The 72,089-nt window shown below is 34.4% G+C and overlaps 6 protein-coding genes across 9 annotated transcripts in view; 1 reads left to right on the forward strand and 5 right to left on the reverse strand.

Annotated features, from left to right (window-relative positions):
- The window catches only part of LOC147401161 (serine/threonine-protein phosphatase PP2A catalytic subunit-like), a 5,489-nt gene extending 4,064 nt beyond the window's left edge, over positions 1–1,425 (reverse strand). The window contains exon 1 of one of the 3 annotated variants that reach the window (XM_086442337.1): positions 920–1,425. In XM_086442337.1, coding sequence (XP_086298463.1) covers positions 920–1,172 — 253 coding nt within the window. In that variant the 5' untranslated portion in view covers positions 1,173–1,425. The remainder of the gene's footprint in view (positions 1–919) is intronic. The other 2 variants (XM_086442338.1, XM_086442339.1) reach the window with 2 other exon arrangements.
- A 17,676-nt stretch (positions 1,426–19,101) lies between these two features.
- Positions 19,102–21,757, forward strand: LOC147401162 (uncharacterized). Its single transcript, XM_086442343.1, has 4 exons — positions 19,102–19,303; positions 19,417–19,647; positions 20,799–20,864; positions 21,290–21,757. Exons 1-4 carry the CDS (start codon positions 19,124–19,126, stop codon positions 21,419–21,421), a joined length of 609 nt encoding a protein of 202 aa, XP_086298469.1. The 5' UTR covers positions 19,102–19,123; the 3' UTR covers positions 21,422–21,757.
- A 1,345-nt stretch (positions 21,758–23,102) lies between these two features.
- On the reverse strand, positions 23,103–27,607 carry LOC147401163 (transcription factor BHLH094-like). 2 transcript variants are annotated; one of them, XM_086442340.1, is made up of 6 exons: positions 26,582–27,587; positions 25,871–26,074; positions 25,649–25,714; positions 24,083–24,151; positions 23,889–23,960; positions 23,103–23,335 (listed from the first exon to the last, which is right to left on the reverse strand). In XM_086442340.1, the coding sequence occupies exons 1-6, from the start codon at positions 26,912–26,914 to the stop codon at positions 23,216–23,218; spliced, it is 864 nt and encodes a 287-aa protein (XP_086298466.1). In that variant the 5' UTR covers positions 26,915–27,587; the 3' UTR covers positions 23,103–23,215. The 2 variants fall into 2 exon arrangements, with proteins under 2 accessions (XP_086298466.1, XP_086298468.1); XM_086442342.1 differs by lacking the exon at positions 25,649–25,714 and having other exon boundaries at positions 26,582–27,607.
- Positions 27,608–36,981: 9,374 nt separating this feature from the next.
- LOC147401164 (uncharacterized) lies at positions 36,982–38,435 on the reverse strand. The gene is made up of 2 exons (XM_086442344.1): positions 37,664–38,435; positions 36,982–37,367 (listed from the first exon to the last, which is right to left on the reverse strand). The coding sequence occupies exons 1-2, from the start codon at positions 38,306–38,308 to the stop codon at positions 37,212–37,214; spliced, it is 801 nt and encodes a 266-aa protein (XP_086298470.1). The 5' UTR covers positions 38,309–38,435; the 3' UTR covers positions 36,982–37,211.
- Positions 38,436–40,465: 2,030 nt separating this feature from the next.
- On the reverse strand, positions 40,466–44,732 carry LOC147401165 (tRNA (Ile)-lysidine synthase). The gene is made up of 4 exons (XM_086442345.1): positions 44,146–44,732; positions 42,232–42,345; positions 41,769–42,059; positions 40,466–40,937 (listed from the first exon to the last, which is right to left on the reverse strand). The coding sequence occupies exons 1-4, from the start codon at positions 44,674–44,676 to the stop codon at positions 40,692–40,694; spliced, it is 1,182 nt and encodes a 393-aa protein (XP_086298471.1). The 5' UTR covers positions 44,677–44,732; the 3' UTR covers positions 40,466–40,691.
- A 17,304-nt stretch (positions 44,733–62,036) lies between these two features.
- The window catches only part of LOC147401166 (putative prolyl 4-hydroxylase 6), a 10,121-nt gene continuing 68 nt past the window's right edge, over positions 62,037–72,089 (reverse strand). Inside the window, exons 1-8 of the mRNA XM_086442346.1 lie at positions 71,932–72,089; positions 71,765–71,851; positions 71,619–71,676; positions 71,326–71,430; positions 63,139–63,196; positions 62,887–63,062; positions 62,744–62,804; positions 62,037–62,478 (exon numbers count right to left, since the gene is read on the reverse strand). The exon at positions 71,932–72,089 is cut by the window's right edge and continues 68 nt beyond it. Coding sequence (XP_086298472.1) covers positions 62,177–62,478; positions 62,744–62,804; positions 62,887–63,062; positions 63,139–63,196; positions 71,326–71,430; positions 71,619–71,676; positions 71,765–71,851; positions 71,932–72,041 — 957 coding nt within the window. The 5' untranslated portion in view covers positions 72,042–72,089 and the 3' untranslated portion in view covers positions 62,037–62,176. The remainder of the gene's footprint in view (positions 62,479–62,743; positions 62,805–62,886; positions 63,063–63,138; positions 63,197–71,325; positions 71,431–71,618; positions 71,677–71,764; positions 71,852–71,931) is intronic.

Genomic DNA, 72,089 nt, shown 5'->3' on the forward strand with positions numbered 1-72,089 from the left:
GTGTTTCTGCATGATTGAAGCATACAAAGGTTCCCCTAGAGGTTACTACTCAAGCCATGGTTTCAAAACTCAACTGAGACGTATCACCCTAGTTGTCTCGGTATCTGGCACGAACGAGACGGACAAACAAGTCAATGTATCGGATGAGATTTAAAAGCCCACATTCATTTTTTTCATTTTTGAACGAGACATCTCAAGCGTATCGGAAAACTCATCCGAAACGACTCGGTATCAGGATGAGACAAGACGCGAAACCGAGTTTTAAAACCATGACTCAAGCCCTTGGTTTTAAATCTCGTTTGGGACTGAGATGACTCATACGATATGTTTTGGTATCGTCCACCAACGAGACGGATAGACAAGTCAAACATATCGGACAAGATTTAAAACCACGGCTCATTTTTTCTCATTGTTGAACTAGACGATTCAAACGTATCGGAAAACTCGTCTGAGATGACTAGGTCTCGTTCATGGACGGGACGAGACGTCAAAACGAGGTTTAAAACCAAGCTCAAGTCATGGAAATACCATGAGTTAATTCTTCAAAAACTTCTCCCAACTTTGAGTACTTGGTGGGTCAGTTAGCAACCATTAAGATTGAATTCGCCCATCAAATTATAGGGAGAGAACTGATCTTATTCACTCAAATTAAAAAAAAAAACGAATTTGACTTGAAATCAAATGAATTTGAATAATAAGTTATATAAGCTCATTTAATACATATTCAAACCACACAAAGCAGATCACATTGTAATATCAAATTAATTTTATGTTCTTTCCATTGAATTCAAAATTAAAACATTTCTTCTTTCCAAATTCAGTAGAAAACATAAAATAAGAAAAACAAAATCAATCAGTCAAACGCCCCAAGGACAAAACCTAATAATCAAATAATTGAGAGATTAATCGATTAACCAACCTACGTAATCGCCCATGAAAAGATAATTGGTGTCGGGAGCATTTCCACCAATCCTAAATAGCTCGATTAGATCATGAAACTGTCCATGTATATCACCACAAACTGTAACCGGACACCTCACAGGCTGCACATTCCATTCCTCTACGAGGATCGTTCTCGCCTTCTCGCACAAGGCCTTCACCTCTGCCTCTGAGAGAGGCTTACATTCCATGAGATGCTCAATCTGACGGTCAAAATCTGTGTGGGAAGGCATCGTTTCTTCCCTCGATCTGCAACGCAAATCGATAAGAAAACGAAGATCGATTAAGAAACCGAAGGAAATCAAGTTCTACGTATCGATAAAGAGACGGATCAAGCGAATTGAAGAGTCATAGGAGGCGAAGATCTGAAAGAGATATTAGGGTTTAGGATTAGAGATTCGGAATTCGGATCGAGAAAACCAATGAGGAGGAGAGAAAACCAGGGAAGAAATGAGAGAAGAAGGGTTTGTTTGTAGAGGTTCCTCTTTCACTGCAGCAACTCATTATTTTGAGAGCTCCTATTAGCACCCCAACTTTTATTTATTACACCCCATATTTATAAAATATTTATCAACTCCACTTAAAGATTAAAACTCTTCAATCATTACTAAGGTTGGGTTCAAATCATAATCTAACATTACAAAACATTTTCAAACAATTTCAATTTCAGTAGCTGTTTAAAATTATGATTAGATTCATTTAAAATCTTAAATCCAAAAATTAGAAATTTTAAAAAAAGAAAAGAAAAAAAAGAGAAAACTTTTATTGGCACCCCAACTTTTATTTATTTTTCACAATCATTTATTTTAGAGATATTTTTCAAAATGTGCACAACTTAAGTCAAAATTCTAACTCTGTGCATTGTCCATTTTAATTCTCAAAATGTGTTTTTCTAGTAAATTTGTCACTTTTATATCAATAAATTATTGATTATAAAATAAAAGTTAGTATTACACATCAACTTTTACTAATGCCACACCAATTCTTATTATAAAGTACTAAAGAATTGCACACAATTCATGTGGCATTAGAAAAAGTTGGTGCGGTAATAGTAACTCTCTAAGTAAGAGTTGGGTGGCACCAGCAACTCTCTAAAATAAAGGTCAATCCCATTTCATGCGCATGAAGAAATTCTGATGTACTATTCATTTTTATTCCCAAAATATTTGTAAGAGAGTTACTATTGCCACATTAACTTTTACTAATGCTACACCAACTGCAATTCTTTGGTGATTTACCTAGGAATTAGTGTGGCATTAGTAAAAGTTGATGTGGCAATAGTAGCTCTTTTTATTTATTACACCCTACGTAAAGATTAAAACACACCATTCAAAGACCACAAAATCTTGGTTCAAGTCATTACCTCAAGGTTACAAAGCATTATAATAGGTTCAAACAACATCAACAGACTTCAACAGTTGTTTACCATTAGGATTAGGCAACTATAAAATCCTAAATCTAACAAATAAATATCTAAACAAAGAAAGAGTTTTTATTGGCTCAATTTTTACTTATTTTCAATAATTTATTTTAAATTAATTGGTTTGCCAAAATAAGCTCTCTTATTTTTTTTTTTAATTTATGATTTTTACTTTTTAGAGGATGCATCCTTTAATTCCAAGGTTGATGTGGAGTGCGCTCAGACTAACACATCATCGAGGAAAGATGGGTGTTTGAAGAGTCGTGTTGGAGTGACCTCAAGATTGGACCTTCACCCATCTTGACGTGAAAGTAGATTGGACCCATAGATGCTTTTTCACTCGTATCTCAAGGAAAAGCATCTATGGTTCTCAGACACTTTCACGTCAGGGTGTGTGATGCGATCAAATCCAATCTTGATGTCACTTCAGCATTATTCATGTTTGAATTTACTTTTTTTCTTAGATGTGCGGGAGTGACTTCAAAATTGTACCTCATATCACACTTTTTTGATGGGGAAGTGTGTAAAAGTCATAGATGTTTTTTCACTCATATCTCGATGAAAGGCATTTACGGTTCCTACACTACACACTTCCACGCTAGGAAAGTATGATATGAGGTAAAATCTTGAGGTCGTTTCAGCATTATTATTATTTTTTTTTTAACAAAAGATACCGTTGATGCCGGAAATGTGTTATGACACTCAATTGGGTCCACTAATTGTACATGGGATTAGGGCTGACAATTTGGTCCACTCCAAAACCGACCACTCAAAAAGAAGATTCAAAACCTTGATCTTGAGCTCATAAAGGTGGTCGAGTTCAAAAATTTCCAACTTAATAAATCCTGAGCTAGTCTAGTCCACTACTACATTATTAGTTATGTTTTTATATACTTAGATGCATGATTTTGTAACAAATAAATAATATTATAAAATAACAATCATTTTTTATCCCAACTAACAAGGAGTTTGTATCCCCATGATAGCTTAAGTCCAAGGAGTCTCCCAACCCGTTAGGCATTTACAATCACACTTAAGAGAATGCTTACATACTTTGTACAAAACTATTGGAAGTTTCTCAAGTGAAAAGATTTCAAGAGTTCTAGACAAGTATGGATATTTTCTTGAGGAGTTGTGATCTAAAACGGTGTCCCGTTCTTATAGAAATGTTAGGTGTTTGCGTGGCATATTTTTATTGGAATTCAAACACCTTGGATTGCGTGAATGATTTGATTAGGAGTTCAAGGTGTTTTAAACACCAACTAAAATGTGCCGCATAGACACCTATCGGAACACCATATTGGATCCTTAAGTCTTTTCTTGAGTGTTTGGGAAGACCTAAGTGTGTTGGGGAACTCCTATCACTCATTGGCTAAGGGGGTCTTACTAATTTGGCATAATACAAGTAGTTAGTACTAATTCTCCATTATTTCACAGTGGTGTGCTCTTTCCATTTCCAACCTAAGCTTTGATTGCATTTGTGTCTCGTCCTATTAGGTAGTTGGTAGTTGTTACTATTGCAATTCAATGCATACTCACAAAGTCTTGTGATACATAATTTTGTTTTGCAAAACTTTGTGATTATTATTATTATTATTATTTTGTTTAGCAAAATCTTGTACCATTTCTTAAGAAAATCCACACTATGAAGCCGTGAAAATCAGACTCCCCCACATGGCATATTCAAAATACTCTCCTAACATGACATGTGCTAGAATCATATATTTTATGCCTTGGGATACACATCTGCACATCCTCATAAAATCACCAAATGATGATTTTAGACGAACAATAAAACATTGGCCTGCAAGTTTCTCTTTTAGGCTGATTTACTACCACCGTGACCTTACGACAATTTGCAGAGGAGCACCCAACAACTGCAAATTTTTGTCTTACACCAATATATAATATTTTATGATAATTAAAAAATAAACATCAATGGTACCAATCAGGATTGCATCAGTTCTAGTTTTGTTAAGAGAATGGTACACCTCAGCATAATTGCCCTTGCATTATTTATGGTGTACCTATGGTGGGCTCCTGTCTCCATGCAACAAAAGTTCTAATTTTGAATCTCACCAACTTTAGACCGAGTCTTTGCTTCTCGATCCAATCAAAATCAAACCATGAAAAAAAAAAAGTTACAAAATAAAAGAAAGGGAAAGAAGAAAGAAAAGAAAGTGTGGGCAAGCCTCTTTACTTTAAATTTTTTACTTTGTTTTTTTATACTTTAGATAGTTATTATATTGTCTTTAGGATTCTTTTAAGGCCCAAGGACCAATAAGATATTGACATGTGCCAAGAGAAAGAAGACGAAGGAAAGAAGGATAACCCATCGCCTGGGTTAGATACACATGACACAAAGTTACTGATAGTTGGATGCTCTTGTGTCCAAGGAGATTGGACACTATAACTATTTTTATTTTTATTTATGATTGCTACAAGACTAGAAGAATCTCCTTGCAGTACTTGCAAGTTTGAATGAAGCAAAGACCAAACAGTGTCACACCCCACCAAAGTATCTATAAGTTTAAAAAAAATATGAGATGAAAACACCTTTAATTGGTGGCATGGCATTTGCTTTAATTTGGGAGCACAAAGCACAAAAAAAGCCAAAACCAAAGCCAAAGATTCTTGATTTGATTGATTGATTGAGAGAGATTGTTTCATGCCTTCCTCTCGTATCATTCATGCATGACTACTACTAGAACATTTCTTGGGTTCTGTTTCATCTAGTTTTCTTTTTCTTTTCTTTTAATATAGTATCTACTTGTTTGGTCTTTACAAGCAAAGATAATCTCTCTCTCATTCTCTCACTCTAAAAATAAAGGACATAAAAAACTTAAATAGAATGTCTGCAAAGGCTGTCCTCTCTTTCTCAGGATTCTTGACATGTTTGTATTATGTGTGTGAGAAGCTTGGCTTTCTTTATCCCCTCCCCCCTACTACCTCCCCCATAACAAATTTTTGTAATGTAGAATACTTTGCAAAATTGGGATACTGATAATTTCTTAAGGAGTGTTTATAGAACCCATCCAAAATTACATACAAGATGATATTCATCTTGTAAATCACTCCCTCTTCCACACAAGTAAACATTATCCACCATCTGTTTCTTAAGTCTAAGCTCGACCTGGCGGTTGTCTAGACTTCCCTGCTCTCCTGATAAAATATACCCAACAAAACAAAATGAAACATTATTAGTTATATAGAATCAAGCTCTTTTTTTTTTTTTTTTTATGTTGATGACTGATAGAACATACGATGCATTTTATTTAGGCAAATGAGATACATTGTATCGTTATGGATGTACCGTACAGAACCTATTTAGATGGTAACTATCAATTAATTAGAATTGAAAAACTTTAGTCTAGAGTGCTTACCAAGGCTTGTGGGCATGTCACGTATAGAAGGAAAACCTAACTATAGCCAGTTACCCCACAATGGATAATTGGCTATAGCCAGTTTTCCCTCCACGTGGTGCACCTAAAAGCTTTTGTAGGATTGGGAGCCTGCTTATGTTAGTCGGTGTATCCAATTTTTATTTATGATTGGTTGTTCCCTTTATCAAATGCATCTTATGCTCGAGCCTCTATTAGTGCCTTTAGGAGCTGCCACTAATACATCAAATCATATTCCCCTTTCAAATCAAAGTGGGCCCATTCTAGATGTATCATCGATGGCTCCTACTGACATCAGATTTTGATTTTCTGACGGCCAACATGTTTTATTTAGATCATACTTAGTGGTGTAATTATGGGTAGTTAGACAAAGTGAAGAGAAAAAAAAAAAAAAAAGGGTAAAAGGATTAAAGAAGAAAGGAACCATGAAAAAGAAAAAAGGCCTTATAAATGTAGAGACAACAAAATTGAGTGATTAATTAGCTTTAAGTTAGCATGATTAAGGGATGTGTGCATTATGAATAAAGAGAAGGGACACTCTTTTTCTTTTCCTTCACTGGTGATTCACTAGGGTGAAAAAATAAGTTAATAGATGCAGTAACATATGATCCTAGGACCATAATTAAGACCAAAAAAACTGATTTAACAATTATCATGAATAATATTGTATAATAGGATTTTATTCATAACAGGAGAAAAAAGAAAAAGATAATAGGTCTTGGGTACTTTGTTGTTGTGTAGATGTAAAACCATTTAATAAAATGCTTTGAATCGTTCAATTACCATCTTTGCATAATCCTAGTTCCTTAGCAAGCTTTATGAATATGGTTATTTGTCAAAGAAACAAGGGACTGTTACATCCCTAAGGACAAAACTATGAAGAGTTCAATTTTTTTCTTTGAAGAGGTTGTCAAGTGTTCTAAAAGAAGTGCAGTTAACTTAACTTCAAGGTGAAGTTATAATTTAAACAATTAGGGCTATGTTTATTGGAATTTGTTGTATTGAATGTAGCTGTTAAGTAAAAGAACTCTATAAGGAAAAAAAAGGAGCTACTTGTGCCCTTCCCCACACTAAAGTGTCACATCCCCCTAATCACTTTTAGTTTCTTCACATAAAAATAAGAGAAAGAATTGATGTTTGAAGAAGCCTTTTGTAATTTAAAGACTAAAATAGTCATAACTCATAGGCTACCACCACTCATCACAGATGAAATTTGCAATGCTTCTTTTACTTTGCTAAATAAATTTCCATAACCATAAGAACTACATACATACATCTCTATGTATGCAGATATGATCATAGAAGTAAAGCAAGTAAGTATATGTACCTGTTATGAATGGGATCAGGACCATTAGGAACTCTTCTCTTGCTCATGTAATAGAGATCTAAGTCAGGATGAACCTCAGAACTCTCTCTTCCAATCACATCCAAACTCTTCAAATTGCTTGCTGTTGGTGTTGTTATTGTTGTTGTTTTGGCTTCCCCACTTGTTACAATCTCAACAAGCAAAAACCAAATAAAACCCACAAACACAATAACTCCAAACAAAGTCTTTAATACCCCACCAACACTACCCATATTTCTTCTCCTTGGTTTCCTCTCTGTAGTAGACCACCCTCTACTTGTGAATCAAAGTTGAAGAAGAAATCAAAACAACCATATTGTTTTATGATAGAGGTGATGGAAGAAGAGAAGAAGAATGGAGAAGAGAAGAGAAGAGAAGGAGAATTGGCTAAGGCAAGTATTTTTTTTTTTTTTTTTTTTCTTTCTTTTGGTGGGTAAGGAGAGGTAGGTTTTTCTTTATAGGTGAAAGTGTTTCTGTTACACTTTGTCGGACCTTGAACTGGAGAGGAACAAGAAAGAAAGCTGAGCTGGTTTCGAACGTGATATGGAGGGAACCATCTTGCTTTATACTGATTATTGGGTCCATACGACCACTTCCTTTGCTTTGGTTTGTGTATTTTCATGCACCTATACGATAACCAAAGGGACCTCACTCTACATCTCTCTTATTACGTACCCTTACAAAATAAAATAAAATAAAACAAATAAAAAGATCTTGGGCCATGTGCCTCTTCCTACTACCCTTTTTTATAATGATAATTGAGGTAATTTATAGTGTAATATTGTCGATATCAATTTGGGTTGGTAACTGTGAAACTTATGAGCAATATAATTGGTTTGGGACCTACTTGTTGATTGTTCCCACTTAAGATATATCAATTTTTGTAATTCATATGATTGGATAATATCAACCATTTGATCTACAAAGATCTTTTTTTATTTATTTATTTAGGAAAATGCTGAAATGACAAAAATAATTTACTGTGATTCTCACAAGTCTGACATGGGATGTGCACATAACCATAGATGTGTTTCCTCATGATACGAGTAAAAATCATCTACTTTTATGTATGCACGTCCACGTCAGAATTGTGAGAATCACAGTAAATCCTGTGTCACTCTAGCACGACTCATTTATTTATGATTATCATGCCAATCTATTTGTTATAGATTCTCTAGTCGCATATGTAGTTCCAATTCCAAAGTTATTTATTGACACATCATGATCGGATCTGACTTTGAGTTAAGGGAAGATCATATGAGTTGCAATTGATGCACCTATACAACATCTCAAATGACAAGTTGTTATGTAAGTGGAGTTGATTAGATCTAGCCTCAATTGGGGTGCCTGTGTTGGGTCAAGGTGTGTCAGGTTGTTATTGTTAGTTGAGCTATATGTTGTTTCTTGTTGGGAAGGGAAAACATTTCTCGCAAGAGTCATGATAATCTAACTCCCCCACGTGGCATTCTCAAAATACTCTCCTAACACGACATGTGCTAGAACCATAGATGTTTGCCTCGAAATACTCATATGCACATCCTCATAAATATTTGCAGTTGTGTATCCTCACTACAGTATTTTTGATCTACAACAACAGTTTATAACAACGAATGACTATATCAGAGTATGGTACATTTGTTGCAGTGGATAATTTTATCCGACGCTATAGGGACCCGTGCATAAGACCTTAGTGCCTCGCACGCAAAACAAATAATTCGCGTTAAATAGTTTCCCACTGATTCACATACACATAACAGCAGAAAAATATATCCATCACTAAAAAAAATCAATTTTTTTTTATATAAAAACTCTGTTTAGTGATCTCTCTCTCTATCAATTTTTTAATGAAGACTGAATATAGTAGCAGATTACATTTTCTGCAGTTGTAGAGCACGATTCTTCCTTTCAAAACCAATTTTTCTTTCATTTTTTTTTAGGTTTGTATAAAAGTTCAATTTCTCCACTACTCTTATCTCCCACTCCTCTTCATCTCTTTCGCTCCTTTACAACTTGATTTAAGTTTGGACCTTCGATCGACAAATTCAAAACCAAGGTTCTCTCTCAAGCTACGATCGATGGAGGAAATGAACCATAGTGATCTTCAAATGTAAGAAAAATCAAATCCATGACAGAAGATTCCAAAAAATTTCTTGAGGCTGAGCCATGGAGGTGCTTCTTCAAGAATTTGGTGAATTCTGTTTGGATCTCACCATGGATGGTTGTAAGATCCTCGCTACTGCTCATAGGACTGGTCGATTGATGTTTCTCTCTAAAGAAATCAATCGATTGAGCTTGAGATCAACTTCATTAATGGAGGATTAATTTGAAGAATTCTAGCATTAGGGCTATTGCTGTGGAGATCAACGTAAGCGCTAAGGGGACTATTGGTGATGCTTTTGTGCATAAAACATGGGATGCGTTTGGTTGGATTGATGTGTTGAGGAGAGGTAATTTTGTTTTGCTTGATTTATGTGAAAATTGGACGATTTTTTACTATTTATTTAAAATTTTTACAAGATTTTAGGGATAAAACATAATTTTATGTGGAAATTGATAATTTTGGTTCCACACACCATGAATTATTAGATGTGGTGAAACTGTTTAGATTTGATACAAACAATTAATCAGGCTTGACGCAAAAAAGATCTATGGTTCTAGCACATGCCACAACAAGAGAGTATTTTGAATATGCCATGTGGGGGAGTCAAAAAATCATTACTCTTCTCGCAATCCATACACCAAAGGTGTTCTTCGTTGTCCCACGGGAGTAAGGAGGATTAAAGCACATCAGTTTGCCGACATCCCTCCCCCATATTATGACGTAAACCCTAAAAATAAATAATCTAACATGCCCACGTATTGACATTTGTGATGAGATACATTGATAATATTATAATATTTCTAATGCATTTATATACAATACAATAAAGGCTACTAATTTAACCAATAATGCAATCATGATATCGATTTCCAATCACTCAAAATTTTTTTTTTCTTATAAAATTAAAGTTATTAGCATCTTTGATCTCAAGTAATAAAAATCAAAAAGAGAAGAGAGGGTTAGTGGTAGGACCCACGAAATCACTGTTTTAACATGATAATATTTTTGTATAGGCTGACCCTTATTGATTAATACATGAAATGGGATCGAACAAGATTACATATTGCTTTAGCACTTAATTATTGTCCTTTGCTCTGGAAGCATTCCTTCCCAAATTCCCCGAATCTCTCTTAATTGAGTCAATAATCTCTCAAAGAGAAAGATATGATCTTGAGGAATATATATGACTATTGAGAATCTCACAATTTGAGACAGAGAGACTAGATCAAGGAAGAAAGCTAGTTCCTTGGGCTATAAGCAGTAGAGAATATTCCACCCACACTCCACATTTCAAAAATTCGGCTAATCTTATCCTCTCATTGAATACAATTACTCAAAATTTGAAAATGTTCTACACATGAAACGTCTGTCTTTAATTGTCGATCACGGGCAAGCCCGATGGCTATGAAACAGACTATAAAAAGATGGTTAGCTTAGACGCTTAAAAGTGCCTATTGGGGATGGAATCCATCGAAGATTTCCTAATCGAATCAATTAAGTGCCGTCGGCAAGCATCCTAAGCAAACCATTAGAACTGTTGTATTAATGGGGTCGACAGCATTAGACAGGATTGCTTTTAAACCCTAGAGAATGATTCTAGAGGGGGGGGGGGGGGGGGGATTCTTACTTTAGATGTTATGGCTCAATGATATTGTGGGATTCTTACTTTAGATGTACGTTTATTAGTGGTCCCAACCCAATAGGTAAATTTGTTGTCCCCTCCTCTCACTGACTGTAAGTATTGTCCACAAACAACATGGCCGACTAGCTGATATTTGTATTAATTGAACAAAAAGCTCATTGTGAACAAACCTACACAAAATGCAAGTTGGGATTTGAAACAAATCAAATCATTTCAAGAATATTAATAAGTTTGATTCGTCTTACGGAGGTCCGTGGTTTGAATCCAATTGCCTAAGTTGGATTCATGAAGGTTTAACTACTGAATCACTTATAAATGGTATGTTTCAAATTTGTTTAGATAATGATCCAATTCTAGGTTATATTGTAGGAAATATTCGACGCAGTTTTATATGAATATTGAATCAATCATAGTTACTCTTCGGGATAGGGTGGAATAAGGGAGGAAATTCTGGAATGAGGAAAAGATTGGAAGCTCGAAGATATTCTCTATGAAAAATGGACCACATCATGTGTATGTCGTCATGAATAGACGTATTTGTTTGCTAGGAAAATCTGTGAGAAAAAACCACGATATTCTTAGGAAATTGTTTGTGCATGTACATTACAAATTGGATTTGAGAAAAATTGATAGTAATTAGGTGTTCAATTGAATTGTGGCAACTTAAAATTTTATCGCCCTGCACAAAAATCATTTCCCTTGAAGGTGTTGTGGAGACCATTTTTGCTCTGCTCTATGACGAGGACACGTGTCCTTGAAGATTGAGTAGGAAATCAATATGTTAAAGCAATTTGTATTTTGATGATATTACATAGGGACATAATCCCAAGCTCATATTTGATCTCTAGCTCGTATTTGACCTAATCCCTAGCTCTTATTTGAGTTGGTACTTAACACATATATAATCCCTAGTAAGTATCTAAATTCAAGTATATCTTTTTTACATTAAATGAAATGCATACAAGATCTTATTAGATTGATTGTACATTACATATCAGATTGATGGGACATCATATGTCAAAATTCTTCATTTCTCTACTTTGCATTAATGATTTACAACACTTACACTCTATACTTAAGTGCTTCCTTGCAAGTGATAGATTTATCTTTTAAAGCACTCAAGTGCATTTCAATAACTCATCATACACTTGGATAAGTAATGTAATAACACCTATCTCTAATACTTGCCTATAAGTATACACTCATAAAATCAAATGGGAGTTGGTTGGTGGGTTGGATTGGCTAAGTTCCGATCTCCATAGCTGAGTACTATTCATTTTCTTCTACATTCATCTTTTTCTGTCCGAGTACTAACTTCACAATCAGAGCATCCTTGGTAAGTATCACATCGAGAACTTATCCTTATCTCCTTCTTACTTTAAATAAATTAAAAAGTGACAAAAAAACAGAGATCAACCATCGTCGACAAAGGAGGAAGACCGTAAGATCAAAGATCAAACCTAATATTATAAGAAGTTAACCAGGTTAGCACCAACAAAAAAAGAAGATCTATAGATCAATACCAAACCTGCAATCAGAAAATAATTCTCATGTTGAAGAATGAAAGCCTAAAAATGCCTCCATAGGTGTGTATAATTTCTGTGAAAAATATTTTCTGGAGAAAATTGGTTAGAGAATGTTTGTTGGTGTGATTGCACATCAAAAAATGTCAAAGGTTGCTTTTTAATTTTGGGGTTGAATGTAGTAGTGAGAAAAAAAAATTAGGAATTCTCCTTCATTATTTTTTGGGTGGGGTTGGATCCACAAATATTTCCAATATTGTCTAAAAATTATCTCTTTGAAAAATAATTTTAATCTCTGAGGGTAAGTGTATGGTTTTACCAGAAAATCAATTTCTCAATAAATTGATAAACATTTAAACAAGCAAAAATCGTATTTTCAGGAAAAGTAATCTTCCTATTAATTTTCCCAATTAACAAAGTAGTAACATGCATATGTGCATGCTATTTATGGATCGTAGTTAATGTCTATAAGAAGAGGGACCTAAGGTCCCTCCCATTTCCTATAGAATCAAAAGTTTGGGTGGTCCACCTTCCTATTCAATAAAAATCACCTCTTCTTTATGGGATTTGTACCCTTTGAACATCTCAGATTTTATTTATATATTAAGACAACAAGAAGTGCTGAAGCCAACTGTTTTATTTTTAGAAATACCCCTCCATATGTTGGTGAATATTTGAGATACCCATGTATTTCCAAACTGATAACATGCCCCTTGATCTTAATCTTCTTAGAGAAGTCAACTTAAAATGACCTAAACGCCCTCATCTTCAATCTCTAGCCAAAAACCTTCATTTTCTCTCAAAAAAATCTGTCATCTTCAACCTCTATGGAATATCTTTAACCGCTTCAACCTAAAGACTATATCCTTGATACTTCAAACATGGAAAAAGTAGAAGACGATATATTTTTGAGTGAAAGAGTCGAGGGTTTTTGACAAAGACGTGATTGAGGATGAGTTTGAAGATGATGGATCAATACGAGGATTAATATGTCTTTAAATAATTTATTGTAGGGGTTGTAGATGAGCTGTAAGATGACAAATTTTTTGAAGAAAATTCTTGGGTTGTTTTGTTATAAGTTGAAGATGAGTAGCTAGTTATTATCTATTAGTCTTGCAAAGAAGACTGAAGTAAAAAAAAAATATGCCTTCAGTTTGGGAAATCACCTTTAAATTTATATCCAATAAAGGTTTCCCCAGGCCCCAGTTTTGATTCTATGCCACAGACACCAATATATTTTAGAAGCAAAAGCATATATTTATATATAATTAGTTCTCCTCGAAATTAATAAAGAAAGCATCCAAACTGGGCCACTTTAATACCCTTTTTCTTCCCCTACAAGCCTCTTTCCATCAAATCTTGTATGTATTTGTTCCATTAGTTTATTTTTTTTTTTTAGATTAAAGATTATTCCATTATTATTATATGTATCTCTTTCATTTCTAGGAGACCGAACACCTCTTTAAAAGAATGAAGTTTATCCAAACTCCATTTTTTTTTTTTTTTAATGTATAAGGTTCTTATCAGCACGTGTGAACAGTGTAGCTACATGTGCATGTACCACGTGTAGTGATCTGATAAGTGGTCCTTATTACGTATGTAACTCATAAGGAACGATTTTCTCATTGGGTATAGTGCACCATGGAACCTGGGTCCACATAAGCTCCTTAACTGTAGTGAGACGCATGTTAAAAATATTTATTATTTAGTATGAGACTACCTTCTTTGATAATGGAATTTTTTACTGAATTACCTTTGTCTTTGTATTTATTTAAATTTATTTTTGAATCGTGATAATCTAACTACTCCACATGGCAAACTCAATCGACTACTTTGACGTGACAAGTTTGGGAATCAAAGATCTATTGTATCCCAAGGAGCACAGATCTTCGGTTTTCGAATTTGTCATTTCAGGTAGTCAATTGAGTATGCTACGTGGGATAAGTCAGATTATCACGACTCTTTATTTTGATATATGTAGCCTCAAAATTTTTAGCATTGTCATCCCACCCACGATCCTTGTTTCTAAAGCACCAATGTTGGGTGCTAATAAAAATTTCGATGCTTAAGTCAAATTTACATTTGTTTATTTCATCAAAATTATATATGAGAATATTAACAAACGCTTTGGGGAACATTCTCCTTATTAAATTTTTTAAATATTAACTTATGTGGGGAGAAAAAAAAAAAAAGAAAAAAGAAAAAAAGGTAAAACCCTTATTTCGAAATAAATGGGATCAAAATGCTCAATTATGATTTTGAGATGAGCAAATCATTAAAAGAAAATGTTAGCCTGAACCCATGGGTTGAGGCTCTTCATCAACATGATCATTGGGATGTTAGGATTTCTAACAAAATGTATCCTTTGAAAAAATGTACTAATCCCTAGAAAATTGGAACTAATCCCAAGAAAATGTGTGTTTTTTTCTCAAATCTTAATAGTTGATGGAGAGCTTCAACCCAAAGTCCATCAAAATAAATAATGAGTGTTCATTTAAGGGGGGAAGTAAAATAAGTCCAAATTGATGTATAATGTGCGTTTATAAAATGTTTAGCCTAGAGGAGACATCTCTTCTTTGGTAGGGAATTTCTACCAAATAGGGTACTGTTGTACTTGAATTTACTTTTATACCCATGAATGGTTTTTTCATCAATTTGCCACCACAATAATCCCAATACAACTAACCCATCCGCAATCCTTATCCTAGTACTTAACTGTCAATGGAATTTCTACGCCTTAATTAGATTTGTAGTTATTTATTTGATCAAAATCACAATAATAATAAAAAAAAGATCAAAAAAGGTTGGATTCGGGTTAGATATGAGTATATCCATATTCGACCTAGATGCTACTAATTAAAATCATATCCGAATCATTTTGTTTTCACTAAATCCTGTATTCAGATTCAATTTTGATCTTTTCAAGGTTATTTCAAGAAAAAATTGTTAAAAATGTGATCAATCAAAAGGTGATTTGAGTTCAAGATCTCTTCTTTTTTGGAAAGAGGTTTTGACTACTGTGCCCAATACTTTGTAATTAAAGAAAAAAATCTTAGAAAATATAAAAATATAATTTATAAAATAATATATCATTCGAACCTAGGCGGATATAGGGATGGATATGTATCCAACCCGGATCCGACTAGGATCAAGAGACATCAACCTATATCCGACCCATTTTTTAATTTAGATACAATTAAAGAAATCAAATCTGTTAAATTTGATTTCGGATCACTTGAATTTCAAATAAAATCCAACTCATTTTATGTGCTAGTATCATTTAGTCTCTTAGCCACCGGAAACAAGAAAATACCATTCCTCCTCAATGAGATTTAATGCATGATTTAAAATTGAAGAGCTCTCTCTCACATAGGATGTCCACATGCATTAGTCCTTTGACACATTGGGGCATTAGGATGTCAATGTTTTCTCCTTGAAAATGTCAGGTTTGTGGGCTCTTTTGTTGCTACATATATGTTGGTAATCCATGGTGCTTATCGGACGATGGTGATGCATTCCTAAATTTTACCCACACAGTATATTTTTTAAACTTCATATAAATGCTAATGAAAATGGTATAAATGTAAAATTAAATAAATATTAGGATAATATTTGGTAAACAAATCCATTATCATATAAGGGATATCCTTATATTCTAAATATTTAAAAAATGTCTCTGACACAATAATTTTGACTTCGTACAAGTGTAATAACAAAAATTGGCCATTTTTTTTTTAAATAACGCGTTTAAAATGCAATTTGCATCCTTGACGATTAAAACAGTAAAAAAAACGTGATTTTTTAATGTGTAACAAAAGTTGTCATTTTCTCTGACTTTTCTATTATTATTTTTTTCACATGAACAAAATTTAAAATATTTTCTCTCTTTTTTTAAATGTGGGATTTGATACGTAATAGAATTTGATAATTAATAATTGTAAAAATATGGGATTTGATAATAATAATTTAATTTTATGAATTTTCATTAGATATATATTTTTTATAATTTTTAATATATTTTTTATCTTTTAGTTTCATTATTTTTTTCGATTTTTTCTTTATCGATTTAAACCTGTATTCCGACTTTGTGATTATGCTTGCAAGCCCTATCTTTTATATTTCGCTAGTGTCCCAAGTGAGCGTTAAGAGTACATAAATTCTTTGAGAAATGCTCCTTCCCAATACTTAACTTCTTGAAATTACATCATTATTTGTTTTATCTTCAATATTATAATGTAATAAGGAAGTGCTGTAAATTCAAAATCACTTTATTTAATATGTTAAATTACAAAAGTACCATTACAATTTATTAAATTATGAATTATAATATAAAATTAAGTTATATATTTAAATTAATTATCCTAAATTTCACATACCATTTACTTCTGGCAATAATGCAATGTGCATCTCGACAAACACCCCATTTTCCTAAGGAAAATGCTTGATTGCCTGTGTTGGGCACTGAGTCAACCTCACAGTGCATAGAAAACCATTGACTTTCTAACTTGTATCTCAAGGAATTAAATCAATGGTTCTTTGTGCACTGCAAGGTCAGCTCAGTGTTGAACCTTGTGTCCAATGGAAGTAGTGTAGCACGACTCTTTTCTTAATGCAACCAAAGATTAAATCTAAGAAAATGCTGAACCGACTTCCTTCAACACTACGCTCACCATTGTTCTGACGTGGCAGTGTTCAAAGAACCATATTTTTCCTCGAGATATTTTTCTGTTGTATCTCGAGGAAAATCTAGGTTCTCTTAATGTTGTCATGTCAACATAGTGTTGAAATAGAACGACCCTAACTCTAATTCAAGTAAGAGCCATGCTAAAATAACTAAAAAGAAATAATCAAACATACAAACGTGACGTGGAATGTGCATAGAACCAAATAATTTTTCTTTGAGATAATGGTTCTAAGTGCACATTCCACCTCACTTGCGTGTATTTGAGTCAGTTTGGTATTGTTCTTCAAGTAATGATTGACATGGTTTATTTGGAGCCAAACTGATTCAATATGAGGCCTCTAATCATGATTTTTAAACTTGTTCGAGATCGAGACGTATCATCCGAGTTAACTCGGTATCGAAGCTAAACGAGACCAACTCGCAAAGTCATTTTTTGATCGAATTTTAGGACTCACGTTTATTTTTTTGAGTTGTCTCATGAGACGTCTCAAACATATCGGAAAACTCGTTTGAGACGACCCGGTATCAGGCCTGGACGAGACGAGATGCGAAACTGAGTTTAAAAATCATGCCTCTATTACAATATATTTTCTGTAAGTACACCCATATGCACGGAATAATATGTTTGAAAGAGCCACTAATTTAGAGCTTCGTTAACTCTTGTAAGTGGAGCTTGTTTTTTAATATAGAAATCTAAATTTTTTAAAAGAAACCAAGTTGATTGGTCAACTAACAAAGAATGCAACTTTTGGACTCGTAATCAAAATTACTATTATAACATGTCGTTAGAAAACTGAACAAGTGGCCCATCATAACAAATTAAATCAATTGAAATTCATTAGTCCCAAGACGCATCTTTAAAGCTGATTGTTTTCGGGCCCCATTTCAGTTTGAAATTGAAATTTAGTTATTTTAGTAAATTTTTGATCATTTTTAGATTCTTAATATCTTAGGGTTACATTCATAGTTAAGTATATTTTTATATTTTATGTTTTTAATTGCAATCGAAGAGCAAGAAATCTTTATTTAGAGAGCTACTATGTCCCCCCGCAACTTTTAATTATTCCACTCGAATTTTTAAAATTATTTTGACACCTTAATTAAAGATTAAAACACACTATTCAAAATATTATAAAAGTTTGGTAACAAATAGGAGACTTGAAAGGAAAAAAAAAAAAAAGTTTCTATTGACACCCCACCTCTTACTCTTTCTCATTCATTGATTCTTTTATTTTATTTGGGATGTAATTAGTAAAAGTTAGGCCCAATATTAATTCTTTTTCTTTATGAGTAGCAATTCAGACTGGTCCCATTCCTATTCCAAGATATAGTGTTTACTTGGCACGTTTTGATTGGAGATTATATAAAAAGAGACAAAGAGTTGTGTGCAAACGTATTTTAAACTCCAATCAAAATGTGCCACGTAAACACTGTTTCTCTTGAATAAGAACGTGATGTGCCACGTAGACACTGTTTCTATTTTAAAAACTAGTTTAGTCTAATCTTCATGTGGTGGAAGATCAAGCTAATATCAAGTCAAAAGCATATAAGTTGAAGAATGGTAAGTGACTTAAAAGAACTTTTAAACCATTGGTGATTTGAGTTTTCAAATCAAAAGTCTAATGATTTTATTTATTTGAATATTTTTAAAAAGAAAATCAATTTATATTGTACACAATTGATTAAAGGAGTCAGATCGATCAATGTTAACTTAAAAATGATTGATCGACTTGGGTTAGACAATTGATCGGATGAAACTAAAAAACAAATCGATCGACCTCCCCAATTTGATCAATCGGTCGTAATAATTTTCTTCATACGAGTTTGACAATTTTTCAACAATTTTAACTCATATAAAATCGTTTGATTTTTTTTTTTTCTTCCATAAAAGGAATCTTGCCTTAGGTTTTTAAAATACATAGAAATATTTTCATCAAAGAATGTGTGAGTTAAATGATTTAAATAATCGAAAACGAGATGAGTCAACTCAGTCTTAATGGGTGCCGAGACGATATACCGGGTTTTAAAACCATGATCGGGATTTATAGGCTTATCTTCTTTACAAAAGATGGCAATAGCTGCTGCTGCTTCTTTTTCCCCATTTCTCCTCCTTTCATCTCCAAATCTCTACTCTTCCTTCAATTATGAAAATCTCCATTTATCTTGCCCAACATTTCTTCAACTCTCTCCTCACAATTACAAAATCACACGGTTCAGAAACCCTAGAACAACTATTTGCCAAGGAAAGGTTCCTCTCTCGATCTCTCTTTCTCTATATTTGAAATTTGATATTTGAATTCGTTATAGATGTAACGAAGAAATTTGGAAAGAAAGAAACGATGAGGATTTCTGTGTTGGCAGCTTAATAGTGGACCTTCGGAAGAGGAAGAGGAAGAAGAAGAAGAAACGATAGAGGAAATTTTCTTCAATGTCGACGAAGATATTGAGGAGAACGAAAGCGATGAAGATAAGGAGACTGAAAGCAGTTTGGATTTGCTCTTTAGATTCCTTCAAAGCTTGTTTAAGAAGCTCTCAAAACGAGCAAAGAAGTCTACTCGTTCTATCTTGCCTCCCGCCATTTCTCCACAACTGGTATTACTTTAGGGTTTGAGATAGATTCAGTGATTTTTTATTTATTTATGTTTAGAATACTTTTTTTATTTTTTATTTTTAAACTCTCATGTTCACATATTTGAATTCTTAGATCTTAATAAATTGGCTGACTTAATTAGTTTAGTCAAAATTAGATGGCAAAGATGCAATTTTTAAAAGGGAGACATCTAGAACATGATTACAAGACTTGCTGATTCATAATGTGATTGATTGTAGAATCGACTGAGTTGGATTGCTTTCATTAAACCCATATCCGGATCCAATCCGACCAAAAATAATTTCAAATCATTTCAAGGAAAATTGTTGAAGTTATGGCCAAAAGATGATTTAAACTCACAAGACCTCTTTTTTTTTTGAGAGGTCTTGACCAAAACGTTCAACACTTATTGGTTGATGAAAGATAATTTGAAAAAAAAAATAAATATATAACATACAAAGTAATATATCATATTCGAATATAGAGGAATATTGGGATGGATCCGTATCCAACTTGAGTCAAAGGACATCAACCTATGTCTGACCCATATTTGAATTCAGATATACTTGAAGGAACCAAACCCATTAAAATTGAATTTCGGATAAAATCCGACCCATTTTAAGCCCTAGTTAACAGGATCAAGGTGTGAATTGCAAAGTGAGTCACTTATGTGCTAAACATTTTGTTTAGTAATTGTTAGATAGTTAATTCGGGCACGAACCTTTGATAAGGGATGAAACTAACATTGTGGACAGCTAGCAAATAAATAAATGCATGTCCTTCACCTCTTTCAAATTCTCTCCTTGCAACAATTTTCCTACCTCTTCATTTCATTCTAGAGTTTGGACCTAATTATTTACTCTGATGTACGATTCTCTTTCCTTGGTAATATTTGGAAATGCTAGAGTGCTTAATGATTATTCGGTTCTATTTTGTTGATTTTCATGAGAAAAACTTTCGAATTGGAATTGGGCGATGAACTGTGCGTTAAGCTATACTTGTAAAAAAAAAACCTACATTCATTAAGATAATGTTGAGCATTTTAATTTTGAGTACTGTTGTTATTTCACTGCTACGTTGCATCAACGATGAATCCAATCACTCTAATGTATAGAATTACTTACTAATGACATTTTCGGCATTGAAAGTTCAGGTATCTTTTGCGGTAGATGGAGTTCTTCTTCTGACATCACTTTCAATTGTTAAAGCACTACTTGAGGTACTTGTTAAGATTTTATTAACAGCAGAAATATAGAGTTCAAGTGTTAACGACTTTAAAGCACTAATTTAGGTACTTGTTAAGGACTTTTATTAATAACCATCTGATCTATTGAGTTATTTTGGGTGTTGTAGAAAAATGTGGTAAACATTATCTGGTTGAATTTTTTTGTCCTCAGTTTCCTTGATATATTTTGCTATTAATAGTCATCATCATATATAATTCTAAGACTCTAGATTCATCACATATACAATCCTGAAAAGGTTTTAGTAACTCTTAAGTCATTAGAAGTGATCAAGCCCACATAATCCTTAAACATTGTTGTAAAATGTTCCTTTAACATTCTGGATTATATAATTCCTGTAGCAAACATAAGTGAATGTGGGAGTGAAAACCAACTGACAAGGTTCCAAATTTATTGACAGGTGGTTTGCACCCTTGGAGGCACCGTGTTCATTGTAATTCTGCTGTTGCGTTTGATCTGGGCATCAGTAGCCCATTTTCAATCAAGTGGTAACAGTTTAAACCAGGGTGGAACCTCGTATGGTACAACATGACCTGTGACATGACCATCAATATTGCAGATGCGAAATGAGTTTCATCTGGTTTATCTTCTAATTCTTACTGTTGTGGTGATATATATGATTCTAAAAGGGTTACATTTGTATAAATGTTTAGGATGACCTTAATCTGTATTATAGTTGATGGTAGATGTTGTCCGTTAGCCCCAATTGACAATGTGTCGTTGTTCGTGTCAAAGCAACTTCTGGATGATTAGGGATATCTTTATCCTGGATTATCAATCCAAGAAATTGTAAAAAAAATTAAATTGATTTAGAGACTAGTCCCATCCCAAAACATCTTGATAAAAAAAATTTGATCTTTGACTATGATTGATAGCCCCATGTGTACCAGATGGCTTGCTCTAAAGATTACATGGCAACATTTTTTGTTTTTTGCTAGACAAGTAAGGGTTGGTCGTCTGCATGAAGTTAGGTTCAATGGACCCACGTTGTGGAATTAAATCTATGCCATTAATATCAAACACATTCTGCATTTACAGTTGGGCTCAACGGGTATGTATTAACCCAGTATTGCCTTTCGGAACCAACTGTAGACATTGTGCACGAGCAGTGATTCATGATGATGAATTATACTCCACTCAACATCCACAAATTCAAGTGAGGTTGCTATGACCACCTTAATTAGAGACATGTTTGTGAACATTTGAGTTTTATTATAGATCCATAACTTTGGCTTACCTATGCTTTCAGTGCAAGTCATGGTAATGGCTTGTCGATTTCCATTCCAGTTGTATTTCTAGATCAGGGAAGCTTGCAAATCATGATAATGTCCCAAGAGGAACCTATGACACCATGATTTTTTCAAAATCTATGTAAGACATGACATGAAGAACCCTGGCTGTGTCTCTGCCATGCCCAGGTAGCAGTTTGACATACAAGCCATACATTTCTATCCCGTCTTCTCGGATGCTAGGATCTCATTAAGGACAGTATTAAGTTAACTTTTGCCCAAGGGTTTGGGCATAAAAGATGATTAAAGTTCTTTTATTTCAGTGAGTTCGTCAGTGGTGCAAAAATGCTAAGGCCTTTTCTTTGAAGATTTCTGTACTTAGATGGGACTATTGTTAATATTCCCATTCAATAGTTCTTTTTCCCCCATTGTTATATAGAACCTCCTTGGGTTGCTTTGACCTTCAAGCAGAGCCCTTTTTTTTTTTTTTTTAATTAAGTAAATGAAGAATTGTATCATATGTGGTCGAGTTGACCAACAAATAGTAGTAGACAAAAATTATTTATGTATTAAAGAGCCTCACCAAAACAGTCTTCAACTACTTTATGTAACACAAGGCTACAAACTAAGACATAAAAATTCTTAAATCATACCATTCTTTTGTTAAGTCATGCAGAGTTCAAGAACAACATTCAGTCTAAGATGTTGACCCAAGTAGGGCAAGGGCGCCTAATCGTTTTTTCGAAAGACCATTAAACCTGAAATCAACTACAAAGTCAACCAGCTTTGTATGGGTTTTCTTGTTTGAAAGGCAGTGTCTAGATCGAGGAAAAGCACTTCAAGAGGTACTTTTACGAAAATTCAGGCAAGAATGCCTAATCAAATCCTTCAGAATACTAGTGCATGTTTAGGTTTACTAATACATTAAAGCCTCTTCCAATTGATATACAAAGTTAGAAAAATGGATTTTCTAACACAAAAATGGAGATTCTTAAGTATATTTATTAAGCTCAAATCATATAAACAGTAAATACAGCTCCACTTCATATGAAGAAAACAATGATGTTATAATTTCCATTTGATGAGGACATACTAAATTATGGTGCCTTTTCAAAACAGTGACCAACCTGCATGTGCAGCCACTCTGGCGGTGATCCAAGACAATATTCTCTGGTTGGTAGTGTGTCGTACGTCGTTGTACTAGCAGTATCAAATGTCTGCACAGCAAACAGAAACACCTAAGTAACTTGTTAAACAGATTTTTTTTCTTTTTAAATAAACAAATGTCTCCACTAAATCTATTATTCTCGTTTTTAAAAACCAATTTTTTAAAATTTAAATTCCATGCAAAATTGCAAATAATAGATTACTATGTTCAATTCTACCCCTGCAGTGGTTTTCTATACTACATGGCATAACCCACCATTATAAATATATAGATATAGATATGGACCTACCCATTATATGGTAATCATCATATGTTGCGAACACAAATTCATTGAGGATGGTTAAAAAAGATAAGGCTAATGGGCAAGTAAAAGTTCACCCAAAAAGCAGTTAGAAATGTCCCATCGAATCTTGGATTTCTGTCGAGGGTTGATGCCACTTGGTCACACATACAGTATGAGAAATAGGCTACATTGAATATGGAAGTCCAACATTTTACCGAAAAGAAGAATGCCATTTACATAGTGATAGATGAATAGACCAACCATTATAAGCATTTCTAAAAGAGATGCATAAAATTATCTCCAGAATACTTGGACTTACCACTTTTGAAGGAAATCCATCAATGCTAGGGTCCATTCTTGAATTAACCGCTTCAAGCTTCATTGACAAGAACTATAATATCCAGTGATTTATATCATTCAGTTTCAGGCTCAACAGTGAATTTATTTTTATTTTTGAAAAAAAAAAAAAAAGCATAATGCGGCAACATGTATTGAGGCATGAATTTTACATACCTCAACCTGATGTTGTAGTGATTGAATGTAGTTGATTATCTCATCAAGGACCAGAGCTTTACCTATGACCTGCTCCAAGGAAATTTACCCTTAAAGATATTTTTTGGTAAAGGGAAAAAATAAAATAAAAAGAAGACATTTTAAATGGAAATTGAAAATTGACCTTACACCTGCACAATTGAAGTTTCGAAATTTCATCTGGGTACCGCCAAATTAAAGATATGAAGAACTTCAAAATTCCGGCCAACTTTTCAAAATTGGTAAAAAGCTAATAATGAAGTCCTTTCTGTACAGGGACAAATGGGAGAGAAGCAGGTGTAAAAAAGGTCTTTGTCAGGCATGAGATGCCAAGTTGAGTGTAAGAGGAGCAGAATAGGTGTGACCCTAATTCATCGCCTAAACCAAGTCAATGGCCATTAAGTCCCTGTTGCAAGTGAGGAAAGAGAAGATCTGGAAAGAGGATGGGCATAACATGGAGGTAGCATGCCGCAATAGGGTTGGGAACAAAGTATCATCTTGTGTTGAGGGTTCTGAACCCAGAGTGTCGTTATAAATTGTAATATCTTGGTCGATGTTGTGGGGCAAAAGAGATTGGATTAGGGGTGGACGAAGTCCTCCAAAAAACACATTTTTTCTCTCAAAAAAAGCTTAACTTCCTTTTAATAGATGTTTTGGGACCTCTATACTTGGGAGCTGGCAGGAAGTGGAACGATCAGCCATGGCCATCAGGCCATGCCTTGGATCAGGGTATGTAGTGTCAATGCCATACTCCCGATGGGGCAATGCCATTGGACTGGGTTGATTTGGGCATGTCTTGTCCATGTGTTCAGCCAGTGAAGGCAGTTGCTATCTCTTGGTAGGAAGTTTGTTAGTGGGTGAGGTTTTTGTCTCCATTTTCCTCATAGGCTAAGGTATGCCAACAATGTTGTGGAGTTCTGACAGAGTCTTTCCTCATGGCTTCAAAACCCAAGTATGGTCAGAAACCCCATTTGTTGAAGTGTCACTGATGCATTGTTCTAGAAGCATTAAGGAAGCTAATGTTAGTGGGAGAAAATTGCATTTTGGAGTAGTGAGATGTCGTAGAAGAAAGGCAGTGTCGCAAGTATGAGTGGCTAATTTGGTGCAGGGCGGTACAGTGGTGGTCTATTTTTAATTAAAAGATTTTGTGATACGTAGATTTTATGGGTGTTTTGTAGTTTTTTCTGGCTTGTTTTGAACTGTTTTTCTTTTCTTTTCTCTCCTATGGGGGGCTATCTCAGCCTCCTCAAACCTTTATTTTACTTTTTAATAAAAATTTAACACTAATGAAAAAACTAATTAAGATATACCTAACATTTATGCCTTTTGATGAGTGAATTTTAGATTTATACTTTGGTTTCAACCTGAGCCAAAACAAGGTCATATTTAAGATTTAAAACCTCGCAACTGAGTTGGTTGGTTTGAAAACTTGAAAGAGAAAAAAGAGGTCAAAACTCAAAACTTCACTAATATTGTCTCCTATATGTAGAACTTGTATATACCGAGATAAAAATCCCAAATCAGAAGTACTAAACAACAAAATCGTACCTTATAACATCCAGGGACCAGATCTTGGAGAATCTTCATCCTCTCGCCGATCTTCTCTCTCCTAGCCTATTCAAAATCACATCCCCATAAGCCAAATGTGTGTATTGATGTGATATACTGTTTTATCATCTATATCCTACACTACTAACAATAAAAATTATGATTAAGTATTTACAAAAGAGAATAGTTGCAGAGTACAAAAAGAGGAGATATATGGATTACTCTTTCTGCTAAGCTGTGGCTATCAGTAGCTTGGCCCCTTCTTGCTCGCACATGGATGTAGTCTTGTGTAGGTGGTTTGGATGGTTGTGTGCTTGGTTTTGCTGGCTTACTACCAACACCTGAACTCGCTTCGACCTCAGATATTAAATCGTCATTTTCGTCTCTGGACCCTGAGAGTTTCGATCGTTTAGCTTCATTATCATTCTGCTTAAAGGGGAAACCAAAACGACTCCATGAGTCCCCAAAACCAACCAAAAACATATAAAGCATGAAATTCCTTCCCACCCAAGTCTATACCTAATTTCATAAATCTTATTTTCTTGCCAAAATTCCAACTTTCTCACGTAGATAATCCATCAATTTGTATATATCTCAAAAGTGGAAACTTCGTCCATAAACTTTTTACATCCAAATTCAGACAATCATACAGATTGGTAAGAAATTGTGACAAATACTGCTAAGAGTGATCACTGACATTTAGATCCCAAAATTTAACAAAAGAACAGAAAGTTCAAGAATTTATTTGTATACCAGACAAATATAAATTATGATTTCAATCTAATCTAACAACATTAAACGATTTTCAGTGATTTCATACATTACTAGAACAAAATCAAAATTAGAAAAATACAACATTGAAATTGAGAATAAAGCAAGAAAAGAAAGAAATTAAAATTTAAAAAAAAAACACACACACACACGAGAGATTACCACGTCATTGCCACTGCTACTACACAGAAGCTTCGACAATTCATCCTCTGATGCCGACGCATCTCTCCGCTTCTTCCCACCCCCGCGACGGCTTCTCCTGCTTTTTTCCGAAACCGCCGAGTCATCAACCAACACATCCAGATTAGCAGTCCTCATCTCCCCAAATCCACACAAATGCCGCCCAAATCGACCTCTCCTCGCACCCAAAACATCTCCAGATTTGCTTACAACACCACTGCTGGAGAGCGGAGACGACCAAATCTTAGCTAGACTATGAGATGACCCGATCGCAGAGCGAATAGAAGAAGCTTCGTTGATCAATGAAGGATTCATCAAGAAACACAAACAGATTTCGATTTATCATCCAAATTCAATCTCTCAACGAACTATAACCAGCTCGTAAGAATTCAAGAACATGAACCCTAGTTTGGCTCAGTAGCTCAAAATGCAAATCTGAAGTTCGATGAGTTGGTTTGGTTTAGTTTTCTGCAGAGTTCGCTTTATTTAAGATTATGAGAGAGAGTACCGTTTAAATTAAATACAAGAGAAAGCGACACAAAACGAAAACGAAAGCGAGAGAGAGAAACTAAAAGACACTTGAAGCTGAGCCAAAGAAAGAGAGCAATGTGAACTATGAAGGGAGTGGTGCGTACTGCGCTCCTTCACCACCACTAATAACTCTGAAACTCAGAGAGATGCCACTCCACGCTTTGGTAAATATTAGAGATGCCCCTGTGTTTTTGAACTGATGACTAAAACCCCCTTTGTCATCAGTCTTTCTCTAATCAACTAATAGAAAAAGTCCTAAATGACCTCTTCTTCAGCCTGTAACGAGAAATCTTTGATATTTGTATCCAAAAATCGCTAATCTTCTACCTTAAAAATCTTTCTAATCCAACCTTCAAACCTCCTAAATGACCTCTTCTTCAGCCTTTAACGATAAATCTTTGATTTTTCCTACCTAAAAATCGCTAATCTTCTACCTTAAAAATCTATCTACTTCAAAGTTCAAACGTGAAGAACAGAATAGGACTTCTGGGGAGGAGATTATTGACTTTTGGGTAGAAAGATCGAGGGTTTTCTACAAAGGATTAAGTAAGGAAAAATTGAAAAAGATGGACATTTAAGCCATTTTTTGTGAGTAGATTAGAGAAAGGCCAAAGCTCAAGGGGTGCATTTCACCCATTTAAAACACAAGGGGGCATCTCTAATAATAAATTCAAACACTCTCTATTGCCAAAGAGATTATTTTCAAACAAAAGTTGTGCCCAACCTATAAAGTAAGAACGAATTTGGTTAGGCAAATATGTAACCACTAGAAAGAGCAATGGCTCCATGCCCATGGATTAAAAGAGATTTTTTAAATAAAAAAAATCAATAAACCTTTTTTTAATGAGTTTGATAATTCAATGTTGACAAGATTTGAACCCAAATCTCTAGTATCATCACCCAAAAACTTTATCAACTAAACTAGCTAATGCCTACTAAGAGGGATAGACATATTGGTCCACTAGATTATTTTATGCCACAGAGGTAACGAGAGAGATTTAATTGTCTCCATTTGATGGTGATGTTAGGAGACAAACATATCAACAGTTGTTAATTGGGTTTTGAATTTTCGACACGTCGTGAATTTTTTAGGCAACTTGGTATTCGAATTTGGAAATAAGAAAGTGTGGATTTAAGTAAACTTGGAAACTTTGTCCAGCTTGATCTATTTGTATGTGTTCATAATTTTCCCAAAATTGAAAATAGATATATATGTTTTCACATTTCTTTTTAGATCCTATCAACCTTGAGCAATTGAGCTCAGATTTTCATATAAAGTTTTTCCTCATATCTCAACAAGGATTAGTAGGATGCTCTAAGTGACTTGCATACCTTAGCTTAAAAAAGAAAATGTATTTGACCTTCACGAAGTCCTAATATTTTATAAGTACCCTAACGGAGGGATTTTTTTTTTCTAAATAGCCTTAAGTTTTGGGTAGTCTCTTAATAATCCATTTAATAAGTGTTTGACATGGCAAAAGCACAAAATCATAGATCTTTTTCTTTGGGATACACAAGGAAGAAGATTTACGATTCTGCGTATGTGTTAGTACATTGTTTTATTATTAGTCTTTTTTTAATAGTCCTTAGACCTGATCTCACGTTTAAATGTTTTTGAAATACCTAAACTACCATTTTTCTCATCTTCTTCACAAAGTTTGATTTTTCGATGGTGATTGCAATCATTTCCAATGATTTGTTTTATGGCAAATGACGATTGGAGAATGATATACTCTTAATTTTAAACATGTAGTTGTATTTTTTTTCCGATGATTTATTAAAAAAATGAAGGATGAAATTGAGATTTTAAATTTTTTTTATGATTACATTGTAATTTTTGCTTTGCAATATGATTTATACATTTTAGATATTCAAGAGATTTACCCAATCGAAGTAAAAAAAATCAACATCACCTTTAAAATGTCGAGTTCACCATTTTTTATTGTCTAGTTCAACATTTTTATTGTCAAACTCACCACTTGGTGTAAGTTTACCACTTCAAAAATTACTTAGTTCAACCTTTTTAATTGTCAAGTTCAACTATTTTCTTTCATGAAAACATTGTTGAACCCGACAATAATTAAATATAACTTAAAAGCGTCGATATATCAATAATTATCGTCGAACTCAAAAGGGTAATTTGGATATTTCAAAATATTATAACGTGAGATGGGTTCTAGGGATCATTAACAAAGAAAAAAATTACTAAAAGGACTATATAGATATCCCTCAAAACTTAGTGACTATTTAAAAGAAACCCCTCCTCTAGGGTCCTTTAAATAATTTTCTCTATTTTATATTTATATTAAGAATAATGATTTTTTGAGACCCCCTTTGATACACCCACTGTTGTGGCATGTGCTAGAACCATAAATTTCTTTCCTCGAGATACTCAATGACACATTTATGGGGATGTACTATTATGTATCCTGAGATATATAAAAAAAAAAAAACCACGGGTTCAAACCCATGCCACGTCATGGGGCATGTGTCAAGTGGGCATCCAAAAATTAGCATTCTTATATTAATGAGTTGCTTGGTCATATTTGTAGCCTCAAGTAAAAGGTTTGGTGTAACCATCAAGTTTCTTTGTAGACCTTATTTTGCCCATGTTTCATTGAAGTTGCTTTTACTTATCCTTAGTGAAGGGTAAAATCAACTTTTCATTTTCCATCGATCTATTTGATTGCATGGAAATCCAATTTCCATAGATTTTGAAATCCATGAAAAATTGGTGGTGGAAAATAAGTAAAGTGGAAAAAAGAGTTATGAGAGTTTGATTACATGAGGAAAAAAATAATCAAAGAGAAAAATAAAAAGAGGAGAGAGAAAGAGAGAGGTATCGTCAACGACGACGCACTAGTGTTGATGTTGGTGGTGATAGTGGTGGTGGTGATGGTGATGGGAATGGAAATACGAAGAAGAAAAAGAGCTAGGGTTTTTTCTTTTAGGGTAGATTTCATATTCTCATGAGGTAAGGTGAGAAAATAAAATTCAGCAATGGGTGAACTTTTTGCTGAGGGTGAAAGTTTCCAATCAAACACATAGAAATTGTGATATTCCATCATTTTTCATGTGTAATCAAACATACCCACTGCATAGACTTTGACTTCCTAATATTTTGAGAACTTCATTTCTCAGTGGTTACTATCTTTTTCCTTCACAAATTGTTTGGAGCCTTCTGCTTGCACACCACACCATTTGTGGTATACGTTCCCACTTAAAAAGTGTCAAATATCAAATAGAACCTACCAAAAACTCTCCACACCGTGGTTTCAATTTTCAAATCTCGATTTTACGCCTAGTCTAGTCCACAGACAAGATCGAGTTGTCTTGGACGAGTCAACTTGTCTCAAATGAGATAAACCCTTTAATTTGGTTTATAGAATTATTTACTAATATATATTTATATGAATATAATTATAATTTTTTATTTTATAAAATAAGGTTAGTAGATGTTTAATCATAAAATCATATTTTATTTAGATAATATATAAATTAAGTATTTTGCTTAAAATATGCAAAATCCAAGTTAACTCGACCAAGTTTTATTGATTCAAACGAAAATTTTCAAAATCTCAACCAAGTCATCTAGCTTATCTTGTGAGATTCCGCACAGTTGAGATGCCTTATCCATCTACCTCGTTCATGGACGATACACCCAATTCAACTTGATCTTGGACAAGATTTAAAAACATACTCTCCACATCCTATTAAAAAAAGGTTAACTTTCTATTTAGTAGGAAATTATTGAAAATTTTCATTGTGACTCGATAGGATCCTATTGAATCTACCTAAAAGGATTAAGTAGAAATCTACCAATTGGGACATATTTAAGAACTTATAAAGTCCTCTCGTAGATACAATAAAATTCTATCGAACCTCTTTTTGCAATTTGGTACTGATCTACCGAATGAAGCATCATTTGATATTTTTTGTTGTTGAGATTTACCAATACCTAGACAGGAGTTGAAGTTCCCATGGTCATTTCTAACCTACTTTGCAAATTCTAAGGATATTGCTTCTTGAATTGTGAAATCCTAATTGAAACCCTTGTTGGGGTGGTGGGTGGAAAGATTACTGGAAAAAATGTGGGGGCAATGAGACGGGAGGGATGTTAGGGAGGTGCAAAGCGTAAGTGATTGTGAAGAGACTAAACAGTGAGTGCAAGTAACCTGATGCAAGTAACCTGACTCAAATTGTTTGTTGTGGATTCTTGTTCATTGTTATCGTTGGTCCGCATAAATTTGCACCAACTCATTTGGACTTATCAAATCGATCATTTCTCTTCTTCTTGGTGAGATCATACGGTTCTAAGTTCATGATGAAAAATATTTGCATACGACTCCAAGATCAAAGATCAATCATCATGTTTGTAGATACCAAAATCGCACATGTTACCCTATCATGTATTTAGGTTACACATGGGCATGCGATCTATATAGAGATGTGGTCCTTCGGTCCATGCAACCCAATCTCTGAATGGTTCTCAATGGTCTAACAATAAACCATATGCAGTAAACTACATGCAGATAATCACATTTCCAGATTATACTTCAAATGCTTATTTCTCAAGCTTCCATGAAGTCCACCACTTGACCAAGTCTGAAATCTGACGAGGAAGTTAACGAGATGAGGCAGAGATAGAAGTTACCCAATTTTAAGGCATTTCACGCCTCTGCGAAATCTTTTGGTGTGCCATGTCACCCCATGGATACAACCACCAAGTGAAGCACCACCATCCTCTTGTTTAGCAGTGATGTCAAACTAGCTTACTAGAAGATTGTTTCCACCTAATCAACAGATATTAACCAAATTGGCAGGTGATGTTGGCCACAATAAAACACTTCAAGTCAGTAAGAATACAATTCCAACTATAAGGATTCATATCGATCCTGAAAAAACCAACGGCTAAATAAGAATTAGTAGGAATTGAATTCCCTTAGCTTTGCCGTATTTTCACTACTATAAGAGTGAGGCTACATAGGACTAGAGGAGGATTCCACCCGACATTTGAATTGCTTGGATCAAAGATCCTATTCTGTTACTAATTTTTCTCCCTACTATTTCATTTTCATTGAATATACATGGGAAACATCAGCTTTCGATGTCTGTTATATCTATATCGCTATTTCAAAGTTCGCATTCCATTTTAAGGTGCCCATCTTATAAAATCTTCTCTCAAAAATGCCCATGGGAATACCCAATCTATCAAAAAATTGTTCATAAATAAACTAGAAGAATATGAATTTTCCAGCATCTCATGTCGAAATCAATAAGTTCATCCATTGTTACCGTCTATCTAGCAATTACTCCATTTTTGGGGATGCAATAGCCTTTTTTTCCAAGCTACTCAATAGTCGCAACCAGCTCATTGAGGGTTGGCCCTAAGATGGTGGTAGGCCCTAACCAAGTCTAGACCAACAGCAGGGCTTTCCTAACGTGATTAGAAAAATAATCCCCGGTGCAATCCTGTAAAAGTCCTTGTTCATTTGTCTAGTGGCTCATTATATATTACTTCGGTGGTTTATATTCCATTTAGGTTCCAAAACAAGACAAGGAAGACCCAAAAGAATGTAGATTGAGATAGTGAAAGCAGTTATGAACACATTTTTTTCATAAAGGAAGATGTTGCTCTGGCTTCTGGACAGAATGGAAGAACAAGATTCGTTTAGCTGACACCAAATCACTGGGATAAGGCTTTTCTGATGATGAGTTTATATTCCATTTCTTTCCAGTGCCCACCTTGTATAATCTTCGCTCTCATCCCTTCTGACAATTGTTTTGTTTTCTGGGATACAATGACCTTCAATATATGTATCAATCTCACTTGTTATTGTTGATAACCTACTTCTCATGACTACACTTCCCCCTTCCCCCCCTTTTCCCATCCCATAGTATTGTACAATAGATGCATCCTCTACTGACAATAAGGATTTCTTGCTAAAAAACAAACAAAACTTTTTCAGCTCATAAATGATTTCTTTCATTCTCAAGTCTCCAGTGCAAAATATCCGTGATTTTGATATCATTTAACCCAATACTTCCATCTCCATCGTTACAGCTTTATCCCAAACATTTGGAGTTGGCTGAACGAACCTTGTTCCTCCATTCAATTTGTCCAAATTCATGCCTTCCATTAATTGTAATGTGTTCATATTCGCTCTCACAACCTCAATCCACCTCCTTTTCGGTCTTCCTCTCGCTCCTTCCTTTTTCAAAATGTATGTGAGGGTCTTAGTTCATAAATTTAAGAGGTGCAGTGACAGCCAGTCACCTTGCCTCAACCCTCTCACTCGCTTTATTATTCTACGAGAAGACCAAAGCAAGATGGAGTGTGGTCAAGAGAAAATCAAAGGTAGGTGTAACACTTCAGGATCATTGAAAACTGACTTCTAGAAATGCTATAGGGTTTCCTAATCCTATTACAGTTCCAAACCAAAAAAAATCAATTTTTGTTGGAATGGGGGGTGGATAAGAGCCCACACCAGTTTATATAGAAAGAGTAATTTTTCTGGCAATGAAATTTACAAATTTTTCATACATGCCCAAGCTAATTTGTAACATTTGTTTCCTCCATGAGGTGTGGTAGCACCACTCTCCTAATAGGAGTGTGGGAGTTACATCCCCCTAAAATATGTCATGTGGTAGATGAGATAAACTAAGATAATGTGAACTAATTGAGTTAGTTTCAATTAGTTAGTTTCAATGTGAGATCTTAGTTAGTTTCAACGTGAGAAACTAATTGAGGGTACTTTTGGCATACAAAAAGTTAGACAATATTTTGGAAGACTTTGTTTCTACTTGAGTGGTACCAAATAAACTAAGATAATGTGAAAATTTTATATTATAAATATTTATTTTTTGATAAGTATATTATAAATATTTCACACCCAATCTCTTTAAAATTCTTCCCAAACCCTTTTCTATTCATCCAAAAATTATAAAACACGGTATATATTGATTGTCATTAAACTTAGTCGAGTTAACTAATTTTTATATTTTCAATAAAATAATTAATTTTTAATAATTTAAATATATATTATATTAAAAAAAATGTTTAAATTATGTTAAAATATAAATATTTTTAAATGTATCTCATCCAAGAAGAGATAACATAGGCGAGTCAACTCGACATTAGTAAGGTACAAAACAAGATGAAATGATGAGTTTTAAAAGAAAATAAATAGAAAAATTGTTTTAAAAATAGTCCGAGTTTAAGTAGAAGTTGAGGTCCTAATAGAAGCTCTCTCATTTTTATTTATTTTTTTGCTATAATTTTTAACAACTACTAAAATTGTTTGAACGAGTGTTATGATCTTTTGCAACATGCAAATTATAGTTTGAGCCAAGGTTTGCTAAGATTTGAAGAGTGTGCTTTAATCTTTAATCGGGGTGTAATAAACAATTGAAGTAATTGAGGTGTAATAAGTAAAAGTCAAGAAGCCGATGCAAGCTATCTTTTTTTTATAAGAAAATAGTTAATTAAAAATTCTTTGTTAAATGATCATATTTCTATTTAAAAGTAAATATTTAAATAATTAAAAATTATTATTTCTATCAAGAATCTCCCATCCTCTAACTCAATTGAAATAGAAACATCTGAGTCCCATTTGAGATGGGATGACTCAAATGAGTCAACTCAAAAATAGTTGGGGGGAGGGGGGGAGGATACCATGGTTTATAATTTTTGGATGAATAGAAAAGAACTTGGGAAGAATTTTAAAGAGATTTGAGAGTGAAATATTTATAATATAAAATTTTCACAATATCTTAACTTACTTGGTACAACTCAAGTAGAAACAAAATCTTCCAAAATATCTTCTAACTTTTTGTATGCCAAAAGTTTCTTACATCGAAACTAACCAAGATCCTCATTATCTCATCTGCCACGTGGTACATTTTATGGGGATGTAACTCCCACGCTCCTATTAGGAGTGTGACGGTATCAAGCCTCTTCTTTCCATTTGTTGTTAATTGATGTTTATCCCTTTTCTCTTAGAATTTCTTCAAAATACCTCCTCTCAATCACTATGGCTTCACCCTTACTACGCTCCTTTCTAGTTGCAAATTTTAATATATCAATGTTACGCTTTCCCTTTTCAGTGTACTCCAAAACTCAGTTGCCTCCATGTAAAGTAATCGCAACTCTCAAAAAAGAGGATATCCAACCTCTAACCCATTGAGAAGTACGAAATTCCACCTATAGAATGTTTCACAAAGGAATCAAAACTAGGTATTCTGCCTAGAAATAATTGCCCAAACTCATTTGGAAGTAGACTTCTCCCCTAACCCCCCCCCCCCCCAAACCAAGAACTCCACCCATCTACATCCCCCATTGTAACTAGATGCTAATGGAACAACTGAAGAATCCTCTTGCACCATGTTGTACAAGACTTTATTTTTAAGATATAATCAGAAAGCACTTCCAGCATTCAAATGAATTCCCCAATCATCATCTAACATATCCACAAGCTTTCACATCATCATCTAACATATCCACAAGCTTTCACTTCAAACCCTTCAGTGCCATGTGCAAACCATTCTCAGTTAGCAAATCCTTGACTCAAACTTGCCAGATTCTTCAAGCTTTTCTTCCCATCATTAGTTGGCATCCCAAACCTTATGATAATCCCTTAAGCTCAAATACCCAAAGCAACAGAATAATACAAAGAAACCACAAGATCAAGAGGAATAAACTAAATAAAAAAGACAATAAATGACATGAAAGACACAAAAACTTGAATGATTTACAAGTAAGGGCTCCATCCATGAGTAACAACAATTGAATTGCAAATAGGTTAAATATAATACAGAACCAATTTTGTTGTCTCTCTAAACCCCTTCAATCAACTCACAATCCTGAACTAGAATCAATTGAATCCCTAGAACCATTAAAAATCCTAGACCTCAAACCATCAATTGACTACTCCAATGGCTGGAGTACTCAAGACCAATATCCAATATCCTGGAGCATCCATGATCCCACCATCTTCCCCTTCAAGATCAACTTTGGATACGCCTTCCAACATCCAGAGTCCCCAAAATTATCTCTAGAATCGCTCATATATGTTTTCGTGAGTCCCTACCCCTTTTATATAAAAATAAACAAACACTCAAACCCAAAATTATGACCAGACACAAGTGGACATGAATTTCACTCGACTATCCAATAACTTATCAGCTATTTGACATCGATCCCTTCCAAATCCCACTTCTTTCATTGCTTAGGTCTTCAATTTGAAACAAAATCCAATACCAACAATGAGCTTCCGCCGTGCAAAGAGGTTAAGCATAACTCTTTTGGTGATTACTTGAGATATTTGGAAAGAAAGAAATGCTAGAATTGTTGAAGAAAAGAGTGAAACAACACCAGAGTTGATCATTACAATTTTGAGTCTCTTAATCCGTTGGGATAACATTTGTAATATCTTAGTTATTTAGTTTGTTGTTTTTTCTTGGGTGGGTCACCTCGACCTACCCATTCTTTGTAATCTTTTTTCCTTTATCAATGAAAAAAGAAAAAAGTAAGTGATAAAAAAATAACTAATACTTACGTTTACCTTGAATCATATGTCGGAATGGAACAATCTAGATATATATATATATGAAAAGTATAAAGTTTGTGATTATGGCACATCAACTTTGTCACCATTACCATTGTCATGGAGTATGCGACACCCCAAAAAATGGAGTCTTCATTAGGACACTAGGTTGGCAACATGATTATAATTCAATGTTTACCATGTGAACCAAGCATATTGACCTCCCAAGCTTAATGTAAGTAACCAAGCACAGCTTAACTTCATCTTAGCTTACTCTTGAAGGAAAGAAAGTGAAAACTACTCAAATTTGAAACACGTACTATAATGAATATGACCATTAATGTTGTTATCTCCAACCCAAGAAGAATCACTAAATAAATGTAACTGTTTTAAGGACCCCATGAAAGGGACCTTTCACAAGATGGGTGGAGCAATGAAAATGAAGAGATCTCTCACATACTTTATAGAGCAAAAAACCATGTACAAAGGAGATCATAGATTACCTCTTTTTCAGTTAAAAGATTTATTTCTGAATCTCAATCAGCTCTCTGTACAGTAGTCTTGAACAAGAGGATATACAACTTGTGATCCATTGAGAAGTAGAAAAAACCGGCAACTGAATGTGTCACAAAGGACCCAAAACTAGTCCCGACGATACAGTGCCACGCAGGTCCATACACTCCATCAAACTCCTGCAAAATCAAGACCAATTTACGATTCTCAATACTACCACATATTTCAACCAAAACCCATTAGATAAAACAATTCAATTATCAAGTTTGGGTAAGAAAAAATAGTTTTTTGTTTTTTGTTTTTTTTTTTTTTATGAAGAAAAAAAAAACAGTTACTCATCACTCGATCAAACTCCTGCAAAATCAAGACCAATTATAATTCTCATCACAATCACATATTTCAACTAAATCTCATTTAATAGAACAATCCAATTATATAAATTAGGTGAAAAAAAAAGTTACTGTTAGGGTGTTACCTTCTTGAGAGTGAAGGCTAGGGTTTTGGAGGAGAGTTTGTCTTGGCTATCATACGCCTTACGAGCACAACTCACTGCGTGGATCTGCATAAATGGAGGCATGTCTACGGCCACAACCCGAGCACCAACGCTAGAGAAGAAGTCACACAATTCGATCTTCGAATCACAAAAGGATCTCCTCCTGCCACCACCACCACCAGTCACAAGAGAAACAGACGATCGCTTCGGCTCTTCTCCTGATTTTCTGAGATTTGCCTTCCCTTTCTCCTTATTTGTTATCTGTTTCTCCATATCTAAGGTGGATTGCTTGATGGGTTGTTGGTGTTGGTTGTGTTTGTGGTGGGTTTTCTTAAGGAGAGATGAACCTGCATTGGCGGAGAGTGTAAGGGATTTAGCCTGCAAATGGGTGTCGATACGAGGCAGATCTGAGGTTTTTAAGGAAGATGGAGAATGGGCTTTGTTAATTGAATTTGAATTTGGGAAATTGGGTTTGGTTTTGGATTTGTTTAATTTAAAGGAGCTGATGAGATCTGTTGGTGGGGTGGTGTTGGTGTTGGTGTTAGTGGATGAAGGGTGCTTTTTGAGTGTGGGATCCATGGTTGTCTTCTTGGTTTCTGAGTTTGCTAAACTACGCCTTTGTGCCATGTGGGGTTATCATGCTTTTGAGTCTGTCTGTGTAGTGTTGTGGTCCTGTGGGAAGAGAGAGAGAGAGAGAGTGGCCTCACTGTGTTTAGCTTTCTTCTAACATTCACCAACTTGAACTATTGAAACTTGAAAGAAAGCCTCAGATTCATTTGACTTAATCTCATTAAAAGGTCCCCTGTTAATCCTAAATAATAAAACTAGTCCTTCAATTTTTTCTTACTTAAAAAAAGCCCCTAACTGAAGTGTGAGAGTCTAAATATGTCAAGAACTCCATAGTCACAAAATTATCGAATTTTTAAAATTCTCCAAAAAGGGACTAACTGAAATTACAATTGCGATTATAATGAAAAAAATTCATCAATTATATTCCATGAAACCAATATGAGTTGTACTGTGAATTGATATCAATTCGTGATTTGATCAAGCAAGGAAGGAATTTGGTAACATAGGTTTTGATTAGTATACATAGACTTATAAATAATGAGTCATGATTTTTTGACCCCCCCTCTGACCCCCACACACACACCCCCGCTATACACCACTTGATGCGGCATGAGTTAGAATCATATTTTTTTTTTTTCGGGATACACAATTGTACATCTTCATAAATATATACAATTGTGTATTCTGAGAAAAAGATTTATGGTTCTAACACATATCACATTAGTAGGTGTGTATCGAAAGGGGAGTCAGAAAATCATTATTCTTAAATAATATATCAAATTTATTTCATTAAATATATAGTCACAGACTCATTGTTTGAACTCACACTATTGAATGAATTTAAATTGTTCTTATTGGTTGTTTTGTCTGTTCCAACTTTTTTTTAATGGACGGGAACAAATTTTGATTAAAAAGAGATGAAAGAATTTAAATATTAAAAAAAAACCTCTTTTTCTCATTTTTTTAATTTTTGTAATTTTCCTTGTTTATTCATCTTTGACTTTGCAACCATTGATGGGGGGACAATAAGCCAACTTACTTTTTTCTTTTTACCAACTCTCCTATTTCTTGTATTTTATGTCTTCTTGTAGCATTCTTTCTATCCCCAATACACTTTAGCTTCTGAATTGTACTCTTTCAACAGTATCTGTAAAATTTCTAGTTCTTCCATCAAATTTAAAGCATTTGATGACTTCATCTGTGATATATAATACTATTATCTAACCTTACAACAGAGGAATTCGATAAATGAGTTTAAAAAAAGAAAAAAAAATAGATGAAACAGAATTTTTCACATTGAGAGCAACAACATTGCAAAAGCATAGTTATAAAATTTTGGGAGAATGTTAAATGAAGAATCACCTCCTAAAGTGCTCGATCCAGATTTCATAGTAAGAACTAGAGCTGTCGATGTATCGGGTTCTGATCAAATTGGTACTAAATGGATACGATCCATAACAAAGTTATTAGACCTGAACCTAATCAGATCTATCATTTTAAGTTTTGGACCCTATCCAATATAATAAAACATGTCCCAGATCCAACATGAAAAATCAATATTTTTTTATCGGTCCTAGTCCAATTTGATAAAAGTATATGTAAAATATATATACAACATATCTAAATAAAATATATAATATAAATATACATTATCTATGTATTTTCAAACAAATTATCAGATCGGGTCCCTATGGGGTTCGGGACATGGTTGATTCAAAACCGATCCAGTAGATTATCAAATTAGGACCTTATCGAAACCCAAATCATTAATCCAGACTTGGAATTATTGGATCACATCAAGCTTTGGATCTGATACGATCTATCGACAGCCCCAGTAAGAATTACACCCCAAAAGGAGGTTTGAACAACAAAGAAACCTGTGTGAATTTGCCACAGAAAATAAAAAGTTGCTTGGAATAGCCAAAATATAATCATCACAAGTTGTAGATAGATGACTGGATGGTTATAGAAATAAGCCAAAAACCATTCTTTTTGACAAATGGCCGGTGCCTAGTGTGTATATATGTACAACCACGTTTCAAACATCTCGAAATGTATTGGTGTAGCTTAAATATTTTTCATAACACGACATTTCAGACATATGTGCCTGGCATGCATATGTGTATGACCACATTTTCAAATGTCTCAAAATGTATTGGTGTAATTTTAAACCCTATTTAGATTGTTCAAGAGCAGAGTAACAAACACAAGATGTGATAAAAGCTAGGAAGATCTTTCATATCTTTGAACAAATTTACTGGTTAGATTGAGAACATATCCACAAACCTTCTACAACATTTGACTGACAACTCATGAGGTTCAAGACAATGTGGTCATTAGAAGTTTTTTCACTAAGCCCCATGTTACAATCCAATAGCTATTTACACGAGGCCAAGGTACAGCTAATATTGCTACACTGACACTAATTGACGTTTTTTTTCTAACTCCATGAAGGACTTGTCAGACGTGCATCTCTAAAGACTGAAGTGCCACCCGATGCTGCAGGGGAAGGAGAGGAGGCAGTAAAATGGGTTCCAGACACAGATACTGGAGGCAGATTTGCAGGATGCCCTTGATGTCCAGTAGGAGCAAAGCGGGATGGACTTGCTGTGACACCCACAAACATGCTAGATGTGGTCGGTGTATGCCCACCTGTTCCCATACTTGGCCGAGAAGTGTGGGGAACCTACACACACAAGAGACAAATGGAGTCAGTACATAATAAAATTACCTAAGTTAGACAAATAGAATGCATATTGATATTGGGCACTTCTTAGTAGATAGAAATATTGCCCATTCTTGACCATAGTAAATTTCCCAATTCAATAGTGGCCTTTTTCATTATAAAATCATTCTTGATCGTGGTAAATTTACCACAATTTAAACATATAGAATAGATATGCATTTGTTACGTGTGTGATGGCAGTGGCTTTATATGTTAAATATGCATATGTAAGAAAAGTCTCCCAAAGATGAATTTTTTTGAGAACATATTAAATTGTATTAAAATAAAAGAGATTACAGATTTGTATTTGTTTGTTTAACAGATGATGACAGCCTAATGCCACTTATTTCTTATATCAATTAGAGGTAAAGAAGTTAAGGCTATTAAGCTTAATACTTTCTTGGCATTTACTTTGTGTAACGACTAAAAGGTGGCATGTGCAAATGCACATGCATCAAAAGGGCTTATTTGTAATTTAAAAATTGATTGAAGGGTTTTTGAAGATTACATAGTAAAAAAAAGGATACTTTTTGTAATTTTGAAAACTAAGCAACGTGATTATACGGTCATGGATTACATTTTTTCTTGGTTTTTTACTAAAATGACTTTTGATTATATTAAATTTAAAAACAAACGTGGGGGCATTTATGGCCACTCAAATTTGGTATTGAACCACTTCTACTCCGCCTTCTCTCATTATATGGTAAAGATATAGACTAAGTTATTGTTCTTGGAATAGGAATGCATGCTTCAGATGCTATTTATTTCATAACTTAAAATAGTATCTATTACCGCGTTATATTGAAGTGAGCCGTGTACAGGCCTTCTAAGAGGAGAAGATGAAGATGGCGATGAACTCCGAAGCTGGTGGAAATTGCGGGCATGTGTATTATGATTGGAAACATCATCCGATTCTCCTTCCAAATCACCACTAAAATTAGCTTCTGAGCCCATCCTATTAACAACATGGCTAGAATTTGGCCCTAAGTCAACTGTAGCTTCCACTTGTAGAGGAACAGGAGGGCGAACAACTGATGCTTGCATACTGTTTCTTCTCTTCATTTCTTCCTCTGCATTTAGAATCTGTTGGAAAACATGGCATACACTACATAATTATCAAAGTATACAGAGAGAAACTCGTTCTTTGAAGATGTGAAAAAATAGAAACCCATTAAATTACTAAATCGAGAAAGGAGCATTTTGACTCAAAAGCATCCAACATCCAACAATCTTTGAATGTGAGACAAAAGCTAACCTGCTTCAGCATTTGTACCAGATTATGTTTCTTTTCAATTAAAACTTGCAACTTCTGCTCCAAATCCATTTTCTTCTTCTCTTTCTCACTCTGCAAATCTACATTGTTGTTTATCTGACAATTGAGAGACAATATCTATTAAAGACATCTTCAGTAAAGAAAAGAAAAAATAATAATTTAAGATCAAGGGAACCATAGTGCATGGTCAAATTGATAGAAGTTTTAAGGGACTTGCCCCCGCATTCAAGATATATGCCCTTCGAAACCATTTCAATTGGCCATGATTAATTGATCCCAAACCTCTTCTACAAAAAGGCCAAGACTTGCCAAAGAGAAATACACTTGGCAATCAAAACAGTGTCTAACCGGTTAAAAGATTAAGGAGCTGTCATACGCAGCTCTACACTCCATGATATATCATATTTGGCGCAAAAGGAACAGAGTATCTTTGATGGTAACCAGATCGCAGCTGAAAACGTAATCAGGCTAATTCAGACGGATACTCAGAGCTTGGTGGAAGGAACAGATGTTTATACAGCTACGGAAAAGGAAATCTTACAGAGATGGAGGTGTAATACAATTTTGAAACGGAAAGATCATCGAACAGTGAAATGGGAGTGCCCAGATTTCGGTGTATTGAAACCGAACATAGATGGTTCTAAGTCAAGCATAGGCTGAGAATTTGGCTTCATCGCTAGTGAACATCAAGGCAGATTTATTTTTGCAAGTTGTGGAGTTTCTTCTTACAATGATATGTCTTCAATTGAATTTCAGGCGATCCTTCAAAACTTAATCTTCGCTCATGGTAAAAAGGTTTAAATCGAGTAGAGGTGTGCTCTGATTCACAATATGCTGTAAATTGCTTGAACGGAGTAATTGAAGCATCTTGGAAGCATATTAATTTCACAAGATCAATTGTGGAGATCCGAAATAAGTTCTATATTGTTCAAATTAAATTTGCATGGAGGGAGTCAAATAGAGCAGCTGATTGGTTGGCTAGAAAAGGGGTTGGTTCTCATTCGTCTTGTACTTTCCTAAGGCTTTTAGCCTCCGATAAAAAAAAGGGTGGGGCCCTCTATAACCCCTGCTTACTGATAAAAAAAAAAACTAAAAACAGGTAGCTAAGGACCATTCAACGCATTAGCAACTACGAATAGGAATGGAATAGATAAAAACTGAGGCTACAGACTGTGAAACATCTAATTTATTGTGGCATTATCACAATTAATTTTGCTATTTATAAATATATAAAAAAAGGACGGTGAATCTATGACTCATATTATTATCCATAATAATCCCACTAGAGCTGTTTGGTCCATTTTGAGCGCCTTTCAAGTATCAATTGTGTTTTTTTCCCAAATCAATGGACTCTCTTTGTCAATGTCAGCACTCCACGGGCTGATCCAAAAAAAAAATGTCAGCACTCCAAAGTTTCCGAACCCACAACAAAATTCTATGGAATCTTGAGTTTTTGCAGGGATATATGGAGAGAGGAATAGGCGCATCTTCAACAAAAAGGAGCTCTCCAATGACAACATTGCCATTAATATTTAAGGTCACATTTTCTTTCAAATTAAGTCATCTGATAAACTAAGAGGCTTCTTCTTTGAGGATTTCCTTTTTCTCTCGAGGTGTACATCGTGATGAGGTGTGGCTGATGCTTTATAGTTTTAGTTGATTTTCACTTTGTTCTGTCTTTAATTATTTTTAGGTTTGTATTGGCTCCATTTACGTTTAATCAAAAAAATTATAATAATTTAAATTAAAAAAAAAAAAAAAAAACTACAAGGATCACCAAAACAGGGTACATTCGAATTTATTGAGATTAAAGATTAGCAATCCAAATAAAAAATTTCCAGAAATTTCAAAAAAACAAAAAGAACACATAAAACAATCCACCAAAAAAAAACGTACCTCTAAATTTGGCGGCTGAGCAGAGACCATCGCTTTCTCCTCTCTCAAATCTTGCGATGTTCCACCAACACCACCATCTTTGACACTACAACCATTATCTGGTACAGCAGATTTTGTGCCAGGAGATGAAGCAGATTCATCGATTTCCCTTTGTTGTTCCAGAACAGGATCACCATCCGATACGTTACGATCTTTGGCGTTCCCAACAATTGGATCTTGCTTTAATGGCGCTTCTTCAGATCTGTTGTTGGCAACAACGATTGGTTGTGATTTTAGCTGGGGAGTTTCAGTGATTCGATGATGGTTATGTTTGGAGCAACCATTGTCCCCAACGAATTCTTCTTGCAATTCAGAATTAGGGTTAGGGTTAGGGTTAGGGCTAGAGGTAGTGGCGATAGAGAGGGCTTTGTCTCGCTTACGGATGAGAAATCTGAAATCTTTGAGAGAAATACGAGGTGTTGGCATTAGCCATCTTCGAGGAACATCGGGGACTCTGTGAAGGTTTCCCCTGTAAAGCGAGATCGCCACCATTTTCGACCTCTCGCGAGGTTTGCTCTCACTGCTTCTTGGTTCTTTATTAATTCGGGTTTCGGATTTTGGTTTATGGTTTTATTTTTAGGAAATTCTCTGAATCTACGTGTCTTATTACGTCAAAGCTGCACTATTAGAAAATGAGATGAGGTTTTTCATAAAATTAATTAAATTAAAAATAAAAAAAAGTCGTGCTAAACTGACTCCAAAAAATTTCACTCGAACGACGTGGCAGATCCACTCAATTGCCACGTCATGACTCAAACATAAATATCAATAGTATTTTTAATGGGGGATGTTGGGGGAAGAGTTTGAGGTTCCTTCTCCCTATTATGTTCGTCGTGAAGAACTGAGAGAACCAAAATCACAAATTCTTCGAGTTTGTTCAAATCTAGAGCTTCATCTCCAAATAGAATTCTCTTCAAATCTAAATGAAACTCGAAGAATTTATAAGACTTAGGTTTAGTTCTCTTTGTTCTTAACTAATAGAATAAGAGAGAAGGAACCTCAACTTTTTCATAAATTGATATTTCTTTTTGAGTTGTGACATGGTAGCTAAGTGAATCAGAGAAAAACATCATTCCAATAAATTTTGAGTGAAAATTTTCGGAATGATAGTTTATTACAACTCTAAAAAATATTTTAATGAAAAGTTTGAATTTTCTATAAGATTGAAGTAGACAATTTTCAAGTAACCAACCCAAAATTTATCTATCACATCATAGTGTAGAGAGAACTTTTACTATCTTAAAATTAATGATAGAGATAAGGTAATAATAATGTGTATGAGATACACTATACCAATGATATGTTGTATCTCATCACATATCTTACAAATTTTAGATTTGCGTCCATTAAGATTAATTAGGGATATTATATTGGGTTGATTGATTATGTTTTCATATTCATGAATATTTTGAATTTATATAAACCCCACGGGATATGTAATCACCATCCAAGAATTATCAATGAATCAATCTTCTACATGGTATTAGAGCTCAAGTTACATTGAGCACATCAATCTTGGTGTCTCATTCTTTAGCAATAGCGTCACCGTCAAATCTAAGTCATTTTCAGTATTTAGTTTTTTTTTTTCCAATAAATATCTCACATTTCTCAATGTTTGTACAAACCTCCCTATTTCACTAGTTAATACCTCATGATCTTGATTTTCCTTGTATGTAAAATTTCTTCAATGAGAGTTCTTGTATTTAAATCACATGATCTTTGTTCATATGCTTATGGGAGAAATCATGATAGACCTGATCTGGTGGACCACTGATTTTGACATACTCAAAAATGAGCGGGATGTGATAGTGATAAACTTCACAAACATGCGGTGACCATCATTAAGCATGATCTAATGATTGCAACTATCCATCATCAAGTTCTTCATGAGATTAAGGGTTAATTTTCTACGTACTTAATTGCATAGTTTTTCTCTAAAAAATCATGCAATTGCGGGAGAGTAATAATGATAAGGTGTATACATTATAATAATGTGCATGATATACACTATATCAATACTATGGTGTCTCTCATCACACATCTTGCAAATCTTATATTTGCATCAATTAAGATTAATTATGGATATTATATTAGGTTGATTGATTATGTTTCCATATTCATGAATATTTTGAATCTATATAAATCCTATAGGATATGTAATAACCATCCAATAATTATCAATAAATTAATCTTCTGCAGTTAATACACTATGATTTATGTGAATTAAACGATAGACTAATTAGATGTGGTAAAAGATATTTTATTACTTTTATTGATGATTTTAGTAGATATTGTTATATATATATTTATTAAGAAATAAAAAATGTACTTATAATACATTTAAATTATATAAAAAATTGAGTAGAAAATCAATTAGAAAATAAAATTAAAATTTTAAAAAGTGATAGAGGAGGAAAATTTTGATAATAATTTTAATGTTTATTGTAAAAATGTTGGAATAATACATGAAACTTTTGCCCCTAGAACATCTCAACAAACGGTGTAGCGAGACATTAAAATAAAACTTTAATATAAATGATTAATTTATGCTTTTAAATTATGATTTACCTATGAATTTATAGGGTGAAACTTTGCATTTTGTAAGTCATATGTTAAATAAAGTGCATTATTATAAAGTTAACAAAATACCATATGAAGTTTATAAAAATAAGAAACTTAATTTTAAATATTTTCGAGTTTATGATTATATAGTCTATGCTAAAAAAATCAGATGACAAAATTAAAAAATTAAGCTTCAGAACATATAAGTGTACTTTCATAGGATATGTCTAAAATAGTTAAATTTATCGTTTTCTAAATTTAGATGATAAGAATCTGTAAAAACACACTTTTTTGAAAATATTCAACTTAAAGATAATGTTTCTGATTTTTAAAATGAAATTCATTCTGAACAAGTATTAGGAAAGAGATTAGACAATGAAGAATTAAAACTTAAAAAAAGTAAAAGACCAAGAAATGATCCACATTATAATTTTGGTCAAAGATTTTATGTATATATTTTAGAAACAAATCCTAAGACTTATAAAGATGCAATAACACCTTTAAATATTGTGTTTTGAAAAGAAGTTATTGATAACGAAAGTGATTCTAATAAAAATTGGGATTTGGTATATTTATCTCCAGGTTGTAAGGTTATAGGACATAAGTGGATTTTTAAAAAGAAACTAAAACTAGATGATAGCACAGGTAAATTTAAAATAAGATTTAGTGTAACTATGCAATTTTCATGTTCGAAAGATTGACACTACATGAATTGAAGTCACCACTATTCATTTTATAAAAAGGGTGTGAATAGTCACCCGGATAATAATTTGAAATTTTGATTTTAGGCAAGATAGTGACTTTCTTATGGATAGAAAATTGATCTACCTAAGATCTAGGTAGGGACTTGATTAAAGATCAAGGAAGGTACTAAGCACCCTTCTCTCTCTCCCTACAAAAAGATGGTAAACTTTTAAAAATATGATCATTTTTAAGAAATAAAAATAAAAAAATTACGATTTTGTGCCCTTAAGCATAAGGGAATTTAATGTTAACTTAGATCATGAGCATTACCTCATAAGAAGGGGACCTTAAACATATCTTGCATTAAGAGCACGAGTTTTGAAAAGTGTTGGCTTTGTGGTTATGGGCCCATTCTCGTTGAATAACGATGGCCTAATTACTTTTAGCCTCAAAATAATTTTTGTAGTAGGTGCATAAAGTGTTTAAGGGTCAAAATAATTTTTCTTTTAAAAATGACTACAATCCCTACACTTTCAATCGAACTGAAGTCCAACCTATTGAAATAGGGGAGGATGTTCATTACATCTTAGGATTTTATAGACCAAAATTAAATAAGGAAAAGAAAGAGATTGGAGAGGAGAGAGAGAGAGGAGAAATTACATATTTTTAAACCCTATTTTACACCCACCTTGAAACTTGAATTTTTATTCTTCATCGTTTTCTTCTTAGATTCTTAGTGAAATAGTTAAGCTAAATCATTTTTTAAGAGAAGAAAGTATGAAAGAGAACATGAGATTTATAAAGATTTTTATAGGTGTTGAGGGTTGTTTTTAAGATTAAAAATGTCAAAATTAGAAGGTGAGGAAAAAAGTCATAGGATTTAAGCATGGAATGTTAGAAATTTTGATGCTAGGAAAGGTAAATGTGGTAAAGGGAAAAGTGGGTTGCTTTTAACCCAAACCTATGGATAAGGTACAAATGGATTGGCTAGGCAACCCATACTTAGATTGAGTGATGGTCAAGTTATGAGATGTAAGTAGTTGGTTGAGAGAATATTTATGTAAAGAATTAGGTGAGTAGATTTTGGGATGGTATGGAGATGTGTGGGTTAGATGAGTTAATTAAGGAAATGAGGAGTGGTGTATAAAGAAGCGGCTTATGATAGGATTTTTGAGAAAATGATTAGGTTAGGTTATGACATATGGTGTGAGTGGGGAGTGATGTGTGTAGTTTTTTATGATGATGATAGGATTAGGTAGATTGAATTTGGGAGGTTAATTATAATGACGACATGTGTATTTTGTGAAATGGACTTTTTGTTGTGTGGCGGTTTGGACTTGGGTCAATATACCTTGAATTAATGAGGTTGGTTGGAATGAAGTGGGAATTGGTGTTAGAGGTAGTTTGGGCTTATAATTAGGCTTAGGACCAGTTTTGAGGATTTTGATTGGATTAGGTTAGGTTATGATCATTTTTGGAATTGGATTGGTTTAGCAATTTAGAATCAAATGCATGGATACGAATAAAGCTTCAAAAAACAAGTTATATGTGATCCCAAGGGCCAATTATAAGCCTTGGGCCATTTTATTAGAAATTTCAAACATTAGGCCCTCAAGTGTTTTGGTTGAAAAATGGTTTAAAATTCATTTTGATGGGCATTCTCGAGATGGGCTCGTGCAATTGGGGTGTCTACAATTAGTTACCAAAGGATTTAGACAAAGAGAAGGACAATATTATTTTGATACATTTTCTCTCGTTGCTCAATTGACATTTATTAGAATTCTTTTAGTATTAATATCTATTTTTAATTTGTATATACATCAAATGGATGATGTAAGCTGTTTTTTTAAATAGTGATTTAGATGAAGAAATATATCTAGAACAACTAAAAAGTTATGTAGAACTAAGTAAAAGTCATTTGGTTTGTAAATTAAATAAATCTTTATATGATCTTAAACAATCACCAAAACAGTGGCATGATATATTTAATAAGAAAATAAAAGAAATCAATTTTAGATCAAATGAGAATGATAGATTTATCTATAGTAAGTTGATAAATAAAAGTTGTATGATTGTGTTATTATATGTAGATTATATGTCAATTTTTGGTACATATATAGATATAATTATAAAAATTAAAAATTATCTTAATTCATCTTTTGACATATAAGACATGGGAGGGACATATTTTATTCTTAGAATAAAATCATAAAATAAAATAAAACTATTAATTTATCTTAAGCACATTATGTTGAAAAAATATTGAAAACATATAACATATTTGATTGTTCACCTTCTCCTACTTAGGAGTGTTAATGGGTAGCAATTTAACCAAAATCGAATTGGAACCAAAATTGAATACCCCAATTCCGGATCCCTTTTTATTGGAACCAATTAGAGCCGGGTCTAAAATGGATCCAAACCGATAGGAACCGGAACAATTAATTTCTATCCAATGGATACCTGCGGGTACCCGTAACCGATTTATTTTGTCATTTCTTTCCATATTATAGATGATTTAAGGTATTTTTTATTTCAAAAATAAATGCATGTTATATAAAATTCTTCAATTTTTCATATAAATTATTGATTGAAACTTCAAATGAATTCATTTTCTAAAAAATTATTACTTTTAACAAAGATAAATTTTTATTTTTGAAAAAAAATAATTAATTTGTATCTTAAGTATAACAAATTATAACCAAGTTAACAATTTTGTTGATAATATGTTAACTTTTTTAAAGGAATTTTTTTTATTATGATTTGAATTACTTTTTTTCTCATTCGATTCTTGAAAACCGAAACCGATGGGTACCCGTGATTTTTGACGATTTCAATTTCAGTTCCAATTCCAATTATTTTGAAACAGAATATGGAACTAACATGAACTAGAACCGAACTAATATAATGGTTTTAGTTCTAAATTTCTTAGGAACCGACCCATTGACACCCCTACTCCTACTCTTTGTGATCCTAGTAAGAAATTAATTAAGAATTATAGTAGAGTAAAATCTCAAGTAGAATATTCTAAAGTAATTGGTAGCCTTATGTATTTAATGTAATATATAAGACTCGATATATCTTTTACAGTGGATGCAATGAAAATATTTACAAGTAATCTAAAATCTAAACATTGAGAAGCCATTAAAAGAGTTTTAAAATATTTAAAAATAAGTATAAATTATTGTTTACAATATAGTGAAAAACTTGAACTTGTAGAAAGGTTCTCAGATGCTATATTAAACTTTAATTTTCATGATTTAAAGTTTACAAGTAATTGGATTTATACTTTAGCAAGATGAATGGCTTATTGGGGGTTAAAGAAGCTTGCACTTTTCAATATCAAGTATAGAGTTGTAGACACCCTAATTTGAATGGGCCCTTACTCGAAAGGACCCAAAAAGATCGATTTTTCTAGCAAAATTCATCAACGGGCCTAAAAGGCCCAAATTTTCGAAATTCGACTTTTTGATCAAATCAAGGTTCTCAAAGACCACCAAAGGTTTCATTGACCCACAATAAGGCTTCACAAGCCCTCACCTCCTCCATCCCTCACTACTCCAATTCCAAATTCGAAAACGTTTTAAGGCATATCAATCTTCAAAAATCATTTTAGCCCACCACTAACCAATGCCTTAACCTAACCTAACATTAATCCTATGCAACCCAACTCCAACCTAAACCCTAGACTCAAGCCAATCCTAAGATTCAAACACTCATCAAGATACAAGTCCAACCCCCTTATCCATATTCCTATCCATGATCAACACCAATCAAAATCTATGCAACTCTTAATCATCAAGGGAAATACTTGTCACCACCACCATTCACCAATCAAATTCTTCTAACCAACCTCATCATCATCCTCAAAAATTAAATCAATCCAATTCATGTCATAACCTACCCCTATCATTCCATCAAAAAGCAGCCAACCCACACTCATTCTCCTTAATCAATTCACCTAATACACATACCTTAAACTCTTAGGACACTTGCCATCACCTCATCCACTCTCCCAAAATCTAACCACCTAATCCTTTATACAACCCATTCTCTTAACTAAACACTACACCTCTTAACCCCACCTAACACTCAACCTATATGCGTTGGGGTCAAGAATGACTCATTCCCATCACCTTACACAAATACCCCTATCCAACCTCCAAATAACATCCCTCTCATACCTAAAACTCATGCCATTACCTTCTAATCCCCTCCCCCTTTTTTGACATTTCTAACCCTAAAAACAATCCAAAAATCCTATAAATACTTTTTATTGCCTCTAAAAAAGGACATGCTCTCAAGCGTTAAATGATTAAAAAATTTCTCCACTCAATTTTCATCTTCTCTCACTACCTCCTCTCCTCTAAAAAATATTCACATAATTCTATTAAGGGCCTAAGAAGAAGAAAAAGGGAAGAAGAAAAGAAAAAATCAAGACCTCAAGGTGGGTTAGAGAAAATTCACACTCCCCTTTTCATTTCCTTCTCCTATTTTCCCCTTATTCACTTTTTTTTATTTACTTTTGTTTTAAAAAGCCTCTAAGATGTAGTGTTCCCCCTTCTCTACTTCCGGTAGATAGGACTTCAATTCAGTTGAAAGTGTAAGGGTTGTAATCAGCTTCAAAAGAAAATTATTCATTTTGCATACACCTCACTCAACTTGTTTTGAGGCAATCGGTAATTAGATCTTTCTCAACCTATGAGAACAAGCTCATAGCCATTAACCAACAATTTTCAAAACTATCTTTCCAAAGCTAGATTTCTAGAAGGATCATCTTCTTCAATGAGAAGATCTCTATAATCTGAACCGATAAAAAATTCCTTCTTAAGTTACAAGTTGTCGATCATTCGACTATTTTATTTTTATTTACTTCGTTTTATCCAAAAATAACCATGCCTTTCAAGGTTACCCTCATGAAATGGAGAGGAGGGATGCCTAACACCTTCCCTTCTCTCTAATTAAACCACTTACCTAGATGTTAGACAGTCCGGTACTTTATTCTTACAAAAGTCACTACGATGCCAAAACGATATTTTTTCTAAAAATACTTTTCAGTGACTATGCACACCATTTTATAAAAAGATTGGTGACGACTCCAAATACTTGTAGAGGTGATCTTCGGATTCGAAACTCACGTATTTGCAAGAGTCATAATACATAGTGTTTTCAACTGCAATAAAAGAAGTAGAATGGTTTCAAAATTTTATAAGATTAATTCCATTGACTCATATTCATGATAATGCAATTACTATTTACTGTGATATAAAGTCATGTTGATCATTTCAGATAACAGAAAATATAAGGGTAAATCAAGACATAGAAAGAAAACCTTATGAACATCGAAAAATCAAATGAGAATCATAATTAGAAAGAAAACCAGCTACAATTCAACAATTCAACAAAATCCAGATGACATCCTTCCCTTCCACTCCACCTTAAGTATGCAACTAAATCAATCTATTTATGCGTTAACATTCTAGATGGACCACAGCCCAAAGCATAAAGATTGGAAGAAAAAATGAAGAGAAAAAAATAGTTTGATTAGTATGTGATTTGAAGGATCAGTAAGCTCATTGGTATCATATAATGATAGACAATGTGATGGTTCCAAGTGTTGTTGTATTCCGGAGAAAGAAAAAAAAAAAACATATGAGCAACTAATCATGACTGGTTACTATCAACTAACAACTATATTACTAAGAATCGTGATAATTTGACTTTGGCATGTGACATATTCAATTGACACCCTGACGTGATAGGTTCGAGGATTGTAGATCTACATTCCTTGGGATATAGACTTGTACCTTTTTATCGAAAAACACTGTTATGTATCTCGAGAAATGCAGATCTACGGTCCTTGAGCCTATCAAGTCAGGGGTGTCGATTGAGTATGCCATGTGCCTAAGTCACATTATCACAACTCTATTACTAAACGAAGATTGATCAAGTAATATACGATGATGATAAGATAGACAATGAAGTAATCTTAGATAAGTTATAAAGCACAAAAAATCATTATCATAATGACATAAACTAACCTATCAATAACCGTAATTCAATGCTAGAAAATTTAAGTGAAACAGTTGAGAAAAAGATAAGTAAAATATCTTATATTGGAGGATCAAATCTAATTGATGGAATCTTTGGACCATGGTTGATCCAAAAATGATTCCAAATATCTTGATTGGTTAGTTGTTGGGATCATGTAAAATTCAGAGTTGGGCCCACATGATAGCTCATGGGAACAAAATAAGAGGTATTTTAGAATACCTCAACCTTCACTTCATCTCTCTCTCTTCCCTCTCTCTCTTACCGGACCTTTGAACCCTTGACCTTGGGTATGCAATCAAAGCATGTCAACCACCCACGCTACAAGGGGGAACGGTACTAAATGTTTTCTTGTTTAATTATTTATCCAAATATCTACAAATAAGCTTCCTAAGATTCTAAAACCCAGTATAAGGTCCAGTTTGGTCTCAACCTCCAGTATACCGAGTTGACTCATCAGATTCATCTCGTCTTAGATTAATTAAATCATTTCAAAATTATTTATTATTAATAATAATTATAATTTTTTGTTAGAAGTTACATTAATTATTGCTAAGTCATAGTGATGGTAATCTTTATACAACCCACGAGCACAGCTAAAAAACGACACAAATTTAGGGGTATAGCTTGAGCCTAACTGTGTTTAGATCGCAATTGTGTCAACCCATCTAACCCATTTTTTTAGGTTAGGGATGTAAATCCGCTTAACCTGTTTAGTTATTGTGTCATTAACGTGTTATGTTGACCTACGTATAACCCCACTCACATAAAACTCATTTAAATTATCAAACATACGAGATATTTCAAATATTAGCAATTATTTAAGGATTTTTAAAATTAATTATTCTTTGCTAAAATTTCATAGGACATTTTTCACATATATCTTTATAATACATTTTATCTTCAGATTTTTAAAAATACAGAGAAGCTAAAAATATTAATCAAATAATTAAGGATTAAACTTTTAGTTTAAAAAACTCTTTCTAAAATATTAATACGACCGTCAAAATTCTTGAATCCTTATTTATTTTATTTTTTGTTAGCTATACAAATCTCTCTCATCTTATTCGTCTAAGCAATTTAAGAAGAAGAACACCACAGAGGCGACAGATACATCTATCTCCATTCCTATATATTTTTCTCTCCATCTTTTATAATCATTTCTCTCTTTATCAATCTTTCTCTCTATCTTTTTCACTTATAATTTTTATCATTTTTTTACTTAGTAGAACTTTTTGATGCACAAAATACAGTATATGCACATTAGGTATTTTGGGTGGCATCTTTTTGAAATACACATGTCTTCTTCTCTCCCTTGTGTTGGTTTTAGTTTTACCAATCTGAAGATTTCCAAACCATAGCACTGTAATGATTAAATATTTATCAAATAATTAAGGATTAAGTTTTTAGTTTAAAAAACTCTAATGAACATGAGTTATCTTAAAATGAATTTTAAATCACAAAACCCAAGATGGAAGATAGCAACATCTCCTCATTCCAAACCCTCAACTTCAAGAACCTAGGGATTTGCTTTTCCTGATGAAAGACACTTTTTTTCGACAAGAAAAGTGATAATTATGTGAATTCTAACGATGAGATTTTTGCACAAATCTAAGGTTGTGGACATTGCTAACATCTCCATGAAACTCTTAATTTTTTCTTTTTTACTCAAAATCACTATCCATCTTACAGATAGAAAATGAGACATTTTGAAAAATTAAACGATACAAATTTTTGTAAGAGAAAGCAGGGACACATTGATTGGTACACACGAGTGATTGTAAAAAATTGTTTAACAAAAAATTTAGAGAAATTTAGAAATATATCTAATAATCATTAGAATAATGCGGAATTGACTTAAAGATTGGACCTCATATCGCACACCCTGATGTGAAAATAAATGACTATCGACCTTCCACATAAATCCAAAATTTAAAATTCAAATTCAACAGTAAATTTCTTTAATTTTTTTTTTTTTTTCAAAATTAGAATTTTGTCCTCTGCAACCCTAAAGCATCGATTGTGTTTTTGGACCCTTAGTAAGGGTGACATCCTTACAAATTTAGTAAGGCTAGGTGGATTCGTTAGATCATATTTCAAAGCTTCATTCAACAAAATAAAAGGTATTTTATAATACCTCACATGTGTTTTCTTCTCTTCCTCTCAACTGACCCTCGAACCCTTGACCTGGGGGTTGATTACACAACTTATTAACCAACCAGGCTGCAAGGAAGATCAGTGCAAGAAACTTACATGTTTTTAAAGTAATAGAATATTACAGGTATGTTTCCATATCTTCCCTCACTCATTTTGTTTGGTGTCTTAAGCTTCTAAAGGTCCCTAACCATTGAGTTCAATTCATGTTTACATCTCATCAATTTTTTTAAATATGAATTGTTGACGAAATCGAAATATAATTTTTTTCTCTTTATCTTGTATGTGTCACCTCAATATAAACAAATATCAAACAAATGTTCAAGTTGAAGAACAAAATGTGTACAACACAATCAAACTATAGAAATATTTGTTGATTTAATATGATTTTATCCTTTTATTGCATATGTATGGTGTCCTCCTTATATAAAATTAATGCAAATAATGGAATCATTGTAACTTGATTTTATATTAGAAGTTTTGGAAAAAAAAAATGACATAATGGGATATAGTTTTATTCGAGAAATAACATATAGAATCTATAAATATTATAAGTGATTTCTTTGGTCTATCAAATGCCTCAAGATTTCTTGTACAACCAACCCATCTAAGATTCTTATTCTAAAAGAGCATTAATCAATGGTTGAGAATTATCTTCGAGATAATCATCATCAAGATATGTAATATGGGGATCGATGCACGTAAAATCCCAACACTTGGATGTTGTTCTTAATATGGAAATTTATTTTGGTGCTTCATGGTGGGCACCATTGATGATATTGTAAATTCTTTTGGCCCAATTGTTGGTCGATTAGGACCATCCATTATCATAATGAAATAACCTAACCTATCAGTAACTGAAATTCAATGCTAGAAAAGTTTAGGGAAGCAATTAAGCAAAAGAAAGTAAAATATATGTACATTGGGCCATGGCTGATCCAAAGGTGATCCACATATCGAAACAGTTTGATTTATTAGTCGTTGGGATCATATTTGACTATGTATGTATCAGATCACATAGAGTCAAATTAGAAGTGATAATTAGGCCCACAAATAGTGACAAAGTCAGGGTTTGGGAATAATTCGAAAAGAGAAAACTTTAGAAAAAATCGATAAGGTTGAGAAAACATCATATAGATTAAAAAGTAAATAATAATTATTTTAATTTTAATTTTAAGTATAAAAATGTAAAAATAAATGTATATTTTATATATTAAATAAAAAATACTAAAAACAAAAATAATCCATGCTTTTAAAAAAATCAGGATTTAATCGACAACTATCAAAATCATGATTTTCAAATTTTTGTCACTATGGGCCCACATGATGACTCACTAGTAAAATTCTCTGAAAAAAAATTAGTGGTGGGGAACAAAATTAGAGGTATTTTAAAATACCTCATATGCCTTCTTCAATCTCTTCACCTTTTACCGACCCTTGAACCCTTGACCTTAGGTATGCAAACAAAGCATTTCAACCACCCAAGCCTTAAGGAGGACCGGTACAGAATGATCTCGTGTTTGATCGTCATCTCTTCTAAAACACAGTATCACATCTCAACTTCAACAGATACTGAGTTGACTCGTCCGAGTAATATTATCTTATATTAATCAAATATTTCAAAATTATTTATTAATGATATTATAATTGTTAGTATTTCTCTTGTTAAAAGGTAGATTAATTGATGCTCAGTCACAATTAAAATACGGAAAGAGTCATCATCGATCTCTAATAAGTCTATGTGAGATCAGACCCTCAGTAATATCTTACGAAATGAAATACCAATTGATTGATCGATTAGAGATTGTAATATCTTGAAAAATGAGATACAACGCAATTTTTGTTAGAGAAACCAAATAAAAAAGTTTGCGTTCTTTTGAAGCGGGAGTTTGTTCAAAGAAACAAATGCCACGGCCATTACCTTAAGTCCCAAAAGTGGTAATACCTAAAGAGCTAACCGAATACAACCCATACCTTGTTGTAATGTCATTTACAAAATCATTGCCAAGGTGTACATTAAGGGTATGTTTGATAATAGTGTGTTGCGTGTGCTAGTTGTCAAGTAGTGAAACTTGAATGATTTCGTGTGTTTGGCACGGCCAACTTACGCAAGTTATCAACTCTCCCAACTCTCCAACTCTCTAAAAGGGTGCTTTTCAACATTCATCCTTAAGGATGAATGTTGAGAACTCTCTTATGTGAGAGTCATATGGTGTCCATTCAACTCACAATCATCTTCTTCCACAACACGGATAACTCCTCATCCTCTCTCTCTCTTCACATCCATCACCAAGCACAACCTCCTCTGAAACCTAATGGATTTTAATGATAAACCCTAATTCAAACTACTCTTCTACCCTATAAACCCTAATCATAACTCTAATTTTGCAAATTGGGGAAGAAACATAGATTAAACTATCAAACTAACAATTAATGGATGGATCAAATCTTATTCTTCTTTTCTATTTGTTTGTTGTTGACTTACTTATTTTATTTTATTGATTTTCCATCTTGCAATCCAAACACATGAGAGGGAATTGTGTTCTTGCTTCCCTTCTTATGCATCAATGTGTTGGAAATCATGCACAAAACTTGATTTCTTTGAAAAAACAAATAAAGAATTATTATTCTCGATCAAATCAACTTGGCTAAGAGATATGTAAACACTTCTTGAAGATAGTCGAAGCCTCCCATTTGTGCAAAGGAACACAACAATACTATTTATGAGATTCAACCTAGTTTGAACTCGATCCCGTTCCTCTACAAGTTTGCACTACTCGGTAGGAACTTGTACTTTGTCTCTTTAGGATGTCCAAAAGAAAGATGGAGAAAAATTCTCACAAATAATAAAGTGAAAATTGAGAGATATGAGGAAATTGAGTAAGTTCTTAAAAATCAATAGGGTTAGAAGTTTATATAGTAGTGGAAATGAATTTTAAAAAATGTATCACAATAAATTGATACATGTCCCACAAAACCTCTTAACTAAAGTGCATTATATATGTATTTATTAAATATATGTCCCATAAAACCTTCTAATCTTAGGTTTATCTTTAAATTCATTCATCTAGAATTAATGAATGAACATTGATTTATGATCCAACATAAATGTCATAAATCTTTATCAATGCACCTAGATCCATTAATTTAAGTTAATGAATTTAAGTTTGAACAAAATACAATGAACCTCTTTAGTTCATCTCTACACATTATGCACCTCTTTTAGAAGAAAAAAAAAAAATTAAAACTCAATTTAATGTTAAATTTGTTTATATAAATCATAATCCAACACAATGACCCTTGGATATTGGAACCAACAACGAGAGGGACACACAAAACATAGTTTTTGATTGAGTAAGGCTAGCCTTACCAAGGTAGTAAGATAAATCTTACTAAGGGTTGTTGAGTTCATCTTTTCACATCCAAAAAACATGATCTTATGCCACAAGATATAGATGACAAAATTCCATGATCTTTGAAAATAAAATTTATTTTTCACCGTTAATTTTAATTTGAATTTGGGAGTTCAGTAGCCATCCACTTTCAAAACATTGGATTAAGCCCATAAAACTTTTTTTTTTTTTTTTTTTTAATTTGTTTGTTCAATCAGAGTTTTTCCATGAAATCCAAAGGACTATGGTGTTGGATTTGTCGATTTCATAATCCATTTGAGCTTAAAGCCCTTAGCAATACTTGAAATCTTACTAAGTTAGAAAGTAAAGTGTTTTCCTTTTCTTTTTTTCCTTCTTTGTTAACCAAACACCAAAGTTACATTAACCTTCCGTCTGAACTTTCGCAAGTTGAATTATCACAAGTTCAACTCTCATGCCTAACTCTCCTTTTCCAAACATACCCGGGTTCCAATCAGTCCGCTTTCATCAGAGGAAGGAGAATTTTAGACAACATCTTGCTAGCCCATGAGTTGATTCGGAACTACCAAAGATCGAATTTATCTCCAAGGGGAGCTATTAAGGTCGACATAAAAAAGGCTTATGACACGGTCTCTTGGCAAGCTGTCCTCAAAAGCCCGAGTATCTTCAGGTTTCCGGAGAGGTTCATTTCCTGGATTAAGGGGTGCATCACAACAGTGTCCTACTCTATATCCATAAATGGTGCCCTTTGTGGGTGGTTTGAGGGGAAATGAGGTATTCGACAAGGGGACCCTTTATCCCCATACCTCTTTGTGCTAGTCATGGAGATCCTAAACCCCTTCTCAGATCCAAGGTTAGAGAAGGTTAGCTCAACTTGCACCCGAGATGCACCCACCTTAGCTTCACTGATGATCAGTTGGTGTTCTTCAAGGCCAACCTCAAATCAGCAAGAGCCATAGCCACAAGCATCAGAGAGTTTGGTAACCTCATCGGGTTAGAAGTTACTCTTGACAAGAGCAATGTGTTCATCACGGGAATTGGAAAGGGTGGAAAGAGAGATCCTTACAACGCCAACCCCTTCTTGAGAGAATGAATCAAAAGATTAAACTCTTGGAAGGGGAGATTCCTCTCTTACACGCAGGTAGAATCCAACTTGTCAGATATGTGCTCAATAGTATCCATATTTACTGGTGCAGCTGCTTCATTTTGTCTGTCAGAATCATCAAGTTGCTCGAAACCACTTGCTCCAAATTTATTTGGGGAGGTCCAAGCCTTCCTGGAAGGAGCCACAAGATTAGTTGGGCGGAGATGTGTAAACCAAAGCATGAAGGAGGTCTTCGCTTCACGAGTATGAGAACCTGGAACCAAGCAGCTATTTGTAGGTACCCATGGCTCATTGTGGCTGGAGAAGACACATTGTGGCTTAATTGGGTAAGGAAAGTACCTAATCAAGGGGAAGAGCTTTTGGTCAATGCCTTGCCCCCCTCAAGCCTCGCAGAGTTGGAGGAAGATCTCAAAGCTAGAGACATGGCGAAAGGGTTCACTCTCCACCTCATTGGCAATGGAGGCTCCACTAAAATCTAGCAGGACCCTTGGCACCCCCTTGGGATTCTTCAAACGAATCAGCAAGGAACTCAGGTTTAAGTCGAGAATTGGGCCTCAAGCTTTAGTCAGAATGGCCAACGGGTTGCCCAACCTAGGACTGCTTTACACCTTCGTAGAGTCATGCTGGACATTAACCATGTGCACATCCACATGGCATGGAAGATAGAGTTGTGTGGACCCCTAGCTCTGATGGGAACTTTTCGATAAAATCCACAGTGGATTCCTTAAGCTCCCCAAGGCAGATCCAAGGCTGGGACTCGCTGGTTTGATCCTCAAATAATATCCCCAGACACAGCTTCATTACTTGGCTAACTCTCAAGGGTAGAATCAGAACTCTAAAGAAACTCCGCAACTGGGGCATAACCAGGGATACCACTGGTATTTTCTGAGGAAATCATTCGGCACTTGTTCGTGGAATGCACCTCTGTCACTAGTGTGTGGAAAGAAATCCTTAACAAATGTATGATTAGGAAGCATCTGGGCACTTGGGAGAATGAACTCCTTTGGGTTATTTCTCATTTTAGAGGTACCTCTGTAGCTGACTTCATAAAGAAGGCTGCTTTTGATGCCTTTATTTAATGTATATGGCAAGAAAGATGCACAAGAATGTACTAGAATGAATCTAGCAACATTGGAAGGGTGTCTCGAAGAATCCAAGAGGTGATTTGGAAGAAATTCTCAGGCCAATTTGATCAAGTTGAGGACAATGCCTTCAACCGATCCTTTCTTGACGCTTGGGAGCTTAAAGCAACCTTCTCTCACAGGTTAACTACCTATTGCAAGTGGAAAAAGACTCCCTTCGGAAGTTAGCTTATGAATAGTGATGGCTCCCTTTCCCTCACTAGAGGAGGCTTCTGCACCTTGATCAGAAACCACGATGGGCAGCTTGTAGCTGCCGTGGCAGGTGGATCGCACCCCCAATCTGTTCTTATTCATGAGATGTAAGGCATTTAAGCAGTTCTTCTTCTAGCTATAAGAAGGAATTGTCCAATCTGTGGAAACCCTCTACCTATGCAACAGCATCAAAGGCATCCTCCACAGGTTTGAAGAAGTCACCTTCTCTCATCTCTTCAGAGAAAGCAAATAGGACGACTGATTTGTTAGCCTCCTTAGCTGCGATTGACACCAACTTAGAGCTTGATGCTCATGAAGTCAATGCTGACTTGCGTAATATCCTAGATCAGGATAGTAGTGGTAGTTTGTACCTAAGAGCTTAGCCCCTCTTGTTTCTGGTTTGGGTCTGCCATAACCCGGATAACCTTTCAAAAAAAAAAACCAATCTTGAGTTTGGGGTTAGTGGACCACTGAAGATGATAGAAACCAGGTCCACACACCCCATCTGATTTAGAAAAACAGCATAGCTTTGTAAGATATATCAGCAATGGCAATAAGAGCCGAACACATCCACCTCTGACAAATGTGACACGTCCCACAACAAAACAGAACAATTTCAATGTTATATTGTTATATACAATAGTAATACTGGGTTACATAACCGACCCAAAAAAAAATACTGGGTTACATAGAAGAACGAAACTCTCAGAACCTGAAAGAGATTGTTACAGTCAACATACATTGCAGCTCTTACGACAATATCCAAAAGAGTCATTAGAACCCACCATGTAAACAGGGTTCTTTTGACACTCACCTAATGCAGCCCACTTGGGACAGCTTGCGTTCTCATCAACACACTCCCCACTTGCTGTATGCTTTTGTGATTTATCGAAACTTCTCACGTGAATCCATTTGGTTGCAGACCACTTCTCACCCTCAATGACGGGGCAGCTCCCATGCAAGCTTTTTGGATCAGTTGTTGCATCAGGGTGAAGACTGAAGAACAACAAGGCATCACCCTTCACCGGTTTCACTGTCAACAGAAATTAAAACAATTCCAATAATTATTAAATATCATATTTAATATATTCAGTAAAATTTGATAGTGTATAAGCTCTGGCTTAAAAAGGGATTGGTCCATCAATTATTGACTCCCTTCACCTCTCTATCCAAAGCTTAACCAAGTCTTTCTCTTTCAATATTTTCAAGTTTGTAATGTGTTACCAGCAAATTGAGAGATGTAAGCTTTAAACACATAAATAAAGGTTCATTTCAACTTCAAGGTAGCATAATAATACCTGCATAACCATTTTTTGCACAATCAGACCATGTGTCATCCTTAGGTTGAGCCAATTTCGCCTGTAGTGTGTAGATGGTGAATGCTGTTATTGGCACAACAGGAACTTTGAAAGAATCATAGTGCTAATAGAAATCATCCTACCTCTGCATTAGGGAAGATGGTTTCTCCACCCTTCTCAATGTTGGACAAGTACATGAGTACAGTCGCAACACGGTGCCCCCCAAGTTCTTGATTTGCCTTGTCATGGAAATAGTCGAAATGTGGTTCATACTTTTCGCCGAGTTCATAGTGCAATATTTGTATGGCCTCCCCATTTTCTGATTAATCCAAATTGAATATTCTAGATCACATGAGATATCAAAAACAAAAACAGATGAAGACGTACAACATTACCGTCTGGAAGGAAGGTCCATGCAGCAATCCTCGCCTCAACACCCGAAACAATTTCATCCTTCCAAGGGGAAAAAATATATAAACTTTCCAAGCTTATAACAAGTTGTAACACATCAAATACACCAAGCAAGTACAAGTGTACAATACAACAACAAAAGATGGTCTTTAAAAATAAAAAGGCCAACAGCTAAGGTAATATTTCCGTAAGATAACTAAGGTTTTGGTAACCAGAATGAAAACAGCACCAAGTGTTGAAATCAACACCAAAAAAGTTCAATTTTATAGTAGATTCATTACTATGTAAAGCAATCATTTAAAAATGATCCCAAGGAAAGCATTTCTTGGATTACATGGAAATTTATGTGTAATCATAGAGGGGTGGCATGCCTCCATTTACTATCTGCTGATAGTGAAGCCCCAAAAGTCCCCTTTGTGACAAAATCGAAAAAACAAGTTTCCCTCTCTTAAAAAATGTCAATGGGCGGATATCTTGGATTACATGGAAATCTGTGTGCAATCATAGAGGGGTGTGCCTCCATTAACAATCTCATAGTAGCACCCCAGAAGTCCCCTTTGCGACCCAATTATTAGAAAAAAAAAGAGGCTCCCTCTCTTACAAAATGTTGATGGGAGCACCACCATTCAATCGTTGCATGATCTGGGCACCAAGGGAAGAATCCCGTCTTTAATTGCTATTATCAATATTCAATGTCATCGGCTGCTGTATACAAGTTGACTACACAAACATGGCCTTCAAGGTGGAATGCTTGGCCAATTTTTCCTTGGCCCTGAGGCAATATTTTCTGATGTAGGACGACTTAGGTTTTGATTGTGGTAGACTGAAAAGATCCTTCAGTTTAATTGGGTTCAATTTGAAGGTATAAGGTGCTGGAAACCGATGTTCTAAGGAATGGTGATTAGGGTTCAGGATCAGGATCCTATTGATGATAAAACTCTAAAATATTGCTATTCAAAATCTAAAATCTAGATGTATTAAATAAATAAATAAATATTAGAAACCGAAACTGCTAGATCCCAACCAGAGATTCAGTACTTCGGTTTGCCCAGCCATTCGGGGATCGTAGGCACTATAGAACTTCAGCTTGGTCCCATCCTTCCCTCACACTCACTCTTCTACAAGCCACCGACAAATTTACACACAATCAGAACAACAAATCTTGGGCATACTGTCCAGCCACAATGCTGATTTGAACAAAAGTTGAACTATATATGAATCATCAAAAGTCTTTTATGTATAATATTAAATGCGCCATTTGAAAATTGGACCACCACAATGAAGGCCAACTCATTATCTCTAGTGTTTTCAATATCCCTACCATGAAATCCAACCTTAAGTCATTCCAAGGAGCATTGGGTATAGGAAATGGAGTGTAGAGGCCCATATTGTAACGTTGACCTTCCACTAGTTGGCATCCCCAACATAATTTCACTAATCCAAGATCTCTTGTGAGACCTGGTTAATAGAATACATCCAAGGCTACAATTTTATCTTGACCAAAATGTCATTCTTATCCTCCAAAAAGTTCCCATAAAATATGTTCTCTTAAGAATCCCATAGGAGTGTTCAACCTGTTACATAGAAGAGGTTACCCTCATTTAGCCGATGCATCAAAAATTCTGATTTGGACCATGTTGTACCCCGCATTTTTTTCCTCTAAAGACCCCCTCTTGTGCAAATTCAACCTTGACTGCTTAAAACCTGTTACTGAAAGATAGTGTACACAATATATGAACTTTCCAGCTTAAGACACCAGACCCTTATGTTCAACTCTGGACAGTGCTTGAGATGGAAAGTGAATTCTTGAAGATATGAAGTCCATATGACATATAGAGCACTCAACTTCTTCTACAAATTAAGGTACCCTAAAACCTCGATGTTTGAACATGTGATCGACTCCCAGTGAACCAAATAGTATCTCCAACCTGCGGGACTGAATGACGCATAAAATTCAACATTGTTCACCGAATAATGCTTCAGGCATCATTAAGGCTCTCAATGAAATAAGCTAGTGGGCATACTTCTTAACATTGCTCCAATGCCAACTTGTTCTGTGTCATATTCGACTTTGAGTTAATTTAAGTCTGAAAACCACAGTACAAGTGCCTAGGTCATCCTCTCTTTATATATTTGAACGCAGTTGTCGCTGCTTTGGTCCATATGAACGGTCTACAGTGGAGGCATGCAGTGATGGAAGCCACAACTGAACTAAACTACAGGGGAAAAAACATGTAAAAATGTAGCCAATCCATGGAGGATTCAGATTCATGAATAGTGGGTGTTGAAAATGATTCGGTAATGGCCCACATTTTTTTTTCTTTATTCCTTTTGAGAATCCCAGAAATTTCTGGATTCATAAAAGTCCATTTTATTTAGTTTTTGATATACAGTTTTCATTCGGTAAAACCCTCATCACTTGTGTAAGACATTATTTATCATGTAAATAAAAATGTTATCAAAATACAAAACAACAAACTTGCTTATAAATGACATAATATCTCAATCACGACCTGAATAATAGTCCTCAGGGCATTGGTGAAGCAGAAAGGAATAGCTATCCACTCGTATAGATAGATCATCATTCATTTTGAATATTGTCTTCTACTCATCACTGGACTGAATAAGAATTTGATGATAAGATAATTGAACTAACAGACATGTTTAGCAAGCGATTGAATCAAGGAATCAAAAATCAATATTTCATAGTAATCCAGCGGATTGCACGACTATCAACGTACATCCACCAAATTCTTTCTTAGGTGTAAAGAAGTGATATGGACAAAGGCTCTCTTCTTTGAAACCTTGGAAAGCAACTCATCTACTTGTCGACATAGCATGTTTGATAGGATTTACGCAGTGTGCTACAAAAGTGGGCAAGTTAGCTCTTAGCACTAGTCGATGGGACATTGGATACTCCACATAGGAGGCAACTTGTTTGGTAAGTTAGTAACTCCTAAGGCACCAAATTAGAGATGTCATCGAGAATCTCTTTCAACTCCCTTGATTGACCAATTTCATTGTGTTGAGGTTAATTATATAGAGGCATGGAATGATTGAGGAAGAAGTTTCCATAGAATTAGAGTTGGGTGGTTAAAGCGACAGTGCACTTCTAGAGTACTATGAGATAGAAGCATACAAATCAAACTAAAAGGAAAATTTGATAAGACAACATTAAGAACAGACATGCTTTATAGAGATGAATGTTGAGTAGTCAAGAAACATCATGCTAATGAATTGATCATAGCAAAGATGAGGATGTTGAGATGGATGAGTGGAAAGAGTAGGAAAAATTAAGTCGGAAACAAGCGCATTCAGGAAATGTATGAGTAGCTCCAATAGGCAATAAACTAAGTGAAATCGACTGAGAGGTTTGGGTATGTTCAACGAAGGCTGGTTACAGCTCCAATTAGATGAAATATTCAAGTTCAAGGTCTTAAAAGACGAGTGGAAGTTCTAAAAGAACTTGGATGGAGAGAGTGAAATCAAATATGGGGGATTCCATCCACAAACGTAAAGTTTATGGCTGACCGATATTGCTCATCATCATTTAGCTATTGCAATTCTTTTCCTGATAGCTGGTCACATGTATAGAACTAACTTCAAGTCCTTCTCAATAACAAAGCATATGGCTTTGCACAAAGTATTATGGAAGAACATGATTCGTTTAGCCTACCACAAATCTTTGGGAGTCTCAATCTTGCATTGGATTCAACTTGATCTTACCACATTCTATTAAGAAAAACATATCTAGGCTTTAGAGCATATATATCACACTATGGTGTTTGAATAGTTTCCCAGAGAAAAATGAGATGTCCAGATCTGTGGGATGAACAATCATTTACCCATGTCACCTTGTATGGATTAGGACCTCGATCAACGGTTAACTATAGTTTTTCAACTAAATTTTAAGAGGCAACAAGTTTTTGTAAGTGTGAATTTTATTTTAAAATAAGCACAGAGCAAGAAGGAGGCCGAGATGGCCCCAAAAACAGAAAAATAAAGCAATAAAAAGAAAACAAGCCAAAACCCTAAATAACTACACTTCACAAAGCACATCTCATTTTAATACAAAATCCTCAAACGAAACCCCTATGAAATCTCTATTTAGCTTTAACCAAAATTAAAGAAGGCCCAAGATCTCCAAGAACACATCATGGGTAGTAGTTTCCTCACTCTGAAACACCCCTTTGTTTCTCTCCATCCAAAGACCCCACCCAATGGCTGAAGGAAGGATAACCCAAATATGTCTTCTTCTGGAAAAAAAAAATATTAAAGGCCCACCCTTCCAAAAGAGAGAAGAATGCTTAAGGGAAGACCAAAGGAATGTGAAATAAGCCAAGAAAACACAACCAAATATCACGTGAGAAAGAACAATGAATTAAGATGTGATTAGTCGATTCCGCATCTCTTGTGCAAAGAAAACAACAATTTGAATAAATCCATTCTCTCAAGATTAAATTATCCAATGTAAGGATACTCCCAAAGGAAGCTAACAAAAAAAGAAACGTTAGAAGGAACCAATTTAGACCAAATTATAGACTATTTGAAAGATCTATCAAAGGAGGGAAGTAAGGATTTGTAGAAAGAACATACCGAAAATCTATTATCCTTACCCCTAGTTCATCCTCCCCTAAAATGATGTGAATTTATGAAATCTAGAAGAGAAGCCACCTCGGTTATTTCTTAGTCTTTCAGATTTCTCCTGAAGCCCAAATCACAAGAATAAGAGTTACCATTGCAAATCAGACAACTTCGGACCATACTATTCTTCTTCAAAGAACAAACGAATAATACTGGGAATTGAGTTGATAGAGCAAAATTATCACACCAATTGTCTTCCCAGAATATAATCTTATCTCCTCTCCCCACTTTGAAACTCACCCCATCTTTGAACCACTCAAAACCCTTAAGAATTACCTTCCACAAACTACACTCATGGGATCCTTTTGCATCACCACTATACCAACCATAACTTTTGTCCCCATACTTGACCAAAATTACTCTCCTCCACAAACTTCCCTTTTCTTCCCCAAACCACCGAAGTCACTTACCCAAAAGAGCTTTTTTGTTAATTTCAATCCTCTAATCCCAAACCTCCATTCTATTTTGGAGTGCAGATCAATTGTGCCAATGCACAATCTACCTTTGCAATCAACAAGATTTTGGAGTGAAGATATTTATTTGGAGCCACTACATGTTCCACCTTTCTACTCTAATGTGAGTATCCAAAAAAATGAGACTTTCTTTAAAGTGCACCACACCCTTTTTCTTCAACTTCTTATATGCTAGGTTCTTCCTTTTTAATGTCTTCAAGAGCCTTATCCTTCATTAAATTGAGCCCCTTTAAAGGACATTTCATCAACAAAGCTATTTTGGAGAACATCCATCAATTCATCTTCATGATATTCTTATTGGGTTTGCTTCCCGATCTTCCCCTCCTTAAAACCCCAGCCCTTCCACTTGTACATGAAGGTGTTGCACCAAGCTTAGTACTAAGTCTAGTTGAGATTGGGTCATGTGGCTCTATAAGATCAACTACTATATGTCAACAAGATTCCACAAGTTTTCTCAAGTCTAGAATTTGTTATGATACCATAAATTGATGTGGTACATGCAACTTAGGGGGTTCAATAGCATTAGATTGAAAAGAGTTTAGGGTTCAATTTAAATGGTCCGTTATTGCAAATAAAGGTTAGAGGCTAGGGTTAGGGATTTAGGAGGAATGAATTTTAAGACTATTGGTTGCACTAGATTATTTTTTCTATCCAATGAGAAATAAGCAAAGAAAATTGGTCCTTGGAGGGAAGGTTACCACCAAGGGTCTTCTAAAAATTAAATTTTCTTTTTTGGAAAGTATAAAGATTTTGTAAATAAGGAAAATTAGAAAAAGTACTAGGTAGACCGAGATTGCCCTCAAAACAGAAAACCAATCACATGGGCACAACAAAACAAAAACGAAATACAAGCAAAAAGAGCAAAACTACGAGCTACACAAGTAATCCCTTCCAAACACAAAATTTTCAAAGAAAACCCCTATGAATTCCTTGTTTAACTTCGACCAAAAGAACATTAGCCCAAGTATTTCCATATAGACCATGTGCTCATTTTTCACCTTGCCTTTGAACACCCTATTGTTTCTCTCCTTCCAAAGACTTCATGTTATGGCTAAAGGAAGAATAGACCACAAATGCCTCTTTTTATGAGAAAAGATATTATAACCACACCCTTCAAGCAAGAAAAGGAATTTATTGGAGATAACCCAACTCATACGAAGTAAAGAGAGAAATGAACCCAAATATCTCGAGAAAAAGGGCGATGAATAAGGGTATGATCCACGGACTACCCATCTTTCATACAAAGAGAACAAAAATTGGGAGTGATCCACCATCAAGATATCAAATTGTCTAAAGTGAGAATCCTCCCTAAGGAGGCAAGCCAAGTGAAAAAGAATACTTTATTTTGAACAAAAAAATGACCAAATGGCATAGGTTGGGTATGAAAATGTTGACCTTAGAAGAAGGGATTTGTAATTAGAGCTAACAGTGATCGTTAGTCTTGACCTACTCCCTCTTGTCATGATCATTCACCCTAAGTTGGATTTCATTTAAAAGGTTGAGAAGAGATGTCTCCCAATCGTTGAAATTCCTCCTAAAACCCAAATCCTAAGAGTAAGTATTCTCATTGCGAATCAGGCACTATTCATTTGAACAAACTCAAAGAGCAAGCATACAAAGATGGGTATTGAGATGTCAGAGTCGAATTCCCACATCACCTATCTTTCCAAAACCAATTCCTATTCCTAGAACCTACCCTTAAACTTATCTCTTTCTCAAACTCACTAACCTCCTTCAGAATCCCCCTCCACACACTACAACTATAAGTTCATTTCACCTCCCCACTATACCAACCAAAGCTTTTTTCACCATATTTCCTATGCACCACCCTCCTCCACAACCTTTCCCTCTTCTCACCGAACCTCCATAACCATTTACCCAAAAGAGCTCCATTTGTCAACCTAAGGCCTCTAATCCCCCAACCCCCCATTCCTCTTAGGGGAACAAGTGATATTTTCTACCTCCGCTTTTATCATTCCACACAAAAATTCAGTGTCACCTTACCCCCTATTCACTAAGAACCTACCGTCTCTAGCAAAATCAAGTTAAATTCTAGAAATACCTTTCTAGACAATACATATATACAAGGTGTGAACCTCTTCATTATCCCCCACAAGATCCTAGTCCATATTTTGAGGATATGAATCTTTCCCAAATGTTAGAGACTTCCTTCTCCAAACCTCCAAAGCCCTTTTTTAACAAAGCCTTGTTTATTCCTTTGAGATTCCTAATCCCCAACTAGCCATTTTTCTTCGGAGAACTTCTACTCTACCAAACTATATTTTTGAGACTCCTCTAAGTCACTCCATAGAAAATACCTTATTAGTCTTTCCAATTCCCTGGCTACTACATACTTTTATTGGATATCAATTGATGCTCAGCATGTTTCCCCGAATCCCCTTGTCCTTGAATATAAAAATACTATATGAAATTTTGCCAATTAGCCTCTCAAGGGTAAGTTAGAAAAAATGGTCCAATGTAGTGGGGCTTTGCATGGTAGAAAGGCTAAACTAAATTTGGTAACTCCTACCACAAGAAGTTTTGCCTAGTGATAACAAGTTTCCATGTTGTACTAGTGCCAAATAAGGTTACCAATATTGAACAAACCCAATGTACAATCCTGCTCACATAACCAGTTAAAGAAATTGAGCAAAACTGGTAGTTCACCTCTCTCTGACACCTTTTCACCATTTTATTAACCCAAGTATGTACAATGCATTGTTCAAAAAGTTTAACCATGAAAAGGTCTACTCAAGTGCATTGAAGAATATAATAAAACCCTAGTCTCCATCCAACATGTTAATCATAAAATTACCTTTTGCAAACATTTACCCCTCTCAAGGGTTGAAGATTCGACCTGTTATTATCTATATTTGGACTAATTAGTCAAATATAATTGGTTGCAAATATTTCACATGGTACAGATAGATTCTAATATATGTATGTTTGAAATAATATAATCTCCAAAAGAAACAAAAACCAAAAAATTGCACAAAATTAAAATACAAACTACCCACAATTCAAGATCAAGAGAGAGAAATTAGGGAAACTCACTTGTTGCTTATTAAGAAACATGCCTGAGCTCGTCCGAACTTCACTCATTATGCTCTTACCCGATTCGTTATCGGCTACCATTGATTTTTCCATCTTATCCCTCGCCTGTTCCCCACAAAATAAACACCAAATCAAGAATTTCCCATACAGATGTTTATGAATTAAAACCATAACTTGGACCCCCCCCCCCCCCAACAAAAGAAACAAAAAAATTCTGAAAGAGATCTAAAGAGATTTTCTGGAAGAATCAAACAAATGCACAAAGAAATTTTCCTTTATTTCCCCATCCTCACCAGATTAACGAGGTGATCACATTCTTCTTCTGAGAGAAAACCCTTGTACAAGAAAGCTCTGTACGACACCACCAACACCATTACATCAGAAACCCAAAATAGTAGAAATCCATTAATTACAGAGAGAGAGAGAGAGAGAGAGAGACCTAGGATGCCAAGAGAGTTGGGTAACTTTCGTGGGATCGAAACCAGTAGAGGGACTTGTATGCTTCAATCTAAGGTGCGATCCCTCCCTGAAATTAATAAAACAACCAAATGCAATTCAAATTCTTCAATGAAGGAGGGAGAGAGAGAGAGAGAGAAAGAGAATTACATCTTCTTTTCACCAAGCCAACCTGGAAGTAGAGATGATTGAGAGAAATTGGGTGAAGAGATAACGAAGAACAATAAGAGAAACAGAGGAGCAAAACCTCGAAAATCCATTTAAACTGCTTCTTCTTTGTATCTCCACAGAGCGAAATAGAGAAAGAG

This window comes from Akebia trifoliata, chromosome 5 (assembly GCF_017979445.1).
Source record: "Akebia trifoliata isolate Shusen 1 chromosome 5, ASM1797944v1, whole genome shotgun sequence".
In the NCBI taxonomy this organism is placed as follows: Eukaryota; Viridiplantae; Streptophyta; class Magnoliopsida; order Ranunculales; family Lardizabalaceae; genus Akebia; species Akebia trifoliata.

Excerpts from the sequence above, each read along its gene's own strand:
- LOC147401162 (XM_086442343.1), top strand. The coding sequence starts at position 19,124 with ATGGCAATAGCTGCTGCTGCTTCTTTTTCCCCATTTCTCCTCCTTTCA. Across the intron at positions 19,304-19,416 it reads CAACTATTTGCCAAGGAAAG|CTTAATAGTGGACCTTCGGA; the intron begins GTTCCTCTCTCG and ends CTGTGTTGGCAG. Across the intron at positions 20,865-21,289 it reads TTGTTAAAGCACTACTTGAG|GTGGTTTGCACCCTTGGAGG; the intron begins GTACTTGTTAAG and ends ATTTATTGACAG.
- LOC147401163 (XM_086442340.1), bottom strand. The coding sequence starts at position 26,914 with ATGAATCCTTCATTGATCAACGAAGCTTCTTCTATTCGCTCTGCGATC. Across the intron at positions 25,715-25,870 it reads GCCACAGCTTAGCAGAAAGA|GCTAGGAGAGAGAAGATCGG; the intron begins GTAATCCATATA and ends GATTTTGAATAG. Across the intron at positions 23,336-23,888 it reads ATGGATTTCCTTCAAAAGTG|ACATTTGATACTGCTAGTAC; the intron begins GTAAGTCCAAGT and ends TTTGCTGTGCAG.
- LOC147401164 (XM_086442344.1), bottom strand. The coding sequence starts at position 38,308 with ATGGCACAAAGGCGTAGTTTAGCAAACTCAGAAACCAAGAAGACAACC. Across the intron at positions 37,368-37,663 it reads TAGCCTTCACTCTCAAGAAG|GAGTTTGATGGAGTGTATGG; the intron begins GTAACACCCTAA and ends TTGATTTTGCAG.
- LOC147401165 (XM_086442345.1), bottom strand. The coding sequence starts at position 44,676 with ATGGTGGCGATCTCGCTTTACAGGGGAAACCTTCACAGAGTCCCCGAT. Across the intron at positions 42,060-42,231 it reads TGGTACAAATGCTGAAGCAG|ATTCTAAATGCAGAGGAAGA; the intron begins GTTAGCTTTTGT and ends GTTTTCCAACAG. Across the intron at positions 40,938-41,768 it reads GCTCACTTCAATATAACGCG|GTTCCCCACACTTCTCGGCC; the intron begins GTAATAGATACT and ends TTGTGTGTGTAG.